Below are 65,049 nucleotides of genomic sequence, written 5' to 3' on the forward strand. Positions count from 1 at the left end.
TTTTTGGGATTTTTTTATGTGATTATTGATATATATATATATATATATATATATATATATATATATATATATATATATATATATATATATATATATATATATATATATATATATGTTATAGATTAATTTGTGAGATTTTTTTATGAGATTTTTGTAGTATGTATATATAATTTTTAGAATGTTAATTATTAGAATGTTATAATAATTAGAATGTATATTATTTATAATATGCATATATATATATATATATATATATATATATATATATATATATATATATATATATATATATATATATATATATATATATATATATATATATATATATATATAGATATATAGATTAATTTATAGAATGTATATTATTTATAGTATGTATATATATAGATTAATTTATAGAATTTTAATTTTTACGTGATTATATAATATGTATAGTATGTATAATATGTATAATTATAGATTATGTATAGTATGTATAATTTTTAGAATGTTATAGTTATAGATTATATAATTATATGTATAGATTATGTATAATTTATAGTATGTTATAATTTTTAGAATGTATAATATGTATAATTTTTAATTTTTTAGAATGTAATATTATGTATAGTATGTATAATTTTTAGAATGTTATAATTATAGATTTTATAAAAACGAAAATATTATATATAATATGTATTATTGTTAGAATGTATATATTGTTAGAACGTTAGAATGTATATAATATTGTTAGAATATTGTTAGAATGTATATATTGGTAGAATGTATATATTGTTTATCTACTTCTATTGTAGAAAATTATTTACTTATAGTTGATATAAGTAAATGTTTAATTATTGTTACTAAAAAGAGAATGATTGGATATATGTGCAGTATGGAATATTATTTGTATTATCGTAGTTGGATGTACGATAGAGTGGAACCAGGAAGACGTGCACTTAAACCCAATTTTATAGAAGGAGTTAACGGGTTTATCACGTGGGCGTTTGCTCAAGAATGTTGTCGAAGCGAAGGAGGAGTTAGGTGTCCCTGTCTTAAATGTGAATGTAGACCTATAATTAGTGACCCAGATGAAGTGGTCAGACATTTGTATAGAAGGGGTTTCATGGAAAATTATTGGGTCTGGACGTATAATGGTGAAAAATTGCCGAGTAACGTACCAGACACTAGCAGTACGCATGCTTCAAGTAGTCGTCCGTCAATGGAATATGAGGAAAGACCGCCTATTGAATATGAGGAAAACTTTAATCAGATCGGTGACATGGTTGAGGATGCTTTTGGTGTGAATGTGACCTATGATCAACCTGAAGATTGTGATGGGGAAGAGATGCCGAACGAAGAAGCGCAGAGATTTTATCAATTGTTGAATGAGATGAATACGCCGTTGTTTGACGGTTCGTCTGACTCCAAGTTATCAATGTGTGTGAGATTATTGGCCGCCAAGTCAAATTGGAATGTTCCTGATCAGTGTTTGGAATTCTTTGTAAAAATGATGTTGGACTCAACTGAAATGAAAGACAACTTACCTACAACATTTTATGAAGCAAAGAAGTTGGTGTCGAAGTTGGGCTTAAGAGTAAGAAAGATTGATTGTTGCATTAATGGTTGTATGTTGTTCTACGACAATGAGTTTGGTACTCAAGATGGGTTGTTGGAGGAATGTAAGTTTTGTAAGAGTCCAAGATATAAAGTTTCCAGTAGAGCCATTAACACTAATCAAGACCGTGTAGCAGTAAAGTCCATGTTTTATCTTCCGATAATACCAAGGTTAAAAAGAATGTTTGCTTCAATGCACAGTGCAAGTCAAATGACATGGCATCACACAAATAACACAAGTCCAGGCACTATGCGACATCCATCTGATGGCGAGGCATGGAAGCATTTTGATCGAATGCATCCTGATTTTGCCGCAGAACCTAGAAATGTCAGGCTTGGTTTATGCTCTGATGGATTTACTCCATATGTCCAAGGGTCAGGAACCGCATATTCTTGTTGGCCAGTTATTGTAACCCCTTACAACCTTCCTCCTGAGATGTGCATGACAAAACCATACATGTTTTTGACGTGCGTCATTCCAGGACCTTCGGGTCCAAAAGCCGGAATTGATGTGTATTTACAACCTTTAATTGATGATTTGAAGAGGTTGTGGATTGGTGGAGAATGGACTTATGATATATCACAAAAACAAAATTTTACTATGCGAGCTGCCTTGATGTGGACCATCAACGACTTTCCAGCATATGGCATGTTGTCTGGTTGGGGTACACATGGCAGAATGGGTTGCCCGCATTGTATGAAAGAGACGAAGGCGTTTACGTTGGATAAAGGGGGGAAAAGCTCGTGGTTTGACTGTCACCGCAGATTTCTACCAAAAAATCATCCGTATAGAAAGAACAAGACAAATTTCATAAAAGACAAACAGGTAACAGATATGCCTCTGCCCCGATTGTCACCAGGTGCTGTATGGGACAAAGTTTGTGGGCTACCAAAAATTACAGATACTGGAAAGGCATGTAGAATTGAAGGATATGGGGTCGATCACAATTGGACAAAGAGAAGTATATTTTGGGATCTTCCATATTGGAAAGATAATTTGTTGCGCCATAATCTAGATGTTATGCATATTGAGAAGAATTTTTTTGATAATGTATTTAACACTGTGATGGATGTTAAAGACAAGACGAAAGATAATGAGAAGGCTAGACATGACATGGAAAAATGGTGCAATCGAAAAGAGTTGGAGTTGAAGCCTCAACCAAATGGGAAATTATTGAAACCGAAGGCTTGTTTCAGTCTGACCCCCCAAGAAGGTAAAGCGGTTTGTCGATGGTTAAAAGAATTGAGAATGCCCGACGGCTATTCTTCAAATTTAGCAAGGTGTGCTGACGCCAACACTGGGAGGTTGCATGGTATGAAAAGTCATGATTGCCATGTTTTTATGGAACAATTGCTACCAATTGCATTTGGTTCTCTACCTAAACATGTGCTTAATCCACTGACTGAAATTAGTCAATTTTTCAGAGATATTTGTGCTTCAGCTTTAAAAGTAGATGACGTCATTAAGTTGGATCGAAATATTCCAGTCATTCTATGCAAGTTGGAACAAGTATTTCCGCCTGGTTTTTTTGACTCCATGGAACATTTACCTGTGCATCTCGCCTATGAAGCTTATCTTGGAGGACCTGTTCAATATAGGTGGATGTATCCGTTTGAAAGGTTCATGGGTGATTCAAAACGATCAGTGAAAAATAAGGCTAGAGTTGAAGGATCGATATGTGCACATTACTTGCATCGAGAAACATCACATTTTTGCAGTCACTATTTCAAGCATTTGATGTTAACTCCAAGAATCATTCGAAATCCTGTCAATGTTAGTGAAAGGAGTCAATTCACTTTATCGGTCTTCGGGCTTCCTGGCCGTCCATCTGGAAAAAAGGGTGTGCATTGGTTGACCCAACAAGAAATGCAATCTGCCCATGTTCATGTCTTGATCAACTGCGTTGAAGTTAAACCATTTCTTGAGTAAGTATACATACCCCTAACTTTTAATTTTCTTTACAATCATAAAACTCATTACTCTGAAACTTATAATGTGTTTCTTTTTAGGGAATTCAACAACACCTATTTTCATACTACCGGTGTACAATCAACATCTGGTGTCATCCATTCTCAATTCCCAGCATGGTTTAAGGAGAGAATGTATAGCATTGTTGCACCGACTCCCGAAATACTCCATTTGAGAAACTTGTCTCAAGGCCCTAATCAAAGCGCAAATGAATGGCACACATACTTCGTGAATGGATATAAATTTCACACTCATACATGGACTGAAGGGAAAAAGACCATAAACAGTGGTGTTTTTGTGAAAGGAGTTACAGATGGTGGTGAAGATGACTTCTATGGTTTTGTCAAACATATCTATGAGTTGGTGTACACTTACTTGGACTCGGAAAATAAAGTTGTCTTGTTTTATTGTGAATGGTATGATCCAACTTGAGGCACAAAAATAGATAGGACATATGGTACTGTTGAGATTCAAATGGACCGGAGGTACAAAGAGTATGACCCTTTCATAATGTCACATATTGTTAGGCAAGTTTACTATGTTCCTTATCCTTCATTTGTGCCACGTAAACGAGGGTGGTGTGTTGTCATAAAAACAAAACCAATGGGTCATATTGAATCCGACGATCTAGTGGAAGAAGATCTTGCTTTCCAAGTTGATGAAGTGGAACAAATTAATGATGTGGTTGCAGATGAACAAACTACAAGTTTGTCTGATACAATGGTTGAGGGGCATCTAGTTGATTCGTCTATATTGGATGAAGAGCATGAAGATATTGCATCTGAGGACAATATCACATCAAATGATGAGAATGATGTGGATGACGAGCACGAAGATTTAGAATAATGAATATGTGTTGTTGAAAATGTATTTTTATAATTTCACTTAATGAACTATGTATTGAATGTGTTAATGACAACCAGTTGTTGAGATTATATTTTTATAATTTTACTTAGTCAACCATTTGCTGAATATATTTATATTAATTGCGTAATCTCTATAAATAGATAAAATGCCACCCCGACTTGATAAAGGTAAGTGTAACACCCCATAAAATTCTTTATTTAATTTAATTAATTTTTTATTAAATATTAGAATTAAGTGGAATTGTTTGGGAATAAGGATGAAATAAGGCTAATGGGCCAGTGTTGTAAGTAGCAGTTGGGGGGTGTATCAGTTGCAAAGCCCTTTTTCTAAAATAAAGTTATATTTTCATAAAAATAGAAAAGAGGAGTATTTTTGTGAAAAAAAGAACCAAAAGGGAGCAGAGGAGATTGAACGTGAAATTGGGAGAAGAGCAAGTGCGAAGAGGAAGAGCATTCAAGAATTCGACATCGAGGTAAGGGGGGATTCTTCTCATTAACCTCTATTATGGGATGTATGAATGATTCGATGGAATTTGTATGTTAGGATTTCGAATTGGATTATATGTCGGGTTTGGGGTTTTGAGGTTTATAGAATTTGATTCAATTTAGGTTGTGAATGATGATTGGTGATGAACAATGATGTTAAACATGATTAGAAGTATGTGTAAACGTGCATTTTATGTCGTATGTGTGGTTTATTCTGCTGAGATTCGTACTGGTATGATTTGAGAGTATTTGGGAGGCATAGAATGCTGTTTTCTGCAGGTTGGGATTTCTGAAATCACCGGTTCGCGCCGCGTGCACAGGGTGGCGCCGCGAACAGGTGTACTGAATGGCAAGATGTTTTGATACGCACAGGTCGCGCCGCGTACCTGTGTTGGCGCCGCGAAGGCGTAACTTTTCCTCGCGTCGCGCCGCGTGTAGGTGTTGGCGCCGCGAAGGCGTAACTTTTCCTCGCGTCGCGCCGCGTGTAGGTGTTGGCGCCGCGAAGGCGTAACTTTTCCTCGTTTCGCGCCGCGTGTGGATGTTGGCGCCGCGTGCTGTGCTGTTTGGATTTTTTTGTTGTTAAAGTTTAACGATGTATAACTTTTTAACTGTTAGTCTGTTTGATGTGCCGTTTCGAACATAGTGAGACTAATTCAGTGAGATATGCAATAAAACAGTGTTTGAGTTGTGACTCGAATTTAAATTAAACACTTGATTTAATTGGTTGTGGTGGATTATATTATTATTGCATTGGTTGATGATTATGATATCTGGTTGATTAATGTTGATGATGAGCATGTTATGGTTGATACATGCATTTCATAATCATGTTGTGGGCTGTATCCCTTATGGTGGTGGGACAGCGGTAGCTAATTCCCATTGTGTGGAATTGGTGAGAGAAGTAGCCGAATCTTTATGGTGGTGGATCGGTGAGATGGGTTATCCCATGTTTGGTACCACATGCATTTAGTTGCATTGCATTAGGTTGTTGTGTATAATTGTAACATGAATGGAAGTTGTCCAATGTTATGATTTGTGTGCATTTGGTATGAACGTTGCTATATTATCTGAATATAATTGATTTGGATGAATAATGTATGGATGAAGTTGCATTGTTTATATACCTATAACATTTGTTAATGCGAATGAAACTCACCCTTACTGTTGTTATTTTTCAGATTGAGGAGTAGCTTGTGTACTTGGTGAGGATTAGCTCGTCAAGTAGTTCGTTAGAGTCAGTTGGGTCAGTGTCATGCTCTGGTCGTGTAACACCGGGAACGTTATTTTAGAATTAGCTGATAAACTTCTGTTTTGTTTATGGTTTGTGGTTGAATTATGAGTCTTCGACTCCAGATGTTTGATTATTCAGTTGTTAAGAATATTCCGCTGTGTTAACATGCTACCTGAATAATTTTTGGTTTATCGTTCCTTTATGGCATGACATGAATATTGTTTATTTTGTTGGCGTTGTAATACTCTTCTTCATGTTTTACTCTGATTTTAATGTTAATTTCCGCGGGGTTTAGAAGGGTGTTACAATAGTGGTATCAGAGCATAGTCGGTCGTTTGAGTCAGAGTCTTAGTGTCGGTTAATCCTTCGTATACGACTAGTGTAACGTTGACACTGTCGATACTTCTTGTTCTAATGAATATTGTCTGATATTTAGCAGAACAATGGCCGGAAGAGGGGGAAGAAATGACGACGCGATCGCTGAGGCTCTGGGCATGATTGCTGGTGTGTTGGGAGGGAATGCCAATGGAGCTGGTATTGGTGCTGACAGGCAGCTGAATAGCTTTCAGAGGAACAATCCTCCTTTGTTCAAAGGCACGCACGATCCCGAAGGCGCTCAGAAGTGGCTGAAGGAAATTGAAAGGATCTTCAGGGTGATCGATTGTACTGAAAATCTGAAGGTGAGGTACGGGACTCACATGCTGTCTGAAGAAGCTGATGATTGGTGGATGGCTAGTAGAGATGAACTTGAATCTGCAGGTGTAGCGATCACTTGGGCTGTGTTCAAGAGAGAATTCTTGCGGAGGTACTTTCCTGAGGATGTTAGAGGCAGGAAAGAGATTGAATTTTTGGAGCTGACACAAGGTGACATGACTGTGCCAGAGTATGCGTCCAAGTTTGTGGAGCTAGCAAAGTATTATGTTCACTATAACAATGATGAAGCGAGCGAATTTTCGAAGTGTGTTAAGTTCGAGAATGGTCTCCGTGATGAAATTAAGCAGGGAATCAGGTACCAAAGGATTCGTCGGTTTGCTGATTTGGTAGATTGTAGTAGAATCTACGAAGAAGACAACCTGAAGCTGAAGTCATCTCACTCCCGTGAGTTAGTTGATAAGAAAGGGAAGAAGCCTATGGACCGTGGTAAACCATATGGTAGAGGTAATTATAAAGCTGGAAGTTGGAAGAAGCCTAGTGGGGGAGACTCTAGTGCTCCTGTTAAGTGCTTTAAGTGTGGGGAACCTGGACATCGTGTTCACGAGTGCAAAAGTGAAGAGAAGAAGTGCTACCGGTGTGGTAAAGCAGGCCACATTGCTGCTGACTGCAAGGGAAGGACTGTGACTTGTTATAACTGTGGTGAAGAGGGCCATATCAGTCCACAGTGTCCTAAGCCAAAGAAGAATCAAACTGGGGGTAAAGTTTTCGCTCTATCAGGTTCAGAGACTACTCCGGGGGATCGATTGATTAAAGGTACGTGTTTTATCCATGGCACTCCTTTAATTGCAATAATAGATACTGGAGCAACTCACTCGTTTATTTCATTGGATTGTGCTAAACATCTGAACTTGGAAATATCTGATATTCATGGAAGTATGATCATTGACACTCCTGCGTCGGGTTCAGTGACTACTTCGTTTGCCTGTTTGAACTGTCCAATTGATATTTTTGGTAGAGAGTTCGGAATGGATTTAGTATGCCTTCCGTTGGAACAACTTGATGTCATCCTGGGTATGAATTGGTTGCAATTTAATCGGGTTCATATCAACTGTTTCACGAAGACAATTATTTTTCCTGAAGATGTCAGTGTCGAGGATTTAGCAATGACTGCTAGACAAGTGGATGAAGCCATGAAGGACGGGGCCGCCGTGTTTATGTTGATTGCATCCATGGAAGTGAAGAAGAAAGCGGTGAGTAGTGATTTACCAGTAGTATGTGAATTTCCAGAAGTTTTTCCAGAAGATGTAAGAGAGTTACCGCCAGAGAGGGAGGTAGAATTTGCTATTGAGTTAGTCCCTGGGACTAGTCCTGTGTCGATGGCGCCGTATCGTATGTCGGCATCTGAATTAGCAGAATTGAAGAGTCAACTGGAAGAGTTACTGGAAAAAGAATTCATTCGTCCTAGTGTGTCGCCGTGGGGTGCGCCGGTGTTGCTGGTAAAGAAGAAAGAAGGCTCTATGAGACTGTGTGTGGATTATAGACAGCTGAATAAAGTTACTATCAAGAATCGGTATCCATTACCGAGGATTGATGATTTAAAGGATCAACTGGTTGGTGCGAGTGTGTTTAGCAAAATTGACTTGAGGTCGGGATATCATCAGATTCGGGTGAAGACGGACGATATTCAGAAAACAGCATTTAGAACAAGGTATGGTCATTACGAATATACAGTGATGCCATTTGGAGTAACTAATGCGCCGGGGGTTTTCATGGAATATATGAATAGGATCTTCCATCCTTATTTGGATCAGTTTGTGGTGGTATTTATCGATGACATTCTAATATATTCTAAGAGTGAAGAAGAACATGCAGAGCATCTGAGAGTGGTATTAGAACTACTGAAGGAAAAGAAACTTTATGCGAAACTGTCAAAGTGTGAGTTCTGGCTAAGTGAAGTAAGCTTTCTTGGGCATGTAATTTCTAAAGATGGTATTGCCGTTGACCCAACGAAAGTAGAAGCAGTGTCTCAATGGGAAGCTCCGAAGTCAGTTTCCGAAATCCGTAGTTTCCTTGGTCTTGCGGGCTACTATAGAAAGTTCATTGAAGGTTTCTCGAAGTTAGCGTTACCGTTAACTAAGTTGACTAGGAAGGGTCAAGCATTCATCTGGGATTCGAAATGTGAAGAAGGATTTCAAGAATTGAAAAGGAGATTGACTAGTGCACCGATCTTGATTTTGCCGAATCCGGCGGAATCTTTTGTTGTATATTGCGATGCTTCATTGTTGGGATTAGGAGGTGTACTAATGCAGAATCAACAGGTAGTCGCGTATGCGTCGAGGCAACTAAAAGTACATGAGAGAAACTATCCGACTCATGACTTAGAGCTGGCAGCAGTGGTATTTGTGTTGAAATTGTGGAGGCACTATCTGTATGGTTCGAGGTTCGAGGTGTTTAGTGACCACAAGAGCCTGAAGTATTTATTTGATCAAAAAGAATTGAATATGAGACAAAGAAGATGGTTAAAATTTCTCAAGGATTATGATTTTGAACTGAATTACCATCCGGGTAAAGCAAATGTTGTTGCCGATGCATTGAGTAGGAAGTCCTTGCATATATCTATGCTTATGGCGAGAGAATTAGATTTAATTGAACAATTCCGAGATTTGAGTTTAGTATGCGAAGACACTTCTGTCAGTGTTAAGTTGGGCATGCTGAAGTTGACTAGTGGCATTCTGGAAGAGATTCGAGAAGGTCAGAAAGTTGATGTAGAGTTAGTGGATAAATTGACTCTAATTAACCAAGGCAAGGGAGGTGAATTCAGAATCGACGAGAATGGTATTATAAGGTTTGGTAATCGTGTTTGTGTTCCTAATGTTTCTGAATTGAGGAAGAGTATTCTCGAAGAAGGACATCGTAGTGGATTGAGTATACATCCTGGTGCGACCAAGATGTATCATGATTTGAAGAAGCTGTTTTGGTGGCCTGGAATGAAGAAAGAAATAGCCGAATTCGTCTATGCTTGTTTAACTTGTCAGAAGTCGAAGGTTGAGCATCAGAAACCATATGGAGCTATGCAACCGTTATTTATTCCGGAATGGAAGTGGGATAGTATATCTATGGATTTTGTTTCTGGATTGCCGAGAACGGTGAAGAACTATGAAGCCATTTGGGTCATAGTGGATAGGTTGACTAAGTCTGCTCACTTTATACCAATGAGAATGGATTACTCAATGGAGAAGCTGGCTCAATTGTACATTGAGAAGATAGTGAGTTTACATGGTATTCCTTCGAGTATCGTGTCAGATAGAGATCCAAGGTTTACATCCAAATTTTGGGAAGGGTTGCAGAAGGCTTTGGGTACTAAGCTGAGATTGAGTTCTGCTTATCATCCGCAGACGGACGGACAGACAGAAAGAACTATCCAATCGCTAGAGGATTTATTGCGTGCTTGTGTGTTGGAAAGGAGTGGTACTTGGGATAGTTATCTACCCTTGATCGAATTTACCTACAATAATAGTTTTCACTCGAGCATTGGTATGGCTCCGTTTGAAGCTTTGTATGGCCGGAGATGTAGAACGCCTTTATGTTGGTATGAATCTGGCGAAAGTGCGGTGATTGGACCAGAGATTGTTCAAGAAACGACAGAAAAGATTAAGATGATTCAGGAGAAGATGAAGGCTTCTCAGAGTCGTCAGAAGAGTTATCATGACAAGAGACGGAGAACTCTTGAGTTTCAAGAAGGAGATCACGTGTTTATGAGAATTACACCTATGACTGGTATCGGACGAGCTCTAAAGTCAAGGAAATTAACTCCGCGTTTTATTGGTCCGTTTCAGATTTCAGAAAGAGTGGGAGAGGTGGCGTATCGCATTGCGTTACCACCGACACTTGCGAATCTGCATGATGTATTCCATGTGTCGCAGTTGAGGAAATACATTGCTGATCCGTCACATGTTATCCAAGTGGATGATGTACAGGTAAAGGATAATCTGACAGTTGAAGCTTTGCCTATGAGGATTGAAGATCGGAAGGTGAAACAATTGCGTGGCAAGGAGATAGCGTTGGTCAGAGTAGCTTGGGGAGGACCAGCCGGTGGAAATGTTACATGGGAATTGGAGAGCCAAATGAAGGACTCCTACCCAGAACTCTTTGCCTAAGGTATGTTTTCGAGGACGAAAACTTTTCTAGTGGGGGAGGGTTGTAACACCCCATAAAATTCTTTATTTAATTTAATTAATTTTTTATTAAATATTAGAATTAAGTGGAATTGTTTGGGAATAAGGATGAAATAAGGCTAATGGGCCAGTGTTGTAAGTAGCAGTTGGGGGGTGTATCAATTGCAAAGCCCTTTTTCTAAAATAAAGTTATATTTTCATAAAAATAGAAAAGAGGAGTATTTTTGTGAAAAAAAGAACCAAAAGGGAGCAGAGGAGATTGAACGTGAAATTGGGAGAAGAGCAAGTGCGAAGAGGAAGAGCATTCAAGAATTCGACATCGAGGTAAGGGGGGATTCTTCTCATTAACCTCTATTATGGGATGTATGAATGATTCGATGGAATTTGTATGTTAGGATTTCGAATTGGATTATATGTCGGGTTTGGGGTTTTGAGGTTTATAGAATTTGATTCAATTTAGGTTGTGAATGATGATTGGTGATGAACAATGATGTTAAACATGATTAGAAGTATGTGTAAACGTGCATTTTATGTCGTATGTGTGGTTTATTCTGCTGAGATTCGTACTGGTATGATTTGAGAGTATTTGGGAGGCATAGAAGGCTGTTTTCTGCAGGTTGGGATTTCTGAAATCACCGGTTCGCGCCGCGTGCACAGGGTGGCGCCGCGAACAGGTGTACTGAATGGCAAGATGTTTTGATACGCACAGGTCGCGCCGCGTACCTGTGTTGGCGCCGCGAAGGCGTAACTTTTCCTCGCGTCGCTCCGCGTGTAGGTGTTGGCGCCGCGAAGGCGTAACTTTTCCTCGCGTCGCGCCGCATGTAGGTGTTGGCGCCGCGAAGGCGTAACTTTTCCTCGTTTCGCGCCGCGTGTGGATGTTGGCGCCGCGTGCTGTGCTGTTTGGATTTTTTTGTTGTTAAAGTTTAACGATGTATAACTTTTTAACTGTTAGTCTGTTTGATGTGCCGTTTCGAACATAGTGAGACTAATTCAGTGAGATATGCAATAAAACAGTGTTTGAGTTGTGACTCGAATTTAAATTAAACACTTGATTTAATTGGTTGTGGTGGATTATATTATTATTGCATTGGTTGATGATTATGATATCTGGTTGATTAATGTTGATGATGAGCATGTTATGGTTGATACATGCATTTCATAATCATGTTGTGGGCTGTATCCCTTATGGTGGTGGGACAGCGGTAGCTAATTCCCATTGTGTGGAATTGGTGAGAGAAGTAGCCGAATCTTTATGGTGGTGGATCGGTGAGATGGGTTATCCCATGTTTGGTACCACATGCATTTAGTTGCATTGCATTAGGTTGTTGTGTATAATTGTAACATGAATGGAAGTTGTCCAATGTTATGATTTGTGTGCATTTGGTATGAACGTTGCTATATTATCTGAATATAATTGATTTGGATGAATAATGTATGGATGAAGTTGCATTGTTTATATACCTATAACATTTGTTAATGCGAATGAAACTCACCCTTACTGTTGTTATTTTTCAGATTGAGGAGTAGCTTGTGTACTTGGTGAGGATTAGCTCGTCAAGTAGTTCGTTAGAGTCAGTTGGGTCAGTGTCATGCTCTGGTCGTGTAACACCGGGAACGTTATTTTAGAATTAGCTGATAAACTTCTGTTTTGTTTATGGTTTGTGGTTGAATTATGAGTCTTCGACTCCAGATGTTTGATTATTCAGTTGTTAAGAATATTCCGCTGTGTTAACATGCTACCTGAATAATTTTTGGTTTATCGTTCCTTTATGGCATGACATGAATATTGTTTATTTTGTTGGCGTTGTAATACTCTTCTTCATGTTTTACTCTGATTTTAATGTTAATTTCCGCGGGGTTTAGAAGGGTGTTACAGTAAGGGTGTAGCTGATGATAGTGGTAAGAAGAAGCACCAACGCCCACGATTAGTAGTATGTCAGTCACCTCAGTTGGCCACGTGTCCTCCCCCGCAGAGTCAGGTTAATCGTATGTCCATGGCCAGTACTCAGGGTTTTCTGCCACTACTCTCCTCTCAGTATCCATATGACAGTCCGTCTTTTATTACCCCACCACCACCTGGTTACCCATCCTTCCAGCAGACACAGATGCCCCCATCCTTCCAGCAGACACAGATGCCCCCATCCTTCCAGGAGACACAGATGCCCCCATCCTTCCAGCAGACACATGTGCCCCCATCCTTCCAGCAGACACATGTGCCCCCATCCTTCTGGCAGACCGGAGGATCTAGTTTTCCACCTCCCACACAGACTGGTCCCTCATCTTTCCAGCAGACTAGAGGATCTAGTTTTCCACCTCCCACACAGACTGGTCCCACCCCACATCCCCCACATGTGCCCCCACAGGATGATGATCAGGCGGAGGATGAGACTGCGGAGGATGAGACTGCGGATGATCATATGGATGGGAGTGATCTTCGAGGGGATGATGATCCGAGTCAGATTCATATCATTGATGGGAGATTTTTTATTAGGCCCGAAGGAAGCTCGTAAGTTTCTTATTTATCAATTTTTATTTAAGTATACATTTCCATTTTTTATAACTTTATAATTAATGTTAATTCAATTAATGTTGTTTAGATTCATGCCGAGTCGGACTGCTGCCAAAGTTATAAGTTATATAATTCAGCAGAATTATAAAAAGCTTATAAAGACTTTTAAAGATGTTAAGGGAGATGATAGAGATCATTGGTTTGCGAAATTTCAGGTATACTTAATTTATTGTTTAAGTTATTGTTATTTAAATAACTTTTTCACTACAATTATCTTTTTATTTTATCTACTTTTAATGCAGGAAAAATGTGTGTGGGAACCAATGAAAGAGAGACAGATTAAAAAAAATTATTATGGCAGAACTGCAAGACGACTTTCTGACATGCTACGACGTGTTAGAAAGCGTTGGGAACTTCATGGCATCCGTCCTAGTTGGATAGGAGAAGAAATCTTTCGGGAACTTCTTAAATATTGGGAGAGTGATGAGTTTGCGGCCAAATCTGAAAATGCAAAGAAGATGAGAGCATCTGAAAAGGGTGGTTGCCTTAATGCTGTTGGAAGTATAAGCACTGCTGAGCATGTTCGTCGCATGGTAATAATTATTACCACTTCTCAAAGTTATAATTTCAATTAATAATTGATATTATTAATTATAGTTTATTTTGTTATTTAGACTAAGGAATTAAATAGACCTCCACTTATGACCGAGCTGGTTGCGAGGACTCGGAAAAAGAAAACAGGAGATTTTGTTGACAGTCGTACACAAAAAGCTATTGTAAGTTATTTAAGCTATCGGTATTATTTTTTAAGCTATTTGTATTATTTGGTTAAGCTATCGGTATTATATTTGGTTAAGTTATCGGTATTATTTGGTTAAGTTGAGTATTATATTTGGTTAAGCTATCCGTATTATATTTGATTAAGCTATCGGTATTATTTGGTTAAAGTTGAGTATTATATTTGGTTAAGCTATCCGTATTATATTTGGTTAAGCTATCAGTATTATTTGGTTAAAGTTGGGTATTATATTTGGTTAAGCTATCCGTATTATATTTGGTTAAGCTATCGGTATTTCTTTAAGCGATGAATTGTGATGTATTTGGTGGTGATTGTGAAGTGCCGATAAAGTGTTGATATATATGAATCAAATTGGTGATCAAAGTTAGAATGTATGTGTTATAATGTATGAGTTAAATCGGGATTATTATTCTGATTTATTAATTAATTCCGACAGGTAGAATGTATGTGTTATAATGTATGAATTAAATCGGTATTATTATTCTGATTTATTAATTAATTCTGACAGGTAGAATGTATGTGTTATAATTTTCATGTGGCATGTGACATGTTGTGGCGTGAAAATCATGTGGCAACTAAATTTGTGGCGTGAAATTCATGTGGCAACTAAATTATATTTAACTTTTTTTTTGTATGTGTAGGATGATTATCAGGCATTGCTTGTACAATTTCTGACTGCTAATCCTAAGTATACTCCAAGACCGGGAGAGCCGCTTCATCCAGATGTAGATTTTTATCTTTGGAGTAAAGTCATTGGCGGCAAGGGGCCTAACGGGTGTTTTTTTGGTGGTGGAAATTTGGCAGGCACCTTGAGATCTGATGATAGAACTCTATATCAAAGAGTTCTCGACGGGGAAGGAGGTTCACGTCCTGTAACTTTAACAGATGAACAGAGAGACACTGTAAGACAATTGGCGATAAATGAGGTGAGGCGTGAGGCGGCGGAACGTGAAGCGGCAATGAAAGCCCAAATGGAGGCCCAAATGAGGGCAATGCGGAATGAGCATCAACGGGAAATGGAGGTCATGGCGAAAAGACAATCGGATATGGAGGCACAAATGCGACAATTTATGCAATCCTTTGGTGGAAACCAAAATATGGGGAGTTCTGCGCCGACTGATCAGGAAAATCTAAATGAGGATGAGTTTCCCGACCCGGATTGATTGTTGATTTAGTTTAGTTTTTATTTTGTTGTTATAACTTTTAATTTTGAATTTGTGTAAACTATTAATTAAATTATAATTACATTATTTAGTAATATTAGATTTATAATTTTACTTTCTTAATTTTAATATTAGATTTATATTTAGTTTATTGAATTAATTTATAAATTTTAATATATTTAGTTTATTAATTTAATTTTATATATATATATATATATATATATATATATATATATATATATATATATATATATATATATATATATATATATATATATATATATATTTGGTTTTTTCAAAAAAAAAAATATTAGTGACGTGATTTCCATGTCACTAAGTAGTGACATGAAAATCACGTCGCAACTCTACACATATAATTGCGCTTTTCCAACTACTCTAGGTAAATTTAGTGACGTGATTTGCATGCCACTAGGCAGTGACATGTAAATCACGTCACTAATAAAGATGCTTTTACTGACCCAACCCTGATACGTCTGCTCTGACTGCAAAAGCATAAAACTCTGGTCCAAATGTTGCGACGTGATTTTCACTTCACTAAATAGTGAAGTGAAAATCACGTCACTAAAAGTTGCCACCTTGCCTCCTGCGACGTGAATTTTCACTTCGCAAATATTGGTTTGTGATGTGATTTTTTGGTTAGTGGCGTGATATTCACGTCACTACTGAGGCTTTTTTTTGTAGTGAGTCATGTGATTTGACAAATAACTAAGTGGTTCAACTAATAAACCAGTGATCCAGTATCCTTATCGGTTTGATGTTGTTTTGTTTAAAGTTTATGTAAAAGTTTACATAAATAGTATGTATATAATATTTCAATTTAATGAAAAAATATGTAAGATCTTAATTAAAATAATTTAAGTGATGTAGCATTATCCAAATAATATATCAGTGACTCAGTGTAATTTATGTTTCCGCCTATATAAAGCCTTATATTTGTATAGGTTATGCAAAGATCCTTTAGCATCTAGGTTTTTTTTTAGGGTAAGACCATGCAAGCAGCTTTCCATATATATGATGTAGAAGGTGATCAAAGAACCAAGAATCAGAACCAAGAATTCCTATATCCCGGTTGTGTATACTCTCATTTGAGATACAAAACTTTATTAATGGCTTATGTTGAGAATTCTGGAACTAGTTTAATAATTAATCATATAAAGTGTCACACTGTAAATTATTTTATTTTAATGAGTTACAATTAGGCCCATTTAATTAGGATTTAGTCCGAGAAAATTTCTTTGTACACCCCCTAATCTTTTTAGGGGTTTCTAGCGAAATTCCAATTATATTCTTTGAATTTAAAGATGTATAATCGAACGCGTAGCACTTTATTTTTTTATGGGTGTTTTTGGAGATGTATTTTCGAATTCACCCATTGATGGATTTCGGAAGTATATGTCCGAAATAATGATTTCAAGAAAATTAAATCTAAAAACTAGAGAAACTTAACATAAATTTAACATAGATAGTTGAAATTACATAGATATTGAAACAGAAACTTAACATTACATGTTGTTATAAACGGGTAACTGAGGACGTTACAACATTTTGATAACATCTTTTCTCGATCTCTAAATCTTTGTATCTACTTCAATCAGACCCTTAATTGAGTATCAGCGGAAAATACTCCACATAAGCTTTAAATCGTCATCCGTCTTCAGTGCAAACTGGGTGAACTGTACATTTCCTTCAGTGTCAAGTGATGGTGAATGATACTCGAGCTTGACTGCCTTCCGATTTTCTGGATATTGCAAGAGAGAATTGAGTTTGATAATTAGTTCGGCGAGAGGCGTGTCCTCGGAGAACCTAAATTGAAGTGGCGATTCCGCACAATTGAAGTAAACAAAAGCAAGGTGAGGATATGTTTGGGTCATATCTGATTTGTGGTGTATGATGTTGAAGAAATGGTTTGGAGACCCTATTTATAGAAGATTTGGAGAAATTTGGTCTCAAGAATTCTTATTTAGTGTTAGGGCATGTTTCAGATATACACTTCCGAATTCACCCATTATTTTTTAACAAAAACAGGGGATTTTCGAATATACATATCCGAAACGCCCTGATGGTTTATTTAAAACATTTCGGATATGTATTTCCGAACTATGCAGAACCAGCAACATAATTTATTTAGGCATAATTAGTACCAGAGAAACATAAAGATATTTAAATCGGTAAAAGTAAACAACGGTAAAAAGTTGAATAGATATATTATATATATTGAAACGTATATAATTAACATTGTGCACGACAATACATACAAAAATGGTTAGATTTCAGAATGACCCGGCCAAGAATTTTGTTTCTGTAACAGACAATTTCGAAAATGCACTTCCGAAATAATTTAGGTGAGTTTCGGAAGTACATTTCGGAAGAGACGCAGTTTTTTCATCCACAAATCAACTCCAATACAAGGAAGTGAGAGATGAAATGGAGAAAGTTTACCTTAAATTGCAGCTTTTTATGCTCTCTTTGACATGATAAACACTAGAATCTTGGTTTGAAGACGAAAATAGATTGAGAATGGATGAAGTTTTTTGAAGGATTTTGGTTATGGGGTGAAATAAAGAGAATGAAATAGTTCATGCAGCAGGTGGTATAAGTTGAATATTTTCGGAAATGCATCTCCGAAAATGTCAGTGAATGTTTAAATTTAGTGTTTAGGTGTAAACATGATTTTTTCAGAGATGGAATTCTAAAACACCTTGAAATTTGATTTGGGGTGCGTTCGGAGATGCATCTCCGAAACGCATTTTGGGGTTAGAAGTGCATTCAGAGATGCATCTCCAAGGGACATTTTGGAGTTTTCAGGAGTTTTTTTTACCCCTACAAGATGTACAAAGAAATTTCCTTAGTTAGGTAGTTAGAGCCTTTTTCTTCAACAAACATTGTACCATAGGCCTATATATACTATTGAGTTCACATTGTAATTTAATTTATTTTTAGAATGAATTTTTAATATTTTTTAAAGTTTTTTTCATTCTGATACCACTTGTCAACATGGTATAGGAGATTACAGATTGCTCTGATATCTGTCTCATCTTCTTCATTCGCGTGTCTTCCTCCTATTGGATATAATTAGATTTCTCTCTCTCTCTCTCTCTCTCTCTCTCTCTCTCTCTCTCTCTCTCTCTCTCATTCTCAATTATCCTTCAACTTTCTCTTTTCAGGTTTATATCCACATGTTTCTCTTTCAATTATTTTTCTGAGATTTCCTTTCCTTTTCTTATCTTGTTTTTCTTTTCCTCTACCAAAAGTTTTTTTTTCCATTTTCATTCCCTTCTTCGTATTCTCTCTCCCACCTCAGAAATCCTCTGTTTTACTCCTCATAGAAATTCTTCATTTTCTTTCCTTTCTTTAATCATCAACCTTCATCATCTCTTCATTTCCATGAAAACCAACAATGAAACACCATCTCCCACTGATCCAACCCAGCCACCAATCCATACCACATCGTCTTCCTCCAACAATCCATCCTAAAATGCCTCTGATTAACCTAATTGAAGTTACTAATTATATATGCTTGAACCTTTTTACATGCACCCTGGTGACAACTTAGGATTAGACATTGTTTCTCCCTCCCCAAACAACACAAACTTTCACTCTTGGTCTTGCTCGATAAAACTCTCCCTTAGATCCAAAAACAAATTAGAGCTCATCGATGGAACCCTAATTCTCCCTGATTTATCAAACCATAAATTTGTCACTTGGGGCCACTATAACAATATGGTAATGGCTTGAATCATAAATACCATTGTCAAAGACATCTCTAAAAGCATTCTTTGGATGAATACTGCCATATAAATCTATGAAGAAGTTCATGAGTGTTACCACCAGGGTGACATTTTTTATATTTTGGATATTTAAGAGGAAATTTACACCTAGAAAATAAGGAAAACATAATGTTACTCAATATTTCACAACTCTCAAGATACTCTAGCAAGAGTTTGATAATTTTCTCCCAATTCCAAGTTGCACTTGAAACCTCATCAACCATTATCAATTAATAACAACCATCAAAACCTATAAATAAAGTGATTATGTTATATGATTCTCGCATGCATCATTCTTTAGGAAGGATTGCAAGACAGAAAAAATATTCAATGTTCTTCTATCTTGAACAAAACATTTTTCAGCCCTTGCAATCTATCTCACATAATGGTGTTGATGTTGTTGTTTCTATATTTTTGAAACAACTCTCAGTTAAAGAAGGGAGCTCAACCTTTGAAAAGTACTCAGTTGATAGCTTGCAAGTGCATAAAATCCTTCTTGCTTTAACTTACACAAAGAAAGGGGCTCAATCTTTGAAAAAGTTAAACAAAGAAGGGAGCTTAACCTTTGAAAATAAAATTTCTCATTGTTGGAACATATAACTTATCAGAAGATGGATATCAGTGAAGATATTCAGTAATAAAAGTAAAGATTTGTTGTAAACAATTTATTTTAATATTCTGTGTAAAAAAAGTAATTTCAAAGAAAAAAGAATTATACATCTCGATCTTAGTCATAATCGAGGTGATAGTTAATATAAGAAGATATTTTACCTTTGGTTTTCTTTTAAAACTAAGGGGTATAATAATTAGATTTTACTATAAAAACTCTCGTTAAACAGATTTTACCCTAATACTAACTTATATAAAGCCGCCCCAAAGAGAGAAAATATTTACCACTATCAATTTCATGATTTGCTACTATAAAAAAGAAAATAGGGTGGATTTGTCATGAAAAATTTTGATCTAAAACCGCTCAAGAACTTGGAAAACAGATCTCTAGGATGGATTGCAAGTGCAGAAAATAAAAAATTTCATGGTGGAAACAAATAACTTATAAAAAATTGCATACATTATGGAGTTTTTTCGAGGAAACAAATTAAGGGTATGCAACAAAATTTGGATATCACCGAAGATTTGCTGTAAACAATGTATTTTAATATTCTATATAAACAATGATACAAAAAAAGTTATTCACCTCGGTTTTTTATTTGAACCGAAGGATATATTAAGCGTTTTGTTTAGGATTTTCAGCAGCCTTAAACAAATCTTTACCATCTATTTAATGATTATCAATGCTCAAGACTCTGCCATTAGTGATCTGCGTGAAACTTAAGAGAGATGCATTATAAAAGCATGTTGAATATTAACATTACTAACCTAAATGAAACATGAAGCGCCTGAAACCCAAAGACGATTGGAAAAGTTCTCTATGATGAATTGCAAGAGAAGAAAATTATCTGGGTTTAAGGTTTATTTTCTTAAATATTTATTGGAGCCAAAAATCATATACTTGAATATTGGTTTTAATTATCTTACCTTTTTTTAATCAGAAACAAATGCATGCAAGATCCGTAGAGAATAATCTTGCACCCAACATTTGATCTTCCCCAAGATTCAATAATTCGAAGATCTAAAATCTAGATCTTCGGGGAATTTAAAATTTATCTAGATCACTAGGGAATTTGATTTTTATTTTAATATTCTGTGTAAATAATGTAATATTCTGGGTAAACAATGTAACAATTTTAAATACAAAAGAGAAATAATCTCACCCCTCAGTTTTCTAGATAAATCGAGAGATAAGATACGCTAGTTTTGAAAAACATAAAAGTACTGATGCTGGAGTTCGAACCCATGTGCATATAACTTTACCCCTCAGTTTTTAAATCACCTAGGTGTCAAGTGGAAACTTTTCATGACGCTCTTCTTTACCTCGCTTCTTTAGATGAGGTTAAATGCATTTCGCGTCCGAATTGTTATGTGTTTTTTATAATAATGTGGGGCCAAGAATCATGTGTGTCATTCCCGTTTCCTTTTCACATGTCTTAATGAAATAAAGCCAATTAACATTAGACTTTCCAATGGAACCACCGTCACTACTAAATTTTCTGGCTCTATTCATTTCAATAACTTTTACCTTTAGGATTCCATGTACATTACCAATTTTAAACTAACCTAATTTCTGTTTCTAATCTCAACGATTCTCTAAATTGTTTTTTTCTTTATTTTTTACATCTTCTCATTATTTCATGCTGAGAACCCATACCCTGATGAAGATTCATGCAACTATATTACATCAAGGATTATACACCCTTACTTTTATAAACAACACAAATATTTTTAAAACCCATGTTTCTATCCCTACAAACACTTGATCAATTTTGATACTTTCTGGCACAATAGACTTGGTCACCCATCTAAAGATAATTTGTTTCATATCGATAAAAATTTCATTTACCTAATTTTCATAATTCTCGCATGTGATACATGTTCTCTTGCTAAACAAAAAATTGTCTTTCCTTGACATCACAACTAGTTTATCTCAATGTTTTTAGCTCATTCACATGAATATTTGGGGACCTTTTTCCACCCCCTATGCTAAGTCATAAATATTTTCTGATAGTTATTGATGCTTTTAGTCGTTACTGTTGGATTTTTTTAATAAAATGTATATTTAAGACATCTACTTTGGTAAAATATTTTATTACTTTCATTCAAACTCAATTTTAAATGGAAAATGATTAATAGTGCGAAATTTTTTTATACGAAAACCAACGAATTACGTGGCATTTTTACTCAATTGTGTTATTGTAACCGTCATTAACTTCGGTCAAATCAACAAGCAACAATTCCGTAAATTCAAAATAAAACTCTAAATGCATAATAAATTGTTAGAAAATGATTAACAGCTGTTCTCCTTTCTCACCGCTCATCCCATTCCACTTTCTTGAAATAAAGCCTTTTAAAATCACAATAAACATGAATTTTATTTCCAGATTTAGATCTTTAGATCCATATCATTTATGTGATGAAGATATGGTATTTTCAAAAGAGAAAACTTCATTGGTATCATTGAAACTAACCACTTCGTGATGGTTGAAAACCACGCCGCCCCGACGCCGGAGTATGCTGCCACTGAGTTGAGAAACACCGTTGTAGCTTTGACCGAGTAATTTTCTCTCTTCCAATCCAAGATTTAATCTCATATATTTTCACAAATGTGATTAAAGATGTAAATTATCTTTTAGACTACATCGGTATTGTGCTGGTTTGAACGATGATTGAATGTGGTTATATGTGTTATTTGGGCTCCCAGTCCCATACATGTCACACACTTTTAATATAAATTAGGTACTGCGTGTATTATAATATCAAATATAGCTTCCAATTGGTGTGACATAACTATTAAATTTTGAATTCTGTTGGTGTGACATTAGTTTTACAAGTGACTTATGAGTTGCAATTTTTTTATGCAGATATGATATTGTAACAGGGATTAAGAAGAGGTTGATACCAACTGTAATTCTGTTTCATAGACTTTTTTTGGCTCTATGGTTCTCCAATACATAAAGGAATTATATTACATTGAAACAAGTAATTCAGATGGCTGCACTTAGAAGAAATGAAATTGACACCAAGAAGTATACTTTCTCATCATAATAAGGCTATTGAACTTGCTGCTAGCATTGGTTTCAAACATGTCTAATGTCACTGAAATTAAATGGCGTTTAGGACTCTCATTTGAAGTTTAAACTGATGTAAAAATGTGATTACATTATAGTTGGAGAGTACTGATTTTTGTCTACTTTATCATATAAATTTGTATTGTTTATTAAAAGATATGGAATGTAGATGAGTGCTCTTTGACTTGTAATTGTATTGATGTAAAAAATTATACCATGTTTTGAATGCAACAAAACTTAAACCTCTCACACTAGAAAAACACAGTAGATGGAAAATGACATAACAGAACAAAATCTCAACCAAGAGAAGAAAGAAAACACAGTATATCATAAAAAGTACAAAAACTTAAAAAGTAATTATTCACTTCCAACTACAATGATGGTTCTTCATTCATTTGATTTTGTACCTACAAAAAAATTACAAAGATTTTGAATGAAGGATTTTATATTAAAAATTTAATATATTGAAACAAAATAAACAATTAATACCCGTGAAAATTCAAAATATGGTCCATTTTTTTGAGAATGGTATGAAACCTAAAACAGAATTATATTAAATGAGTATTTTCTATATCATAAATGTTCAAGTAAGAGTAAAGAGTAATAAAATAAACTTTGATACCTAATTTATTTCATCAAGATGTTTTTGATTTAGACAAATAGGATCTAAATTAGTCATAGTACTGTAACTATTCATCCATTTTGTATACTCAGTATTTCCTTGAATGCTTTCCTGTGTTCCAATTCCATCACCAAGTTGAGATGTGAAAAATACTTCAGGTTCTTTATCATGTATTCTGGATGTGGATATGCCCTACAATAAAAAAAAATCTTAAATTTGACATATCAACTATTACTATTATATCAGTAAACATTATAAATTTCATGCTCACCTCTTCTTGATCTTTATTTTTTTGGCTGCATTTTTTAGTTTTTTTTAGTGCAAGCTTCTTCTTCACAATTTGATCAACTTTAGAAGTTTTTCTTTTTAAAGGAGGACGCCCTTTACTTCGAGTCACTGTTGGATCAAGAATAAAAGTCTGGTTTTGAGTTGGAGTATCTTCTTCTACAGTTCTAGGAGATGATTCTTTACACGCTAACTCAATTTTCAATTCTTTAATCCAATTCATCACTTTCAATAAATCATCTTCACTATTTATCTTTGTTGAAGCAACTTCATAAAAGGTATCACAAGCTTTATCAACACGCTGCAATTCAGATTTTTTAGACATATTATCTAAACCACATTTAATAAGTGTATGTTTGCGATTTACATCCTTCCTCCATCGTGCCAAAATATAATTGTCAGGGATTGAATCTGTTTTTTCTCAGAGCTTAAGCACATAAAGGATGTAATTTCATTGCACCAAATAGCTAAGATGCATATATATATTCTTCAAAATTTACAAAAGTATTAATCTTGGATACACAAATGTACAAAATTATAAAAAAATTTACACACGGTGGACTACTACAAAATAACAAAACAACAAATATCCAACCATTTAAGTCCTTTAGCGCACTTGAAATACCAACATGCATCCACGAGAAGATGAGTTGTAGTTTCTGAAGAAAACACCAAATTTACATTTGCTGAGAATAAATAATAACACTAATTAACATCAGCTTACAACACCAAAATCAAGAAACTAGCTCGAATCAGAAATATAGACAATTCCATATAACTTACCAGATAAAGCTTAATCTTTATATAACTCAAAGAAACATTTTGCCCAACAGAATCGCAAATCATACAAATAATCTTGTGTTAATTCTGTAGGATCATTAAATACCTACAATACGTAAATAACAATATAGAGTTATTCTTTGAAAATGCACATTAAGTTGTAAAACGCAAAGTAAATAACAAATTAAAGTTATTTTATTACCTGCATCCAAGATTCGATTATATTGGCAGAGACATTATCCAACATATTCAACAATTAAATCATTATAGCATTATAATGTTATCATCAACAATTTCAACAATTAAAGTTATGAACATGCAATTTTAATATCAAAAGGTAAGAATAACTTAATTTTTTTGTTGAAGCAAGTATACCTTGTTATCTCCTTCTCTGATATATCCTTTAGCTTCCAAAATTCGAGTAAGACCTTTCCACCCCAATATATTAGCTGTTAAAATTTAGAAGTAGCAAATAAGGTTAGACCATCTCATTTTGGAACATTCCACAACTATGTAAAACAAGTGGAGGAAGAAATTTTAAGTGGCAGACTTTTTGATTTGTTCAAAACAAGGATACCACCTCATCAATAATCCCATCCCATCATAATAACTCAAAAGAGATTCATTAAATACAACAACACTATATCAAAAAGTTAAATACTTAAAAATCTATCAAATGCAAAAACGAAAGAATAGTTTGATAATCTATTACTTAAAATCTATTACAACCTGATGTCAACTATCAAAATTGGAAATTAGAAGATTAACCTTAATGAACATAAGAATTCCCCACTAATATACCATAAAGGATCATACTCAATTTAATTGTACTCCCCCAACATTGGTTAGATCTTGTTAGGCTAGTTTCTCCCCTCAAACCAACCAAATTGCAAAATAGACAAAACCATGATTTAGCTACTAGTGGAATTATTAATGATTTAGCTACTGCTCTATCAGGAAAAAGTTGATTCAACAATTGCATATTGATTCAACTAGTAGTATTATTTTATTATTAAAAAAGAAACATGTGTCAATGCTATTAAAAGTGATAAAAATTGATAGTGACTAATCACTAATGATGGCAGTAATATCACATGCAGCAGTGCTATTTTCAAATACAAATTACTAGTATAATATTATAAATTCTCTCTATCTTCTACAATAAAGCTAATCCACTAACATCTATTCTTTTTTTCTCATCTTTTTCTCAGGCAATTCTATTCTTACCATCAACTAGCTAGAACATGCATATATTTTTTATAAGAATCAGTAATTATTTCAGTTAATACCCATTTTTTTCAAGTTTTTGCAACAAGCACTCTCCCAATAAAAGAAGAGTTTAACCTATAATAGAAAAGGTGAAAGATGAAGTATCATTTATGAAATTCTTTTCATTTTTTACTAGTATTCTTCTCTTGTTTTTCCTCAATAGAGTATTATGTAGATTTCTTTTCTTTATTTCTAGTGCATCAATCACCCTTTTTCAAGGCAAGAAATGAAACAATATCTTTGAGATTTGGTTGTTATTGAAGGGGATAAAACCTCTGTTTGAAGGCTGTGAAATTATCAACTCAAACTCATCACAGTTACATGTCGTGGTGCAAATATATCCCAAATATATCCCAAATTGAATAACTAAGTGAACAAGTATATCGTATTTCTCAAATAAATCCCAAATTGAATTAACTAATTGAACAAAGTCTCCATGCCAAATGCAAAAAAGCAATAGAAAATGATTACATGTAATTCTTTCTAGAATAGAAGAGTGAATTTCTCAAGTTTGAATTATACAAATGGAGTACAAAATAAGCCAATATATACAAATTGAGTCACACACCAATTGAGTCGGAAAAAAAACATTCGGTGTGTTTTCATTGTCGGACTAGTCGCACACACAAGAAGTTAAAGAGGTGAAATCTTCCTCAGACTCACAAGACTAAACCCTAAAATTCTAAAACTAGTTATGCAACAGATCTGAAGAATAAAGAATTTAGTACCAGAATAAAGTTGTTCTCACATCCAAAACCAAAGAAACACCAAACAAGAACACATATATAAGCAGTCAAGAAGAGTAGCAGAGAGTTAGAAGAGAAGAAGGAGTCAAGAAGAGTAGAAGAAGATATTTGAACCTGTAGATGAAGGGTGGTGACGACGCGAGTGGGTGGTGACGGAGAACGGCGAACGGACGTTTTCGGCGGAAGAGAGAGAAGAAAGAAATGTTTTGGCAGAAGAAGAAGAAAGGAACGTTTTCGGCTAAGAATGAGAAGAAAGAAAGTTTTCTGTGTTTGTAAGGACTAGGGTTTAGGGGAAAAAATGGGAGATATTTCCCATCGGGTTTTCTAATGGACCCATGTAAACATTTCCCATCAGGTTTTTTGATGGACCGATGTAAAAACCATTAGAACAATATTTCACATCGGGTAATAACAAGAACCGATGTAAAATCTCTTAGAACAAAATTTCATTTTATTTACGAAATTGCCACCGTGTTTTTTTCCCAGTGGAAATAAATGCCTAATGTAAAATCTTGTAAGCAAATGTCTTATTTTTAGTAGTGGTGCTTGCATACAATACCTTTAAATTCAAACAAGCAACATGTGCATTTAAACAAGAAGTCTTTTTCATTGAAGAATACCATGAACCCAATGTCTTTCATCTTGTCGTGCACTTTCTTACTCTCTGTAACGCAAAATATGGAATCTAATCCCTCCAATTTATCTAAACATGCATGGAAATACATCATCGAAGCAATTTCGAATTGAAATTCTTTGAACTTTGCATTGGTAAATGCTTTTTGGAATTGGACCTCAAAGCCAAAGTGACTTACACAAGCAATAATTTTATTAAATGACCTGAAATCAGCCATGCTCTCCTTTTCAATTTTATCTTTCAATGCATTATTGTATTGTTCAACAAATTGCTTTAATGTTGTCTTTGAGTTTACATATCCATCAAAAAATGAGTTCATACTTTCACTTCGTTGTGTAGTTGACATTCCAGCCTAAAATGTGTCCCTAACATATATAGGAACCCACCGATGCCGCTCTTCAAATAACGCTTTCATCCATTCATTATCGTGTAGTTCATAATACACAACCATATGTTTCCACCTCATCATAAAATCACTTTTGCTTGTAGAATCATATACAATATCATGCAAAAGTGTTTTTAATTGACTCATAATTGGAATATCTACCAAACTTTTCTGGAATTTTTTTCATTAAATGCCATAAGCACCATCGGTGTCGAGCCTTCGGAAAGACAGTCTCAATTGCATTCTTCATTGCTCTATCTTGATCAGTAATTATGGCATTTGGAGCACAACCGTGCATACACTCTAACCATGTTGAGAACAACCAAGAAAAAGTTTTAGTATCCTCCTTAGACAATAGAGCACAACCTAACAACATAGATTGACCATGATGATTTACTCCAACAAAAGGAGCAAAAGGCATGTCATATTTATTTGTTAAGTAAGTGGTATCAAAAGTTATGACTTCGCCAAAATACTCATATGCAGTCCTACATCTTGCATCAGCCCAAAACACAATACGTAACCGACTTTCATCATCCACGTCCATTACATAATAAAATTGATTATTTTGCTTTTGCTTTCTGACAAAATATTTTTGTATTGCTTCTGCATCACCTGTCCCAAGTCGTAGTCGTCTTACTTTGTCTATATAGTTTCTACAGTCTTTTTCTCCAAATGTAAGATTCTCATACCCATTCGCTTCAACAACTAAAGATCGAAAGTTTCTGCTTACATTAATTCCAGCTTGATCATTGAGTTCTAACCTTCTTCTCATCTGAGACCCCAAATTTTTGTTGGATCTAAAATATCGTGCTTTGCTTGGACTTAGTTCATGATTATGCTCAATAACAACACTTGAAACTATAACTGTCCCGTTTAAATGAATACAAGCATTCAATCTCGCCTTACACTGTGTTTTTGTAATAGGATTGGGCTTCAATGGATTTTTTGATTGACTCACATACTTTCTTGCTCGACTACATGCGAAAGTAAAATATTTTTTCCATCATCTTCGTTTTTTGAACTTATTTTAGCAATTCCAAAACCTATATGTCGAGCATAGTTCTTATAATACTCAGTAACTTCATCTTCAGAAGCAAATACCATACCAACACTAGGGATATCTTTTTCATATGTGTCATTTACTTCTAAACAATCAGTATCTTTTTGAGTTTCTTCATTTTTTTCCACTTCATCACAAATTTCAAATATTTCTTGCACTAATGCAACAAATTCAAAAAAAAACTATGTTAATTGATTAAGACATCTAAGTAAATAGAACATCATTAAATTTATACAAAACTTTCAGGTAAATAAGTACACTAAATAGAAATGTAATGATAAAATACTTACTAATAGAAACGTAATGATAAAATACTTACTAGTAATTGAAATTGAAGCTAAAGCAGAGGTGATTAGGAGAAGCTAAAGATGTAGCTTTTCATCAATACAAAGGGATAAAGAATGAATATGAGAAATTATAAATGTAATTTTTCACAAAAGAATGAAGGAATAAAAAATGTAAGTTTACTGGAAATTGGAAAAAAAGCAAACCGTAAGCGATGTGGCGGGAGTGGTATACGTGGGTTTTAATTCTGTTAGAATTATATTAAATATTAAATTTAATTTGTTTTCTAAAATGTAAAATAGTGGAATAAGTCCTTGAACACGTGTTGGTGAAAATTCTTACAAAAAGTTGTCGTACTATTTAGCAGCTCTGATTTTAAATTACTATCAAAACCATTAGGTTTGATAACGGGCCATAGTTTTTTTAAAAATATTACTACGTACTTAACTCAAGGTATCCATCATCATACCTTTTGTGTCAATATTCTCCAACAGAATGACTTAGTTGAAAGAAAGCATCCTAAACTCTCTTAGGGGTGAGATGTGCTCTTCTTTTTCAGTCTAACCTTCCTAAACTTTTTTGGTCACATGTTTTATCTTATGTTTTCACATCATTAACCGGTTGCCTTCTAAATTTCTCAAATATAAATATCCTTTCACTTTAAAAATACTTCCCCAATTTCTTCTACTCACACTTCATGTACTACTCCTTATCTCCTATGTAATTTTATTTCTTATGCAAAGTTATCTGCTCAACACAAACTTTTTATCCATACTGTTAAACAACCAGCGCTTAATGGTAATATTGTGGATTGTGTCTTCAATAAGTATTCAAGAAATATGAAGGGTTATGAGCTATTAAAGTGGAACTTTAATGATCAAAGTTCATCAATTGAAAATGTATTACTTTCATTGTATCATCATTGTATCCCGTCAAGGGAAGAACTGTGAATTCCTGGGGATGAAACTAGCTTATAGAAACTATGGCACAAAAGACTCAGTTTAGGTGGAGGTTCTAAATATGGATACTAGTAGTAGTGAGGTAACAATTATAGATGCATCTAATTATCATTTTATATGTGATAAGATAAGGGTGGAGATTGTACCATCTCAAAAGGGCGGTTATGCAAGACTTTGGTTCGTGCTTTGAATGTGACTGAAGGGTTAAAAAATTCAGAAACACAGTCAATGTAAGTGGCAAGTTCAACGTTCAAGTGAGGCTAGTTAGACTAATAAAACACAAAAAGGTGGTTGGTAGCGAGTGGATAAAAGTGACAAGATCAAAGTTCAAGCTCGGGTGGATATTGTTGAAGTATTCTTAAGACCTCAACGAAAATATATTTTGAGATTGTAGAAAAAAAAATGTAAAAACAGCAAGAGGTCGACAAAAGGTATGGGAACCACCGGGAGGTAGTCCAACAGAGGTGAGATGTGGCCGCTTAAAATATTGGAAAAATCATCTTGAGCTAGAGGTGGTAGCACCACAGTAGGGTGAGAGTTTGGGCCGGTATGCGACGGCTCAGGCTGGTGTGCGACAGTGTGGGTTTTCGGACATCGTGTATGGTTTTCTTGGTTCGTGTGTTTTGGGCTTCTTCTTTTCTGTACGTGGTTTAGGTCGTTAACGAGTTGTGTTTTAGGATTGTTATATGTTAGGTTTCCGCATATCTCGGTCATTTTTGTTTTTATTGTTGGACAAATGACTCCAAACACAAAAGAGGGAATGAATTGTGTTGGTTTGAAAAGTGATGTCTAATTAAAAATTCATTGATCAACACACGTACTTAAAAACAATTTTGTAAATCATACAAAGAATATGCAGTGAAATTAATAAAGAAAAGAAAATCAAAGTAAAGGAGAGAAAAAAAACATAAATAAAAAGCGATCATATAAAGAGATAAAACTGAGTTGGAACAACAAACTCCAGATTGTCTCTCAAATCGTTATTTATAAAAAGCGATCATATAAGGAGTATTACATTTGAAAGCATATAAAATGCGAATATTCGACTTTAATATATTTCTCATATTTCCTCTTCCGACGGCAGTGTTGCGCAAAAAGTATGCTATTCTCCAAATTTCTTCTCAAGTCCTAAAAACAACATCATTGTCTTAAGAAGACATTCAGAAATACTTCACTAAATATTAAATGATGTCCCCTTTACGAAGGTTCTCATAAACATGCTTCTAAACTAATTGATCAATATTTGGCGATATGAAATGAATTTAGCAGAGAAAAATGAGGTAATTCTAGCATGCAGCCACTTTTTCCGTTTGAATTTATGTTATGTCAATAGAGAATGCTATAACAGGTATGTTTCCTTGTAACATGCCCGACCAGAATGTCGTCAAGCACACCAAGGAATTAGATTAAATCATGATGCAAGGACAATTAGTAAACAGAAAAATGTTCGTCGAAAACAAAGATGAATAACATTCAATTCTAAATAAAATAATATATGCAGTACTTGCCTGCGGTAACATCTCATTTTTGTTGCTCAATCGAGTCAAACTATGAACACCAAAGGGATGTGACGAATTGTATGCCAACGCGCTCCTTCTTCCTTTTGGTACATCTCCTTAAGTAACGGACAATTACGAATCTCCAAATAAGAAAGGGAGTTGGGTAGACCCTCCTCTGGCAAGCGCTCAAGACTAGGACAGTCGGCAATAAATAACGATTTGAGAGATTTGAGATGGAGAAAACCCTTGAAGTTCATTATTCTTAGCTTTGAACATTCGTACAAATAAAGAGACTCAAGACTTGGTGGCAGCAGATTCTCATCAGGGAAGGACTCCACGCTTTCGAACTTATCACTCAATCTAAGCACTTTCAAAAAACTGAGTTGGAACAACAAACCCCACACCTCTCTCGAAGAAATTAGTTTTGGACAATTGTGTACATGAAGGTACCTCAAGTTGGAAGACGAACCTCCCATAGAAAAAGAATCCAGCTCTGGACAATCTAACAACTCGAGCGAATGAAGATTCGTGAACAAGTGTAGAGAACAAGGAAGGGAGAAGTTCCAGCCTTTTAAACATAGTGTGTGAAGAGAATTATAGCAACCCAAATCCAACTCAGATCCTTCCAAAATAGGATTTTTGATTAAATTATGTGCTTGCGAGAATTCGCAAATATTTTAGTTGTGAAAACATAACACGTTGCACGTCGTTGCTTATCAATATAGATCCATCGCCTTTTAGTAACAGACTACGTAGTCCCTTAAGCTGACAAATTGGCTCTAGTGATTTATCAACATAAGTTAATTGAAGAGAGCACCGAATGTGACGTGCCCTTTCAGGAATACCTTCCACCATACAACCATTTATTTGCACAAAAAAATCTTCTGATACTGAATTTGCTAAATCATTGATAAGATCGTGCATGACAAAGTGGTTCTTATATCTACCAACTATTAGATGATATGGTTGTTGGAAAAAAGAAATTGACTCAAGATCACTGAAAATTTCATTACCCAATTCTTCTTCACTTTTTCCTGCTCCGCAACACTTCAACAAACCTTCAGCCATCCAAAGCTTGAATAACTCATCTTTGCCAAAACGACTACCTTTGAGAAATATAGAACAAAAGGAAAAACAACGCTTCTGATTGGAAGGGAGATTATGGTAACTCAATCTCAGCACTGGATTAATGTTGTTGTGCACATCTGATAATTACACCACATATCAGTCTCCAATATCTTTATCCATTCATGTTGAGAGAATTTTTTTCGCAAGAGTTGGCCCATTGTTTTTACTGCTAAAGGTAAACCTCCACACTTGTTTACTATTTTCTTGCCAATTGATTCAAGATTTTAATATTCACTCGTGTTCTTTCCATGAAACGCATGTGTCACAAATAAAATCCAACAATCTCTTTTGTCTAATTGTTGTAAATCAAATATTTTGGTGGAATTCAGGACATATGCTACCTCCTTGTCACGTGTCGTCACAATAATCTTACTTCCAAAAGATCCATGGTTAAAGGGAAGTAGTAACTGCTCCCAATAATCCGCGTTCCCATTCCAGATATCATCTAAAACAAGCAGGTATCACTAGTACAAATTGATTAATATAATTTTAAAATTTACACCCAATATACTAAAAACGGGTGTAAATAAGAAATGCGGTGGCAATTTTGTAAATAAAATATCATTTTAAATATTATCAGGTGACAATATACACCCTATTTTCTAAAAACGGGTTTAAATTGAAAATATTATTATAATGAAATTTTAATTACTCCCTTTAAAAAAAAGGGTGTAAATTTATATGAATAAAAAAATTTATTTAATTTTATAACTCAAAATATATAATCTAGTATTTTAAACATTATAATATTATAATATTAGTTGAAACATAATACTCTAAATTCATTTATTTTCAGAAAACTCTAAACATTATACTCACAGAAAACTCATTTTCACAAACCCATTATCAACTTTTGCACGCATGCAAAAAAACCTATTTTCAGAAAACTCATTTTCAAAAACTTTTTCAACTCTGCAGTTTGATTTCACAAAACTCATTTAGCGAGATTAAAGTTTGATTTCACGAAACCCATTTTCACGAAACTCTTTCAACTCTGCCAAAGTTTGATTTCTTCACTCGCTCAGTCGCGCAGAAGCTTGTAAAACCCTTCGCCGCCACCGTTTCCTTCACTCTCATTTCGGTAAGGGTTTCTGTGGATTTCTTCGCTCACTCGCTCACTCTCGTTTCGGTAAGCAGAAGTTTGCAGAAGATTGCAAAACCCGTCATCGCCACCGTTTCCTTCACTCTCATTTCGGTAAGCTTCTTCCATTCCCAAATTCGATGCATGTTTGTTCCATTTTAGGTTTCTAATAATTACCTGTGGTTTTGCATTTTCAGAAATTCGAACACTGAAACTCTTATTTTAGGGTTCTTGTTGAGGGTAAGTCATTTGGTGGCAATTTTGTTCACTGCAATTGGGGAAGTTCTTATATCAATAAAAATATTAGATGTAGAATAAGAGAAACACAACGCTTCTGGATTGAGTGGATCGTTTCCTTTGGTATGTTTCAAACTTTCAATTTACCTTGAGATGATTTGGCTTTGAATATAGATGTGATTTCATAGTTATTGATTGGTATTTGATTAATCCATTTTGGCTAGAATAGTTTATGATTTGAATACATTATCATGATTTAGTTCATTCCTAGCATGGTATACTATTACTTCACTGATTACTTTCTTCTTGTATGGTTCTGTTTTCTTCTTTGTTAGTTCGTTTGGATTTACTGTGTTGAATATTGGAATTGATTTTCTCTCTTTCAAACATATGATATAAGTGTGTGTTTGGTTTTGTTCTGAAAACCCGTCAGAATTGAGATAGTCTGTCTACCGGAATTTTGGATCTAACCTTGAAACCAAGCACTTGGAGCTATTTGTTTGATGCACACCTCCTAAAAATGATAAAAATTCAAATTCGAAAGACAGATTTTGGAGGAAAAACAATTTCAGTTTGCATTTTCCTTTTCATCTTTGATGCAGCAAACTGGTAGCTCAGTTATATTTGGAGCTGAAACAATTAATAGTCATAAGATGTAGTGGTGACTTATTTTTTCGAAAGTTGAGTTTTTGTGATGCTATATGTTTCTCAAGTTTTGGACAGGAAAAATGTAGAGAATTTGATTTCGGAAAGAAACAATTCACATTCAAAGCTTATGTGTGGTTTTTAAATCCATTAACATATAATCCTTTTTCTTTTAATACCCACAAAATGCGGGGGAGGTTGGCCTGTTGATCCTTTTGTTGGTAGACATTGAATCAAGTAAACTTGTAACTTTTTCCCGAAAGTTTTTTATTTGATACGTGTAAAACAAGTTAAACCAATTAGGCGGACCACTGATGTAATTGATACTACTATAATCATTCCTCTGATTCGATAATAATTGTTTATTTCCGTGCATTGTAGATGATTCCTTGTTTAGTTCATTCAAAGATATTTCTTAGAACAAGCTGAATGAAATTAAATTTTGTAGGTTGGTATTGATTTTTAAGATTATTATGAAGGCAGAGGTTAACAAAATAAGATAGTGTATGTTTGGTTGTAGTTACGGAGAAACTGATTTTATCTCTGTTCGTACTCTTCGCCGCCGTTTGAACGGTAACCCTCTTTCTCTCATCTATTCTGTTTACAGTGCCATCTATTTCTTCAACGAGATAAATGATTTTGCCCAGTTTTCTAAGATTTTTAGTTTAATTATATTAGATTTATTGACTGAAATTTGAATCTGCTAGTTTTGTAAGATTAGATTTATGGACCGAAATTTGAATCCCTTATTGAATTTCAATTGATTTTAGTGAAATTTATATGATTGATTAGTGTTTGTTTTGAATTTACCATGCCAGGAGTATATTTTACATTTCTCATGATCAATACTAAAACAAAAAGGCTAGGACATTACTTGTATGTCCAATTTCCACAGAGGTTTGATGGTATTGATAGAAATGATCGATATGCCAATCGTAATACCGTTTTCTTTGATGTAAGTATCTTACAGGATATTCATCTGATTTCTGTTAGGTTTTAGGTTTAAAGTGTTTTATAATGATGTTCAACTTCTTGTGGAATGGGTTACCCCTTATTGTCACGAGTCATCTATCACATTAACATTTTTATATCAAATATGTCCCCTCTTACAAGAGCCATTTGGCTCAAAGCACGAGAAGGATTTTCCATACCCCCCAATATCACTTCTGAGCTATGGATTCGGAAAAAAAAAAACGTGAATTTTATGCCGTCTAGTAGTATATTTCCAGAAACATTAGTGGTTTTTTAGAAATGTGAGAGTGTGAATAGTGCACTGTCGCATACAAATTTTTCAGCAAATTAATATAATTGTTTTATAGGCTTTGGAGCATTGTCATGAACTAAATTTCCCAAAAGCTGAAGTTATTAAGTGAATTCAGTATACATGAATTGTTTTTTTTATAATACATATTTTCTGCATCTTGTCTCTTTTTTACAGATTAACTTGCGAGGATTGGATGGCATTCAAGGCCCGGTTTATGTGGGTACTGGATGTGTCTTCAATAGAACTGCTTTATATGGTTATGATCCTCCTATTAAACCCAAGCATAAAAAACCCGGACTTATTTCTTCACTCTTTGGTGGAGATCGAAAGGGCTCAAAATCTTGCAAGAAAGGCTTAAAAAAGAAATCTAGCAAGCATGTTGATCCAACTGTGCCCATCTTTAGTCTAGAGGATATCGAAGAAGGGGTGGAAGGTATAGTCTGCTTGTTGAATATTTACTTGCTTTCTATATGAAGTTCATCTTCTTTTGTTAAACAATTGTGGTAGGGGAAATTATCATTTTCTTTTGTTAAACAATTGCGGAAGGGGGAAATTATCATTTTCTTTTCTAATGCTACCATTTTATTCAGGTGCTGGATTTGATGATGAGAAATCCCTACTCATATCACAAATGAGCCTCGAGAAAAGGTTTGGTCAGTCTGCTGTTTTTGTTGCATCTACACTTATGGAAAATGGCGGCGTTCCTCAGTCTGCAACTCCAGAAACCCTCCTTAAGGAGGCAATCCATGTTATCAGTTGTGGTTACGAAGATAAATCAGAATGGGGAACTGAGGTATAACACAGAATGACACTAATCCATTACTTTTGATGCTCTCTTTTGTTTCATGTTCATAGTCACTCCCATCTCGGATTATGTTCGAGTATAATCAATATTTGTCTTGTATTCCACATATTGGATGGATCTATGGTTCTGTCACAGAAGATATTCTTACTGGATTTAAGATGCATGCCTGCGGTTAGAGATCTATATACTGCATGCCCAAGCTTGCAGCATTTAAAGGTTAAGCTCCCATCAATCTTTCTGATCGTTTGAACCAAGTGCTTCGGTGGGCTTTAGGTTCCGTCGAAATTCTGCTAAGTCGACATTGTCCCATCTGGTATGGTTATAGTGGAAGGCTAAAGTGGCTCGAGAGGTTCGCCTATATAAACACCACAATCTATCCAATCACTTCCATTCCCCTCCTCATATATTGTACCTTGCCCGCTGTCTGTCTCTTGACTAACAAGTTCATTATTCCACAGGTTCGTGATTTCTTCTCGAACAAAATATAGTATATTGCTTGTTGCTTATAGAGTCTCAATTTGTGATTCCTCTTTTTGCTTGCAGATAAGTAACATTGCAAGTATATGGTTTATATCTCTCTTTCTTTCCATCTTTGCAACCGGTATCCTAGAGATGAGGTGGAGTGGTGTTGGAATTGACGAATGGTGGAGAAATGAACAATTTTGGGTTATTGGTGGTGTTTCAGCTCATATTTTTGCTGTGTTCCAAGGTTTACTCAAAGTACTTGCTGGAATTGACACAAACTTTACTGTTACCTCAAAAGCATCTGACGAAGACGGAGACTCTGCAGAACTATACATGTTTAAATGGACAACACTTCTCATTCCACGAACCACTCTTCTTATTATTAACCTTGTCGGAGTCGTTGCTGGAATCTCCTACGCCGTTAACAGTGGCTACCAATCATGGGGACCACTTTTCGGCAAACTTTTCTTCGCATTTTGGGTGATCATCCATTTATATCCTTTCCTCAAAGGTCTTATGGGTCGCCAGAACCGAACGCCGACCATCGTGGTTGTTTGGTCCATTCTTCTTGCATCCATCTTTTCGCTTCTATGGGTTCGAGTCGACCCTTTTACAACACGAGTCACCGGTCCTGATTATCCACTCTAAATAGATTATCCACTCTAAATATTTTAAAAATATATTGAGTGGTTAAACTGACAATAACATACCACTTTCAGGACCTAACCCACACATGGGCCATCTAGCTTGGGCTGATGCATTTTTTGTCACAGCTGATTCTGTTAGTATGATAAGTGAAGCTTGCAGCACAGGGTAAGCTTGTGAATACGTATTTCTAAAATTAACACTAATTTAAATACTTTCTCTTGGTTCAAGTATTTTATATTATGATAATAAATTATTTTGTTTGTTCCACAGAAAGCCCGTTTACTTCAATTTTCAATTGTCTTTTGAATGCTTCCATAAACGAGTGACTTCTTATCTTGCAGATTTGCGATTCCACTGTTGATCCCTAGCCACACTCAATCACGGTTCCCTCTGCTCCGGTCGTCGTTGAAGATTCATTGTTTCAACAGTTTAGCATCTTGTAAGTTCACTTTATCAAGCTGTAAGTGGGAAATAGGGATTTACTGGATTAACAATGTAATTTAGCATTTCATATAGTAGTTGTTTGTTCAAATGTCTTAACGAATCTCACTCTTATTTTCTTTTTGATTCTTATCTCACAGCTGTTTTATCATTGTTGTAATTGGTACTTTGGACGGTATTATTGACAGCTAGTCATCCTATCTTACCACTCGTTAGTATATTGAAATCTCATGCACTTCAATAATTCAGCACTTCAAAAACAATACTCCATTTCTTTAATTTTGATTCACTCACGAGTCTTTGACTTACTTTCTTGGAAGTGATTCATTTATTTCTTGTGTTGCAGATTGGTTCTATATTGAAGAAACTGTTTGATGATGGCGTAGTGAAACGTGAAGATTTGTTTATTACCTCGAAACTCTGGTTTGTTTGTTTATATATTAATATTAATATTAATATATTATAGACTTCACTAAGTAGTATTTCTTTAATTTTGATTCACTCAGGAGTCGTTGTCTTATTTATAAATTCAATTAGACCTGTGGCTTATATTGGTAGAATTAGATATTTTCAACTCATAGACATGTGTTTATATAAAAATAAAACTCAATATTTATTTTTATTTTAAAATAAAATCAAGTTTGAAAAAAAAGACAATTGTATGTATGACTTTACAACCATATTTAGTGTGAATATTTTTAATTAAGTTCATACTTAAAGGGTGGGCTTCTAATTCCAATGAGATTCAACACTATCCACTTTAGTAGCTTGGCAATCACATTTGAGACATATGCATGGGGTAGCATAGAGGGATATGGGAAACAACTTGAATAAGCAATGCATTTATAATAATCGGACACTCCCTCTCCTTTCTTTGCCTGATGTGAAATGTAGGAGCATTATGGGTTGCAAAATATGGGAAAGACAATTATTACCAACAACAGATATTTTGAAAAACACTTTCTTATAATAACACTTTTTTGTAATAATTTCTTGTGTCTTGTTTTTTTTTTGCATACAGAAAACAATTGCTTCTCCAAGGCGTGGTATTTTGGCCATGGATGAATCCAATGCTATGATTGCTTCTCCAAGGCCTGGTATTTTGGCCATGGATGAATCCAATGCTATATGTGGAAAGCGGTTGGATTCAATTGGACTAGAGAACACCGAAGCTAACCGTCAAGTATGGTGTAAAATTATATATGAAGAAAGTGTTATGACTTAGTTAAAATATAATTTTTATGTGTATGATTTTATAGTACTTGAAATATTATGACTGCACATGATTTTGTATACTTTTTGGTTAGTATTAAAAATATTTTGACTTAGTTAAAATATAATTTTTATGTGTATGATTTTATAGTACTTGCAATATTATGACTGAAAATGAAATATAACTAAATAGTGTATAAGAAATAGGGTGTAAATGGATATAATTGTTCATTCATAAATGGCTTATTTACACCCGATTTTTATTAAAACAGGGTGTAATTAAGAACATATCTACACCCGATTTTTATTAAAATAGGGTGTAATTAAAACGTAATTAAGCCCAATTACACCCGATTTTTATTAAAATAGGGTGTAATTAAAACGTAATTACGCCAAATTACACCCGATTTTTATTAAAACATGGTGTAATTAAAAACGTAATTATGCCCAATTAAATCCGATTTTTATTAAAACAGGGTGTAATTAAAAACGTAATTACACCCGATTTTTGTTAAAATAGGGTGTAATTAAAAACGTAATTACGTCCAATTACACCCGATTTTTGTTAAAATAGGGTGTAACGTAGAACGTATTTACACCGGATTTTTTTAAAATAGGGAGTAATTACGAACGTATTTACACCCGTTTTAAAAACGGGTGTAAATTCGTTAGACATTTCTCACCCGGTGGATATACACCCGATTTTTATTAAAAATAATGGGTGTAAACTTAATAAAAAACGGGTGTAAATTAACATTTTTGTAGTAGTGTATTTCTTACCCGTTAGTATGTGTTGTAGTTTATCTTGGAGTAAATTGAAAATTGATTCATCATCTGCTGAAGAATTAAAAGACTTGAGAATTGCTTTGGTGAGTCCAACAACATCAAAAGGTTCGGAAACATAAACCCATGCTTTAAGTTCAAAATGATCCTCAATCCTACGTTCATTGTACACGAGCTTAGCAAAGGTGGTCTTACCCATCCCACCTAGACCAACTATGCTAGATACAGGTGTTTGGTTGTCACTGCCATTGTTTGACAGTAAAATTTTGACCATTTCATCTTTCTCATCGTCCCTACCATATATGCGGGATGCATCCACCAAGTATGAAGTTGGCGGTCTTTCTAAAGGTTTCGAATTGACTCCATCTTCATTACGAGCCCAAGTTCCATTTTTCAATCCAAACACATGTTTTTGCTCAGCAAGATGTTTTAGATTCTTTAGCAATTCTTTGATCCGAGATTCAAATGAATTATTAAAAGCAGAAAAATAGCCAAGAAATTTGCTGCTAGTAGAAGGTTGAGATTCTACTTTCATCTTCTTGAGCGATGCATCAGAAGATATCTGTTCCAGAAGTTGGTCTGCCTCATACATAGCATGTTTCACATCGCCAAGCCACTTCTTGACGTTTCGGATTTGGTATTGTTTTATCAACACTTGGTTGATAGAATCGAGTGTAGACTCAAGTTCCTCCACCAACTTGTCAAGTTTTCCTCTATGGATATAGTCTGTGAAATTACTTGAAGCCAACTGATCAAAAATCATTTGAAAGAAAGACGAAATAAAGGCTCCAGTAATATGTTCTGCTATGATTTTTCTGTAACACAGAATAAAGAAATTTGAGAGATGAGTGTGATGCACAATAATGTTCCGTCATAAATAACCTATCTTACAATTTTAGTCCTTATAAAAATTTCTTTTAAATAATGATCCGTCATGTTGATATAGAGTTGTTTCAATAGTTTTAATTATTATGTCATCATTTTAAATTATTTTAAAGTAAAGTGTACTTCATGATAAAAAAATAATGAGCACTTTAATAAGCCACAAGATTCTAAATCTCAGTAGGATTTAAAAAGTTGGATAAAATAAACAAATCATTATTTGCTTGCTCAATTTATCACCTAAGAATTTTCATTATAAATTGATAACAGAATAATACTGCATAATGTGCTTTGTAAATTTCTTGAATTCTGTTAGAAGTATTGCAATGATAGCATCATTTAATTGGAAACTCAACTTCCAGTGTATGATCTAGGAAGGAATATATACAAATTGAAAAGTGTCGAAAAGATTAAGGAAGTTGTGGTGCTTCATGTTGGTGGCAGTGGATATGTCTTGTTAGCAGGAAATGCAAGATCTTTGAGGCTGACATGCAAGAGAGAGGTCATATAGAGTTGCCACTGTTCAACATCAAATACATACAGATTGTTATTATTATTATGGAAAATATCACAATTACTAGCAAAGAAAAAATGAACACATAGGTTGTACTTGCCTGTGACAAAGAAGTCATTTCTACCGCTCAATTCCGTCAATCTTCACAGTAGGGATGTGACTAATTGTATGCCAACACTCACCTCCATCCTCCTTAAGTAACGGACAACTGTGATTGATCAAAGTATTAAGGGAGTACGGCAGACTCTCCTCCGGCAAGCGCTCAAGACTAGGACAGTTAGCAATAGATATTTGAATGAGAGATTTCAGGTGGAGAAGACCTTGGTAGTTCATTGATCTTAGCTTCGAACTATAGTACAATTTAAGAGACTTTAGAGTTGGTGGCAGAATATTCTCTTCGGGGAATGACTCCATAGAGTCGTCACTAACTGAAAAATCTTTTCGAGAATTGAGTTGATACAAACCCAACTCCTCTTTCGAAGCAATCAATTTAGGACAATCTTGTATTTGAAGGTACCTCAACTTGGATGACGACTCATTCATCAAAATTTGATAACATTTCTGTAGATCTAATGCTATCTCTGAATGAAAATCTCATGAATGTGACAGTCTGATACATATCATGCCTTCGACTTCCATGATAAATCTGTAACTTATGTTCTTGATATAGAGCTGTCTCAATGGTTTTAATTATAATGTCATCATTTAAAATTATTTCAAACTAAAGTATATTTCATGATTCAAATGAGCACTTTATTAAGCCACAGCATATTCTAAAACTCAGTAGGATTTAAATGCAATAAATATATAATTGCAGCCAAGATATATTTTCTTTACACACTGGTTTTTCAGCAGACGTATGACGGAAACTTGTTTTAGTTGATTTATGTGATATCAAGAGAAAGAGAAGAAACTCTTATCATTGCCAAAAAAGTTAATAATTTTTGTAAAAGATAGATGATTAGATATACTTACAACATGATTGACAATATATTTATCAAATTGCTGATAACCCCAGAAGCTAAACATGAAAAAGTTATTATAGTACTAAGGAAGATAAATGATTTGGTTTTGAAAATGAAAAAAATGCCAGAGTAACTTGTGTTAATGCAGTACTTGAATTAGACTCTATAGAAGTTTTATGCAAGACAAAGCTGACATCAATGAAAATGAAGAATGCCATGAAATGGTTTTGAATCATTTCAGCCAATGCAACACTGAAATTAGAGATTGTATAAGTTGAATCATTTGTGCTTATGCCAAACTTATGATGTATACGATATATATATATATATATCTTTCAGGAAGACACAATTTCTGTTTGAGGCTATGTGAATAGAGAGAGAAAGAATTTGATTAATTCATGGTAGACAAACAATTTGTGATGATCATCATTAGATTAGTAAGAAAATCAATGTTATGTAGACAGACACGAGACACACTACAGAAAAAGGAAACTGGACAATTAACAAAAGGAATACAAAGTTTTATTTTTTGAGAATAAATACAGACTCTTATGAACCAACAATAATAAAAAAATAATTGAAATCCATAGTTTGATTTAATTACTCATACTTTTGAATTGATGAAATGATAAGAAAGTGGTTGTGCTTCATGTTGATGGCAATGGTATGTCTTGGTCTGCAAGATTTTGAGGGGCACTTCCCATGCTACAAAGGGATCGGATCATATAGACTTGCCACTGTTCAACATCAAATACACACATAGTGTTATTATTGTGCCAAACAAAAATTATGAAGAAAAAAATGAACTCATGAGTTGTACTTGCCTCTGGCAAACATGTCTTTTCCACCATTCAATTCAGTCAATCATTTGCTGCACATAACCATCAATCATCACAGAAGGGATGTGACTAATTGTATGCCAACGCTCTCCTCCCTCCTTTTTGTACTTCTCTTCAAGTAATGGACAATCATTAATTCTCAATGATATAAGGGAGTTGGGTAGACTCTCCTCGGGAAAGCCCTCAAGACTAGGGCAGTTAGCAATACATAGATGCTTGAGAGATTTGAGGTGGAGAAAACCCCACTCCAGTCTCGAAGCTATCAATTTAGGACAATTAACTATTTTAAGATTGGTCAAGTTGGAAGGGAAATCTCCCACAGGAAAATATTCTAATTCTGGACAATCAATGATGGAGAAATATCAAAATTCGACCACATTTCTTTATATATAACTCTATGATATTATCACCATTGGGAATTGATACATCCAGCATCTCGCAATTAACAATCTCCAACTTCTGTAAAGAAGGAAGGTGTTGAGGCAGTGGTGCCCTTTTCAATTTGGGACAATCATTTATATAAAGCTCTTTAAGTAAAGGAAAACCTTCAATACATAACCATTCCTCCCAATTCTTCATTCTCCCAAGTGTAAGAGATACTAAGTTGGGTAAATGACAACCCGTTAGCCATTTCGGAAAGCTATTACCCTTGTATAATCGGATGATGAGCCTCTTCAAGTTTCTATTTGGTTGAAGAGCTTCCAAAATAGACACATTGCTTTCAGCGATTGATCCATCCACGTTTTCTCTTCTGCCACCAAATGTCATCTCTATTTCTTCTAGATACTTATCTTTCAAAAAATTTGTCCCAACATCTAGAGAATCAATGACATTACCCAATCCTTGAATATGAATTATTCCATGAAGATGGTTTAGTTTTTCCAACTCATTAAGATCAGATCCATTCTTCTCTACCACTAAAAAATAAGACAAGGTTTGGAGATTGCTTAGACTTCCTATATGCTTTGGCATCTTCTTTAAAGAATATGGGAGTCCGAGATGACGTAAATTGATGAGTTTGGAAAAATTTGAAGGGAGCTCAGTCAAATTAGGACAGTAACACAATAGGAGTGTTTGCAAATTAGACATCATACAAATGGTGTCGGGTAAGCTTGAAATTCTAGTAAGAGAAAGGTCTAGATAACGCGGAAGCTTTAAATTACCTATCTCATCAACTATCTCTGAGATGAAGCAACCATATAATGACAACATTCGCAAATATTTTAGTCTTGAAAATATATCACGTTGCAGATTGTTGGTTATCACGGTAGATCCATTGCCTTTTAGAATCAAACTACGTAGTCCCTTAAGCTCACAAATTGGATCTAGTGATTTATAAACAAATTTTGATCGAAGAGAACACCTAAGGTGACGAGTCCTTTTAGGGATACCTTCCACCTTATCTTTGTCGATTTGCATACAAAAATCTCCGGACACTGAATTAGCCAAATCATTCACAAGGTCATGCATGTCACAGTAATTATCATCAACTGATTGTTGAAAAAATGAAATTGACTCGAGATCACCTAAAATTTCATTACCTATCTCTTCTTCACTTTTTTCTGTTATGCAACACTTTAGCAAACCTTCTGCCATCCAAATCTGGACTAATTCACCTTTTTTAAACCAATAACCCTTGGGAAACATAGAACAATAAGCAAAACAACGTTTCTGATTGGAAGGGAGATTATGGTAACTCAATCTCAGCACTGGGTTAATGTTGTTGTCCCCATCGGATAAACGCCACATATCAGTCTCCAATATCTTCATCCATTCATGCTGAGAGAATTTTTTTCGCAAGAGTTGGCCCATTGTTTTTACAGCTAAAGGCAATCCTCCACACTTTTCCACAATTCTTTTGCCAATTGATTCAAGGTTTGGATTTTCACACACATTTTTTCCATGAAATGCATGTGTTGCAAATAAACTCCAACAATCACTTTTCCCCAATTTCTGTAAATCAAGTAACTTGCTGGATTTCAAAACATTTGCTACCTCCTTGTCACGTGTTGTCACTATAACCTTACTTCCAAAAGATCCATGATTAAAAGGAAGTAGTAACTGCTCCCAACAATCTGCATTCCCGTTCCAGATATCATCTAAAACAAGCAAGTATTTTTTGCCCATTAGTATGTGTTGCAGTCTTTGTTGAAGTAAATTGAGAATAGATTCATCATCAGCTGGAGAATGAAATGACTTGAGAATTGCTTTGGTGAGTCCAACAACATCAAAAGATTCAGAAACATAAACCCATGCTTTAAGTTCAAAATGATCTTCAATCCTACTATCATTGTACACAAGCTTAGCAAAGGTGGTCTTGCCCATCCCACCCAGACCCACTATGCTAGATAGAGGTGTCGGTGTCTGGTTGCCACTGTCATTGTTTGAAAGTAAAAGTTTGACCATTTCATCTTTCTCATCATCTCTACCATATATCTGGGATGCATCCACCAAATATGAAGTTTGCGGTCTTCCTAAAGGTTTCGAACTGACTGCGACTTCATTCAGAGCCAAAGATCCATTTTTCAATTCCAACACATCTATTTGCTCAGCAAGATGTTTTAGATTCTTTAGCAATTCTTTGATCCGAGATTCAAATGAATTATTGAAAGCTGAAACATAGTCAATAAAATTGTTGCTAGTAGATGGTTGAGATTCAGCTCTTATCTTCTTCAATGGTGCATCAGTGGCAATCTCATCCAAGAGTTGGTCAGCCTCATACATAGCATGTTTAACATCACCAAGCCATCTCTTAACATTTGGGATTTGGTATTGCTTTATCTCTGCATCATCCAACACTTGGTTGATAGAATCGAGTGTAGACTCAAGTTCCTCCACCAACTTTTCAAGTTTGCCTCTACGGAAATAGTCAGTGAAATTACTTGAAGCCAACCTATCAAAAATCACTTGAAAGAAAGACGAAAGGAACGCTCCAGCAACAAGTTCTGCCATGACTTTTCTATACCACAAAATAAAGGAATTTGAGAGAATAGTTTAATGCATAATATTTTCTTTGAATAATTCTCATGAAACATGAATAAGTATTTATCTCTCTCAATTGATAAAAAAGCTATTTATATTATTTATCTAAAGTAAAGCAAAATCTAAAGTAGCAACTTATTCACTAAAAAAGTATAAAAGAAGATTTACAAATAGAGAAAGATATTACCTGTTAGTGTAGTGTGAGTATAGTATGAGATTATGAGCTCTCCGTGAAACAGAACCTGAGAATGAATGTAAAAATAACAGTAAGATTTATAAAAATAGAGGCAACACAAAACCAAAATCCAATATAGAAAATTATTCACTAAAAAAAGGTATAAAAAATCCAATTTAGAAAGAGGAAAAAAAGTTACCTATAATTGTTCATCTGAGTAAACAATCTGAGACTATGATCTCCCGGTAAAAGAGAATTTGAGAGTGAAGATAAAACTTAGAGTAAATTTTAGAAAAATAGATGCAACATGAAATGAGTACAATACTATAAAGAAGGGATAATAAGATCTCTCTGTGAAAGTGAGAGGGACTACTTTGAATGAGTGTGTGGGAGAAACAAAGTGAGGATAAGATATCTTAAATGAAAAACGATTATGAGACCAGACAAAGTAGATAATTAAAGATGATGTCTAAAATGGAAAAATAAATGAGATAATTTTTTTTATCACCACCAGCTTAGTCCAGTTCGGGATCAGTTCTGACATCAAGTGGTTGCTGTCCTCTTCCGATCGCAGTTGCAGGAGATCGAACTGTGATTCTCCTTATCAACTCTAGCGTCAATTGAACTTACCCTAAATACTCATATAAGAGACCAAAACGTCAAATCAATTTTTTTTAAAGGACAAAATAATTTACTTAGGAGTCAAAGTGTATGTAGGTGCCATATTCCAATGGCAACGGACCACAAGTAACTATATGAACGATTCCTTGCCAGAAGACCCTAAAGAAAACACTTGATTCCTCCCCATTATTCATTCAATTTAAACAAATCATTATCTCTTCCACTTATCATTTTTACTACTCTATTTAGCCAGTTTTAGGGAGAAATGGATGTATTCAAAATTGAATGTTGTTTAATTATGTTGTAATCCATTTTTATTATAAGGTAAGTAATTTAAAGATAATTAGAGAGAATGATTATGTGAATTAGAAGAAAATCGTAGAGCCATTCCTAATGAAACCTTCTCATTCCTTATCAAGTTCACTCAAAAGGTGATCAAAAGCACCATTTCCTATTACCAATGCACAATCATCATCAAAATTAACTTCATTATCTTCTTGAATCTTCAAGCACATAGTTAAAAATATTGTGGGTGTGTATAGTGAAGTGGTATGGGTGTGTGTATAGTGGTATGGGTGTTCAAAATTGAACCGGCTGAATAAAAAATAGCTAATCAAATTGAAATCGCAAAAAATGCATTTGATTTGGATATATTTGGATTATTTTCTAACAAAATCGTGCGGTTCAATTCAATTTCCGATTTGTATTTTTCAAACTGAGTTAAATCAAATTGAAACGCATTATATTACAAAATTTTATCGACCATGATATTTTTGAGTGAAGCCCATTTTGGTCCCTTACAAAACTTATACAATCATATTAGTCATTTTGTTAATATTTTTTCAAATTGATTTTTTCTTAATTTTAAACCACGTCTTACGTCTTTACCTCTAGACAAATATACACTTATGATAATAATTTTCATGATTTCTAGTAATCTTAAACAATTATGAATTTAAAAACAAAAATACAAAATTCGTATCAATAAGGTATCAAACTCAAGTCCCTTCAGATTAAATGACAGTCAATTTACTACAATAGAAAGTGATTTGTCTATTTATAAATGATAGTCACCTTACTAACAATAGAACTTGATTTGTCTAGTTGTAAATGAGAGTCGCTTTACTAACAATAGAAATTGATTTGTCTTGTGGTAAAACAGAATACATGCTTGGCGCCAACTTTAGACCAAAATCCCGCCTAAACACGTGCATCGCACGGGGTAAAGTACTAGTATATATATAATCCAAATGCATTAATTTTTCAATAAAAATTTAAAAAATAATTTTTTTTTATATTAAAAATCTTTAATATATTAAAACAGAATACATGCTTGGCGCCAACTTTAGACCAAAATTCCGCCTAAACACGTGCATCGCACGGGGTAAAGTACTAGTATATATAATACAAATACATTAATTTTTCAATAAAAATTTAAAAAATAATTTTTTTCTTATATTAAAAATTAGAGGGAATGTCATTCAAATAATTTTTTTTAGAAAAACTAAAATTAAATCATAATTTATTTAAAAACTTTAACCTATTTAACCCTAAATAAAAATTAAAAATAAATAAATTTAGCCTCGTGTGCAATGAAATAAAATCGCACACAAATAAACAATTAAACTTAATTTCCGTTTGCAAGTTCCTCGCAAAGTTCGTGGGCAATAAAAAATTCAAAAAAGAAAATAGCTAACTCCAAAAAAACCTTATAAAACATAGCTTCTCTATGTATTCCAACATAAAAAAAAAATCTTATAACAATGTCTCTTTCACATAGTTTCATCTTTCTCTTCTCCATTATCACACTCATAATAATTTCCAATGGAGTTTCCTCACAACAATCCAACATCATATTACCCTCCGAACAACAACACCACCACCAACCAACAGAAAAACTAACACACATCCACTTCTACTACCACGACATCCGAAACAACAAAAACCCGACCATAGTCCAAATCATCGACTCCCCCAAAAACATGCCAAACGGATTCGGTTCAACTTTCATGATGGACGATGCAATGACGGAAGGCCCGGAGCTAAGTTCGAACCACATCGGAAGAGCTCAGGGGCTGTTTGGTCTTTCTTCACTTCATGATCTTGGGATGTTTATGTTGACAAATTTTGTTTTTGAGGAAGGGGAGTATGGTGGGAGTAGTTTGAGTATGTTGGGAAGGAATCCTATTTCGGAACAGAATAGAGAAATGGCTATTGTTGGTGGGACTGGTGATTTTAGATTTGCTAGAGGGTTTGCCGTTGCGAATAGTGTTAATGACATTTCTACCCCTGAGCATTTTGTTGTTGAGTATAATGTTACTGTTTCTCATCCTTAAAAATGTCTTTTTATCTAAATGCCCTTTTAGTATCTACAGGAGAGTTTAGAGTGTCAGATAGATAGGTACAAGTGAAGTGTTGGTGGCAATCACTTTAGTTAATATATATTGTCTTCATATTTATTTCTAGATGTTTTCTGTGAATTTTTTTTTTGAATAACCATTTTTTTAAAAAAAATTTCAGAAATAACCAAGATTTCAAAAAAATTACACAAATGTCATTTTTTTTTAAAAAACACACGTTGTCGCCAGGGGGGTGGCGACAACACTGGGCCTGCAATGCAGTCGCCAGTGGGCCTGGCGCCCATGTGTTGATTTTAGGTGTTGTCGCCACCCCCCCTGGCGACAACACCCCCCCTTATTTTTTTTTTCTTTTTTTTTTTTGTATTTTTTTTTCTTTTACATTATTTTCTCCTAAATTTTTTTATGTTATGCTTTTCCATTATTATTTCAAAATGGATTTTATAAATAATTTTTTTTTCCATGGTATAATGTTTTCGGTAATTTTTTTACCGACAAAATTAATGTTTTCGGTACTATTTTTTCTTAAATCTTTGTAAATTTTAGTGGTTCCAAATATTTTTTCCATAGTAATATTTGGTAATTTATTTTAATATGTATCATGAACTATTTTTTATTTAGTAATTTTTTTTGTGACCCATAAAATTTATTTAGTGTTGTAACCCATAAAATTTATAATAAAAAAGTTCATTTCATTGAAAGAGTAAATTACAAACATCATCGAAACTAATAACTATCTTGTGGAACTAGATCCACGATTGGGACATTTGGTCCTATTATGTCCTACCTCACGACATATACTACACTTCCTCTGCATTTTTTCAGTTACGTCCATCTCGGTTCTAATACGCCTGCTGTTTGGTCGACCGCTTTTATTCCGACGCATTAAATCGTTATGCCAAACTGTTTCCCCCTCGTACACAGGCCAATATGCCTCCATTGCTACCACCGGAAAGTAGTTGTCGTATACGCTGAGCAACGTTGATACCTTGTAAATTTCTGATACCAAAGATAATGCATCAAAGTGAGTATGTGAACATGCTGCAAGGACATGGGAGCAAGGCATGCGATATGCTTGAAATTGGCCACAGTCGCACCAACGATCTGGGATATTGACGCGATACTCTTGTCGTGGAAGCCCCTGGTTATGGTCAATTGTTTCCTTGACACTAAAGGTGTGGCCATGACGGTCGAACTCGGTCACTCGATGAGTGTTAGCCTTGGCAGATTCCTGTTGTATATATTTCATGCAGACATCGCTATATACCTGTTGTGTTTGCAACACTGAATTCCACCTCTTACCTCGTGTGGCGAACAAAGTTGCCATCCGAAAATACGTAGCACTAACAATGGCAGTTACAGGTAGGTTTCGTATGCCTTTGAATACCCCGTTCATTGATTCCACAAGATTTGTTGTCATGTGGCCCCACCTAGCCCCATCGTCATATGACCTAGTCCATCTTGCTCTATCAATGCTGTCAATCCACCTCCCTGCATCTGGATTTGTCAACGCTATTTCTCGGCGGTAGTATTGAAATCCAGGTTGGTTTAAGGCATACCCCGCGTTCACCAAGTGGTTCTTCAAAAATTTATCCTTGATCTCTCTCATAAAATTCTGTGCTATGTGCCTAATACAGTAGACATGCTTAGACGGAGTGTTGTGCCAACCATTTGCCGGATTGTTGTATGCGCTCTCAATAGAAGCGTGCCTGTCAGAAATCAAACAAAGATTGGGTTGTGGTGCGACTCTAGCTCGGAGATTCTTCAGAAAGAAACCCCAAGCAGCAGCTGTTTCTCCTTCTACCAAAGCAAAGGCTATTGGAAAAATGTTGCTATTTCCATCCTGCGCGACCGCCATCAACAAAGTTCCCTTGTATTTCCCATACAGCCACGTTCCATCAATTTGAATAATCGGCTTGCAAAAACCAAAACCGACGATGCATGGTCGAAACGCCCAGAATAGCCTATGGAAGATTCCATTATCTTCGAGAGGGGTTCCGTCCTGGGACTGTGCCGGCAGTGTCTCCAATATACTAACAGTCCCAGGTGAATACAATTGCAGTGCAGCCAGGTATCGAGGAAGTTGTTGGTACGATTCCTCCCAGTTGCCGTAGACTTTTTCAATTGCTTTCTGTTTCGCCAACCAAGCCTTTCTGTAAGAAGGTCTGTATTTGAACACAGAAACGCAATGAGAAATAATTGTCTTAACCTTCAGGGATGGGTCAGTTTCGACCAGAGGAATGATGGTATGACAGATCATGTCATGACTTAGTTTTCGATGATCTTGCGCCATGTTAGTGGTGACGCATGTATGGGCTTGAGATATCGAACGTATCACCCACGCGTTAAACTTCTTTCTGAACGATGCCTTCAGCCTGTATCCACATTCCGGGTTTTTGCATGCAATAGTCACTCTCTCTGGATTTGATCGATCGGCTTTAAAATCAACACAATTTGCTAAGTGCCAATTTTTTATGGCCAGCAGACAATCATCCTTCGAACGAAACGTGTCACCTTCTTTTAACTCCTCGCTTGACCTCATATATGGATTGTAGAACATATCGGACGATGGCTCGTCCTCTCCTAAATTAAGCGTTGTGAAATGTGCCGGAGGTGAATATGCATGTGTTTCCGGTACTCGTTCCGGTACTGGAACTTGTTCGTCACCTTCATCTTCGGATTCACGATTCACCAACTCATCAACAACATCTTCTATATCAGTTTCTTCGTCAATGACATGCTCGGGTTGTTGTTCGTCATCAACAACAGGATCAATAACTTGTGACTGAATATTTTGCGAAGGTACATTTTGTTCAACCACTATGTACAGTTCCAGATAATCATAACCAAAATGCTCATGGGTGAGGAACATGTTTTGAACTTCTAAGTCAGTTGATATTTGTGATTGACAAAATATGACCGAGTTGTTAGGTTGAAGAAGGGGTTGTCGGTAATATATCTGAGACACATGTTCTCTTATTTTGGATTCGATTTTCCTTTTTAGATACGAGAAATCAGATTGTCTATTTAGAGCAAAACGTGTTGAGTTTGTGTTTCTAAATAGATAACCGTTTGTGTCGCAGTGGTATGTCTCACCATTCATATGAACACGAACTTTGTACTGCGAGGTGGATGCCATAATTTTGCTATGTGTTTGTGAAAGAAGAAATGTGAAAGGAAGAAATGTTTGGGAGGATTGTGTTGTGTTGCAGAAGTGAGAAATGGTTGGGATAGTTTGTGTTTGTAGTAAAAAATAGTATGTGAGGTAGTTCCTATATATCATGCAAAAAATCCTACACAAGGGTAATGCATGCAATAATTCTGCAGAAGATAGTAACTTTGACATGACTAATGCATGTCACAAGAGATTCTCGTCCCCACCTCTTACACAAGAGTCATGCATGCAATAAATGAGGCAATAATTCTGCAGAAGATAGTAACTTTGACATGACTAATGCATGCCACAAGAGATTCTCGCCCCCACCTCTTACACAGGGGTCATGCATGCAATGAATGAGGCAATAATTCTGCACAAGATAGTAACTTTGACATGACTAATGCATGCCACAAGAGATTCTCGTCCCCACCTCTTACACAGGGGTCATGCATGCAATGAATGAGGCAATAATTCTGCACAAGATAGTAACTTTGACATGACTAATGCATGCCACAAAAGATAGGGCTGCATGCATGAAGATAGGGGGAATCGTTGCAGGAATCTATCAGGAATCGTTTCAGGAATCATTACAGGCGCATGCTAGTGTACAGGAACTCGTTTCGGACGCATGCGAAGGACAGAAAACAGATGGGGACCATGTGGGGCCCTGAATTTTATTCTACAAAATTATTGTTTATGTTTTTCCCTTGTAAATGAAACCCTAATTGTCCCTCTATAAATTAGGGTTTCTTGTGTGCATCAGTACAGACACGAAAAAATGCGATCTCGAATAAGGCCAGATGGCACGCACCGGACTACTGATCCTCCGCCACCTGTAAGGCGTTTGGACTATCAACCTCCCATTGTCCGAAGGAACGGTTACGTTATTTTCTCTGCCGTCAAACCTCCCATGCAGGTAATGTTTTGGAACATTCATTCCATGGATCAGCTTAAGAGAACTCTTCTCAGGTTTTTGGAGGGAGAGTGGAGTCCAGGCGAACAAATCAGATCTATCAAGAGACTTAGAACAAGGGGAGGTGTTTTTCTTGAAAGACAGCGTTGGTGGGAGACAATGGAGGACGACATTCAATGCACTCGAATGATGGAGGACAGAGAAGACATTGTCCTAACCGTTGTAATATCCTAGACGTTACAGTTTCTTTATTATTTCAGCTACTTCTGTACCGTCCAATTAAATGCTCTGAGCATATATTAATGAAATGTTTTTTTAAGATTACAAAGTTTCCAATTAGTATTTAAGTTATTAAAAATTAGTATTTAAGTTATTAAAAATTAGCAAAATAAAGGTGTTTCACCGATTATAAATAAAGGTGTGTGTGTGTGTGTGGAGTTGAAGTACCAACTCTTTCTTCATTCTTACTGCAAACACTGAAAATGAACTCAGTTTGGGCTGTCGTTTTTTTTGAGGAAGGTAGTCACATGCGTGTCTGCCTTAACCCCCATTGGAATTTCCAGAGAATTGTTAGAGCCATCAACACCGGGTTTCGTCAACTAGATGGTCCGACCAGAAAAGTTAAACAGATAGATTACCGTTGTCCATACATTACGTTGACGGATAATAATCCAGAAGGCACCTACATGTATTATTGGGACCGCGTGAAAGACGATGTGGACGTGGATCTAATGTTTTGGACACATAGTGGAGAGGTTAACCGAGGCGTTGAAGATCCACTTGTTCTTGCAGTGATACTCGAGTAGTTTAGATTAAGTGTTGTTGTGTTTGTTGCAATGATCGAGCGTGTACTACAAGTTGTTATGTGTTATTTTCTTAGATGTTTTTAGTTTCTGTGCTGGTTATTGTCAATGTACCTTTTTAATTAATGAATGAATTAATGTTTTCCATAACATATATATATCTGCGCTATTTTAATATAAAAGTCTCAAAAGCTATTATAGTTGTATGTTTTAAATGAATTCACACTAATGATAATGCATGTCACAAATTATGATATGGAATTAAAATCTATTATAACATAACATTTTCAAAATGTAACATAAATATGAAGAGACCAGACTAATGCACGCCATAAGAGAACCTCGTCCCCACCTATTACACAAGGCTAATGCATGCAAGAAATGAACCAATAATTCTGCACAAGTCACTGTATATGACGTGACAAGACTCTGCAGGGAATCTCGTCCCCACCACCGACATGAAGTGACAAGACTCTGCAGGGAATCTGGTCCCCACCACAGACTTGACGGGACAAGGCTCTGCAGGGAATCTCGTCCCCACCACAGACATAAAGTGACAAGACTCTGCAGGGAATCTCGTCCCCACCACCGACATGAAGTGACAAGACTCTGCAGGGAATCTCGTAATAACCTATGCATTTTGGCTATAAATATGTTCCCAAACTTGTTCATTTTCTTCATCACCTCTTATACTATCATCAGAGCAACTTAGCATCAGAGCAACTTTGTGTTTCATCATCAACAAACATGTCTCTCCTAACTATGGGTCAAGAGCACCGAGGCACCATTGCAAACATTGCGACCTATGTAAGTTTTAGTAAACACTTAATTTTTTTTACTTAAATTTACTAATTTCAAATACTTATGGGAGGTGTTTTTTTTATAGGATGTCACGAGATTTAGGACCCGTGCTGGTAAGATGATTGCTCCTGACCCTTTGATTGTGGACTACGTTAAACGTGCGGGATTTGGTGAGGTAATGAACTTAACACATACCTCAGTTGATATGAAGTTTATATTAGCATTGTGTGAGCGTTGGAGGCCTGAGACTCATACTTTTCACCTTCCAATGGGTGAATGTACCGTCACTCTAGAGGACGTGTACATGTTGTTGGGTCTCAGAACAAATGGAAAGGCAGTGTATGGAAATGTCCAACAACCAAACGCCCTATGCGTCGAATTGTTGGGTGTGGATTTAATAGAGGGTGAGGGGCAACAAAGGGGTAGGGGCCAAGGTATAAAGCTTGCTGGCCTTCAGGAAGCTTATGTTGGGATTCAATTGGATCAGTTTTCTGACGAAGAAACTATACTGCGGAAAACTAGGATGTATATTATGTTGTTGTTTGGTAGGTTTCTATTTCCCGAAGGCACGGGAAATAGTGTTAATTTTATGTACTTGTGTTTACTTGGGGACATTGATGCAATAAAGACATATAGCTGGGGTTCGGCTGTGTTGGCATACCTATATAGTTCCTTATGCAAATGTGCAAAAAAGGATGTTTGTACATTTAGTGGATGTGCATTCTTGCTACAAACATGGGCATGGTGGAGGATGCCGATATTGGCCCCTGCAAATCCAAACAGTTACGCCTTCCCTTACGCTTCAAGGTAACGTTTGGATCTTATTTTAATTATTGCTTTTTATTCCATCATCATTGTAACTATATTGATTTATATCTTTTAATGTGTTTAGGTTCAATGCACTCGGAATGGATTGGTCCAAAACGCCTGATTCCAAAATCATTTTCTACCGCCAGCTATTAGATCGACTAGGACCCCAAGAAGTAATACCTCTAAAAATGTCCATTTTCTAAATATATTTTTAAAAATAACTATCTTCTATATTCTGAAATTAATATTATTTGCTTTGCAGTTTATTTGGCGTCCTTACTTGGAATTGGACCACGTACCCGACCTTGACGAGGCGGCTATTTGGACAGCAAAATCACCCATCATACGGTTCACCACTGTGGAGATGCACCCGAGTGACCGTGTGAAGCTCCAATTCGGCATGCATCAAGGTATCCCTGACCCACCTGAGCCTGACTGTTTGGGACGTTGGCATCTTGCGAAGGTTAGCGAACAGTGGTACGTACAAAATTACAAGTCCTTTGCCATAGAGCAGCGTAAAATATGGGCTCGTCGATCAAAAACGGTTCTAGAATTTCCTGTGGCGCCGGGAGAAATGAAGCCAACTGTTGAGTATGTAAACTGGTACAGGACCGTCACAAATCCAGAAATGATTGTGTCTGCCCCTTTCTATTTAGCTGACCCGCGAGCACAACCTCCATATTTTGGAGGACAACACCAACCACCACCAAATTACCACCAACAACAACAACACCCACCGCCACCAAATTACCAACAACAACAACAACCACCACCAAATTACCAACAACAACATTACCCACAACAACACCAACAACAACAACAACAACAAAGTTACCACCAACAACCAATGCAACCACAAACACCTTTTTACCAACAACATTCCCAACAACTCCACCCGTTTTTTTCATCCCAAACTCAACCACAAAATCAAGAATTCCATGCAGGGAGCTCTTCTAGATCACATTTTCAGGAATTCCATGCGGGGGGCTCTTCAAGATCACCACCAATGACCCCCGACATGGGCATAGAAGAAGAATACCCGCAATACACCACATTCGACCAACACACATCACAGTACCCCAGCCAACAATTTGACTTCAACACACCGCCACAACCATTGTATTTTAACCAAACCGGATCCACCACCGACTTCCAAAACTTCCAGGCTGCACCCACTAGGAGAAATTTTAACCCGCCTAGACACAGCTTCGACAGCGCCGCGGGCACCCGCCTATCATATGGAGGGAATTCTATAGGTCAAGATGTTGAAGACCCAGGTTTCATTCAGGGACCGTCGACTATGGCACAAGACGTACCAAATAGAGGGGGGCGTCGTCGCGGGAATAGGGGGGCATTACCAACTCGTGACCCATCTACACGACCCATTCGACAACCTCAGTGTGGATCGTACCATGGTCCACGTGGCGCGCAATAAGATTTTTATTTGTATCTTGAATGTATTTTGTAATGTTTTTAATTATAATGTATTTGTATCGTTAATGTTTTTTGAAATGTCTTTAATTTTAATGTATTTCTATCGTCAATGTATTGTTATTGTATCTTAATATATAATTATTTTAACGAATGTCCAACTTATATTTTAATGTATTTAATATTTTTTAAAATAATATTATTTTTTTTCAATATTATATAATCTTAAAATTTATTTTATAATATAAATATAACATTGTTTTACTAACCAACTTCACAACTATATTAACCACAAAAATATAAGTTATTGATTAATTATTTTACTTATAATTCATTAACTACTTCCACTACTTCATTGACCAATAAAATATATATTATTAACCATGTTCAGAAACTAAATTATAAATAAGTTAATTAACATTTATATTCCAAAAATAATTTTAACAAGATAGATAAAAAAAACAATATAAAAAATTTATTGAAAAATTGTTGTTAAAAAAAAAACTAAAAAAAAAAACTAACAAAAATTATTAAAACATTGTAGTTATTAAAAAAAAATACTGAAAAAAATTAGGAGGACAATATGTTAAAGAAAAAAAAATTACAAAAAAAAAAAGAAAAAAAAAATAAAGGGGGGGTGTTGTCGCCAGGGGGGGTGGCGACAACACCTAAAATCAACACATGGGCGCCAGGCCCACTGGCGACTGCATTGCAGGCCCAGTGTTGTCGCCACCCCCCCTGGCGACAACGTGTGTTTTTTAAAAAAAAAATGACATTTGTGTAATTTTTTTGAAATCTTGGTTATTTCTGAAATTTTTTTTAAAAAAATGGTTATTCAAAAAAAAAATTCGTTTTCTGTTTCTAATTCCTGAAATATATTACCTCTCTCCCAAAATAAATGTGATATTATACATTTTTACACAAATTAAAAAATATCAAAAAAAATTATAACAAATACAAAATAAATAAAAGAAATAATAGCAATTTTATCAAATTATGTTTATCAATTGTTAATATTTTTGGCTGCTTTTGTATTATTTTTAATGTGTATTATTTTTTTTTATGATGGAGTAGATTCCTTATTGTGGTTGCTTTTGTATTTTGGCTGTCGTGGGATCTTTTTTAGATCACTTGTGCTTCCCTGTTTTTTTTGGATAATCAATAAAATTATTTCTTGATCCAAAAAAAAAAAATTTGTTAATATTTTTTAATTAATATAAGGTGAGATAAATAGTAATAAATTAAGAATATTAACTAGGATATAATTGGAAGATTAAATTTAAAAACATATTAAAAATAAAAATAATACTTATTTTATGATAGATACTTTTTTTTAGTTCTTACCACTAAATATACATTAAACACTCTAATCATGGGTGGCAAAATGGACCGCCCATTTCACCCCGTCTTAACTCTGTCAACAAAAAAACGGGACCCGTCAAATAGAAATGAACGTAAAAATCAAGCCCGTCCATCAAGCTGGCGAGTTGGCGGCTGCGGGCTTGTTTGCCTTTTTTTTTAATAAATTAATATGTTTTTTTACCTTTCAATTAAATTTTTCACTTTTTTTTAGAACATTTTTTTATAAAACATATTTTTAACAAATTTCACTTTTTTTTTTTGTGTGTGCATATATTCAAAAATAAATATATATAAAATAAAATCATAAAAAATTAGAATTAATAAAATTAACTAAAAATGCGGGCTTAAGGTGGGGAGGACTGACCGAATAGACATGGCGGGCTTTGGGGGCGGCAGATTTTGGCGGGGCGAACATTGGCGGGTGACGGATTTTGGTGGGGCAGGCTTTGGTGGGAGATGGACTTAAAATCCCAACCTGCTATTTTATGGCGGGTGAGCGGGCCGACGTGGCGAGTCATGACCCGTTTTGTCACCCCTAATCTAATCTGATTTGAAATCAGTTTTAATATCAAGTGGTTTCAACCTCGCTTCCGATTTGTTTTACTAATGTGACATTAATTTTGGGACAAATATATTATCAAGACAAAATATATTTATTAATCATTACTAAGTTACAAAAGGTTTTTGAGTTTGTCGCAATTTAACTCTTAATTCATTCTCTACATATAGCCAAAGAGCTTATTTGATTTTGACCCCTTAATTCAATTCATTTTTATCATATTAAGAGAGTGTTTCCATGAAATAATTGGAAAAAAAAATTAAAAATAATATTATTTTAAATGATTCAATTGATTTTTTTTTAAATTTGGATAGAGTATTAAGATAAATCATTGTTAGATTTTGGGTCATTTTTATAAATTCTAAAGTTTTAAGGTCAAATTTTATATTTTTTAATTGAGTCGGGAAGATTTCCATCGAGCAAAACTCGGTTTAATTTCTCAGATCCACCAACTGATTCTCCTGATGTTATGGTTTAAACTTGTAGATGTTGTTGATTGGCTGTAATTTTTGGTAAAACTCATTGTGATTTTATCATGTCAAAACTGGTGTCATGACATGCATTCTACTGTTGTGAAGTTTTACTTATGCAGGCCTTTACCTGATGTCAAGGCCGATGTCATGACATTCGTAGCTGTTACGTCTTATTCTGTTACTAATTATGGTTATGTGATCTGTTAAGATCCTATGCGCTTTACTTGGAAATATTGTATTTTGATCTGTTCAAGGACGTCTTTAATTGCTCTTATTTTAGGTTCCTTGATTTGTGGAAATTAGTTTTATTAGGTTTAAAACTAATTCGGATCCAAGGCCCAGCTGCTGCATTTTCTGAAGGCTATATATATTATGAAGAAGCTGAAGACCGGATTAGGGTTTTTGTATTGAGAAGCTTTAAGAGTTCTTCGTGTTTAAGTTTTTGCGTTCTAGCTTTCTTGTAAGCCAAACAATCATCATGATGATTGTCTTGGTCTAGGTGTTTTTGTATGAGTTGTAAGAAGTACTTGAAGCTTTTAAGCAAGAGTACCATTGTACTTGATTGAAGCTTTTAAGCAAGATCAAGCTGTGTCTTTGAAGTGTGTCTTCTATCCATATTCATTGAGCGTTATTCATCACTGCTGTGATTGAGGGGGAGTGAGTGGAATCTCTGATCTAAGTAATATTAGGTTGAAGTTGCATTGGGTAGATATTAAGTGAAAGGAGTAATCTTGAACTGTATTACCTTAAATTGATATTACTTATAGTGGACTTCCTCCCTGGCTTGGTAGCTGTTGAAAGTATTTGTGGGTAAATATTTTCGGTAATATATCGTATCCACAGGGATTGGTTAATATCACTGCCGTTCTATAGTTGTTTATTTTGAGTGAGAAAAAGTAATTGGATTTGTTTTATGATTCTAATATTGTCAAATCTAAATAATAATAAGAATGCAAATAATGAGAATTTGTTAACGATTAAGGAAATATGTTGAGCTTTTAGGGTTCATCAACCTATTCCTATACAACTTATGGATTAATTCACAATTGAACAATCATTTGAACTATTATCTTCACTTATCCTCAAATATGATTCCATGTCTGCAAACCAAATTAGATAACTTTTACCGGTATGAGATTCGATCTCTCCAAATATCAATAACGATAATAGTAATTAGGAACGATAATTATGAAAACCCAATCACAATTCCATCTCTGCAAATTGCAATTGAATCAATATAGTAACCTAGGGCAAAAGTAAAAATCCTCTCTTTCGATCAAGGATTCAACAATGATGTAAATTAAAAGCAAGGTTTCTTATTGATAATAAAATTCAAACAATTGTTCATAGGAAAGAATCAATGGTATTGTATATTCATAGGTTAACTACTACCTTAAACTCAACAAGAGGAATTTAGCTCTCCATAGACATGAAGAACACACAAGAATTAATAGATGGATTCATCTTCATCAATGGAATGTCTTCGATTGGTAAAGAATTGGCCTTCAATTGTTGTTCTTGACTGCAAACTCAGAATGCTCTCCTAATTTCGCTCACAAAGGATCTCCCCTTTACTTGGAATCTAGGGCTTCTATTTATAAGTTTTGGGCTTTTAACGCCGAGGCCGCGGCGCGGCAACGGATGCGCGCGGCGCGATCAAAAACAGAAACTTTGGCGCGGCGCTGGCTAGAACTCCCGCGGCGCGCCCTTGTCAAACTTCATCTTTTTGTTTTGCCTTTGAGACTTCCAGCTTTCTTTCCTCTTCATGTTTTCCTAAAGCTCCAGTTCAACTCTAAACCTGCATCAATACTACCCACAAGTGATTCGATTTGCTTTACACATGAACTAAACCTTTTCAGTTCAATTCTCATAACAAACCTATGGATCTATCACAATTTGCATTAGTTTAGACCAGAAATTACTTATATTAACACATGAATTTACCATTAATTTACTCCTAACAAACTCTCCCCAACTTAGAGCTTTGTTTGTCCCTAAACAAAATTACTTACCTCCAACCAACATACCAACAGTCATGCAACAAGTTTTTCAAAAAGGTTTCTCAAGTGGTTCAATTTAGTAACCAAGTCGAAATATTCCTCCTCTTCCTGCAAACTCAGAACATACACATGAAACAAATTTTGAAAGCAAATTACCTCCAGAAGTTCAAAACACTACACAATTGGAATTGAATCAGCACTAATCACTCTCATCAAAAAGTATGATGAATAAAAGAGGGGTTAAACACTCATCCAAGCAATTAAATCAACAAAGATCCATATCATACGTTCACCAAATTGTTAGCATCCAGTCCTGTGGAATCTGAGAATCAGAAGGTCTTTCTAGGGTTGTAATGCGGTTTAGATTCAAAGAAAAGAAGATAATCAAGGGTTGTTCCTAATCTAGGGAAGCATCCACATCATAACTCATTCCTTTTTCTCTATAACTTTAATTCTCTCACCCGTTCATCTTTTTCCATTCGTAGCTTGGTTTTTCTTTTTCACTTTTTTTTTTGTCAACAACCGTTCTATTCAAACGTTGTTCTTTTTCCATAAAATTTTTTCAAGCTACGACTTCTTTAATCTTTCACCAATTACCACATGTACTTACTCTTCTTTTGAATGTGACTCTCCTCAACTTGGAGGTCAACCTGTATTTAGATTGTATGAATGCTCCCCTACTTTCTAAAAAGGTCAAAGAGAAAACACATCACCAAATTTTATGGTTGATGGTCCAAAACAAAACTTTTTATTGAGATCAAAACTCACCAGGTATTTTCCTTGGTGCATATTATGATGCTTATCTTGACCTCAGGCTCAAAGAATGGTTAGCAAAGAATCACACTCTCACAGAAGCAAATAAGTTTTATATTAGAATAGGCTAAAAGAACTCTCAGATTCAAATAAGTGCCTAAATCACTTTCACAGATTTCCACAAACGATGCAACAAACGGTTTAGCATGATACAAACAAGTCAAAACAATTGATGGTCTCCTGCATATAGTAAACAATGGAAGGCTTTCCTCGCAATGGTTAAGGCTAAACCGATCCAATAAAATAGTGTACCATAAAGAACTTCCGTCAAGTATTTACTAACAACCTAAGTTTCATGCACACATTAGGAGTTTGAGTTCGAAAATTCATACCTGCCTTGTCACTTATTGAAAAAGAAAGTGAAAACTTAATCTTTTTTTTCAAAAAATTTCACTCACTACCACTTTCACGCATGTTGCTCCATTGTTGGTACTTTGCTTGAGATTTTCATTATGCTGTGGAACTACTCACTCTAAATTGAGACAAACAACAAACATAAAAGCATAAAATTGAAAAATGCAAAAAGAGTAAATCCTCCCCCAAACTTGAACTAAACATTGACCTCAATGTTTTAGAACAAGCCCGAGAGGGTTGACTCACAAGGGGTATTGCCATATCAATTGATTCTTCCTAGCTTTCACCAGAAAGGTCCCCTTATTATTTCCTGAAATAAAAATAAACAAAACAAAATAAAACATTAGAAGTGTGGGTTACCTCCCACGAAGTGCCTCATTTAACGTCACATGGCTTGACGGTTCATGGTTGAATCATCAACCATTGTCTCTTTTTCTTGGTACTTTTCTTACCAATGTGAAGCCCCAAAAGTATTTAAAGTTTGCTTGTTTGGTTTCTTCATCCTTAATTCTTATCACATCAACTCGCGGTCTCTCTTCCTTTATTTGTTTTTCCCTCTCCTCAAGAGATATAACCTCCTTATCCGTTAATATCTTCGTCGGTGAGAACCTATCCTTGATGAATTTGACAAATTTTGGCTTTAACTTTAAACCTTCTAAAGATGGGATGGTGATTTGCAAACGGCTAACCATTTCCATTGGCCGAAAGTAGTGACTCGCATTCCCTTCTTTATTAGGAACTTGTAAAGGGAGTAATTCCAATGAGAGTTTATGCTCCTTTGCATTACTACTCTTCTTCAACTCTAAGTCCATCATATTCTCTTTTGAAAAAGTTTCAGCTTTTGAAGTTTCTAACTCATTCATGACTTCTTTGATTATATCCTCCTTTTTTGTTCCTTCGACTAACACATCATCTACTTTTTTAGGAGGTCTTGGATAAGGTAGCTTCATTGAAGGCTCATTGTTATACCCCAAAATTTGCCCACATCTTTTTTCAAGAAAACTCCAATCTGAAAATTAAGAGTTTCATATAATCATGGATTTTTATTTCAAATATCCTAGCATATGAAGTACTTAAATTTCAGAAACTTTTCTTATACAGTAGCTTGGCTTACAGTGGAATTTATTCTTACGCAAACGCCAAATACTGTTCTTTACTTCACAAATACTATTTATTTATTTTACAGATAAATAGTACTAACACAGTTCATGCAGGGTTAAATTTTTTTTTTTTTGCAGGCGCAAAAGCAGGAAACTCACACTGTACTGGTAACAATTGTTTTTGGTTTCCCACTAACTTTTGTACTATATTCCATTATTTTCAAAATCTTTTCAAATCTCTTCTTTCCAATTCAAATCTCAACTTTATTCTACACATCTCTCTTTTCCCAACGATATCATACACTTTCTTTCAAATCTCACTTCCACTCAAAATTTCCATTTGTACGGAATCACATCATTCCCCAACGTCTCTATCATCTTTCCATTCTATAAATACCTCTCATTTTCTTTCATAAAATCTCACATCAAATTCCAACTCATCTTTCAAATTCCCATCTCATATCTATTTTCTCTTCTTCCCTAGCAAGAATGGCAAAATGGATAGAGACACTGTTTCTTACAGTCATCACCATTGCTACGGTGATCATGACTTTCTTCTGCCTGCACAGTCCTGAGGAGTGTGGACCTGCAATGGTTATGCTCCCAATCATCTACATGTTATTGATCATAGCATGGTTCATCAACCGTCATTTTTAAAGTTTGACGTGTTTCTTATTTTCTTAAACGTACCGTCTATTCGTCGTACTTTTCAATATAGTATGTAATATTTATACTGTCAGTATTAAATGTTGTACTAGTTGTCATAATATTGCTTAATTACTAAGATAATATTTTGTGTATTTTCTGCCAGTCAAATATTTCTATTTCTGTGCATTAAATAATTTTCAGGTTATTATCGGTAATTTTGCCCGCATACTGTAAATATCAGTTATTTATTATGTTTCTGTTTTCTAACAAGTCATGTAAATAAATTTTCATGCTTCACACCAAACAAAAACAAAAATAACAACAAAAAAGAAAAT

General features: G+C 35.1%; 3 protein-coding genes and 2 pseudogenes across 3 annotated transcripts; 3 read left to right on the plus strand and 2 right to left on the minus strand.

Annotated features, from left to right (window-relative positions):
• Positions 1–23,541: 23,541 nt before the first annotated feature.
• On the minus strand, positions 23,542–33,784 carry LOC131659806 (protein FAR1-RELATED SEQUENCE 4-like; annotated as a pseudogene).
• A 1,564-nt stretch (positions 33,785–35,348) lies between these two features.
• Positions 35,349–37,719, plus strand: LOC131659807 (cellulose synthase A catalytic subunit 3 [UDP-forming]-like; annotated as a pseudogene).
• A 3,598-nt stretch (positions 37,720–41,317) lies between these two features.
• Positions 41,318–46,937, minus strand: LOC131659808 (putative disease resistance protein At3g14460). Its single transcript, XM_058928940.1, has 6 exons — positions 46,712–46,937; positions 46,525–46,579; positions 43,706–46,314; positions 43,399–43,614; positions 41,652–42,144; positions 41,318–41,556 (listed from the first exon to the last, which is right to left on the minus strand). The coding sequence occupies exons 3-5, from the start codon at positions 46,305–46,307 to the stop codon at positions 41,672–41,674; spliced, it is 3,291 nt and encodes a 1,096-aa protein (XP_058784923.1). The 5' UTR covers positions 46,308–46,314; positions 46,525–46,579; positions 46,712–46,937; the 3' UTR covers positions 41,318–41,556; positions 41,652–41,671.
• A 1,920-nt stretch (positions 46,938–48,857) lies between these two features.
• On the plus strand, positions 48,858–49,606 carry LOC131657209 (dirigent protein 21-like). Its single transcript, XM_058926677.1, has one exon. It carries the CDS (start codon positions 48,897–48,899, stop codon positions 49,467–49,469), a length of 573 nt encoding a protein of 190 aa, XP_058782660.1. The 5' UTR covers positions 48,858–48,896; the 3' UTR covers positions 49,470–49,606.
• Positions 49,607–54,647: 5,041 nt separating this feature from the next.
• LOC131659809 (protein MAIN-LIKE 2-like) lies at positions 54,648–59,527 on the plus strand. The gene is made up of 3 exons (XM_058928941.1): positions 54,648–55,170; positions 55,250–55,908; positions 59,497–59,527. Exons 1-3 carry the CDS (start codon positions 54,997–54,999, stop codon positions 59,525–59,527), a joined length of 864 nt encoding a protein of 287 aa, XP_058784924.1. The 5' UTR covers positions 54,648–54,996.
• Positions 59,528–65,049: the final 5,522 nt, after the last annotated feature.

This window comes from Vicia villosa, linkage group LG3 (genome assembly GCF_029867415.1).
Source record: "Vicia villosa cultivar HV-30 ecotype Madison, WI linkage group LG3, Vvil1.0, whole genome shotgun sequence".
Taxonomy (NCBI): domain Eukaryota; kingdom Viridiplantae; phylum Streptophyta; class Magnoliopsida; order Fabales; family Fabaceae; genus Vicia; species Vicia villosa.

Bases quoted from the DNA above. Each gene is read 5' to 3' on its own strand.
- LOC131659808 (XM_058928940.1), bottom strand. From the start codon at position 46,307: ATGGCAGAACTTGTTGCTGGAGCGTTCCTTTCGTCTTTCTTTCAAGTG. The intron at 43,615-43,705 runs ATTGATTGTCCA...CTAAATTGATAG, and splicing joins AATTTTGATATTTCTCCATC to CTTCGAGACTGGAGTGGGGT. The intron at 42,145-43,398 runs GTTATGTGCAGC...CACATTCATGAG, and splicing joins CCCTTCTGTGATGATTGATG to ATTTTCATTCAGAGATAGCA.
- LOC131657209 (XM_058926677.1), top strand. From the start codon at position 48,897: ATGTCTCTTTCACATAGTTTCATCTTTCTCTTCTCCATTATCACACTC.
- LOC131659809 (XM_058928941.1), top strand. From the start codon at position 54,997: ATGCATTTTGGCTATAAATATGTTCCCAAACTTGTTCATTTTCTTCAT. The intron at 55,171-55,249 runs GTAAGTTTTAGT...TTTTTTTTATAG, and splicing joins TTGCAAACATTGCGACCTAT to GATGTCACGAGATTTAGGAC. The intron at 55,909-59,496 runs GTGGAGGATGCC...CTCTACATATAG, and splicing joins TTGCTACAAACATGGGCATG to CCAAAGAGCTTATTTGATTT.